The sequence below is a fragment of the Euprymna scolopes genome, chromosome 31 (assembly GCF_053919585.1).
Source record: "Euprymna scolopes isolate OS-2025 chromosome 31, ASM5391958v1, whole genome shotgun sequence".
NCBI classification, from domain to species: Eukaryota; Metazoa; Mollusca; class Cephalopoda; order Sepiida; family Sepiolidae; genus Euprymna; species Euprymna scolopes.
The window spans coordinates 28,019,947-28,092,035 of NC_136512.1; the positions used below are offsets into that span (position 1 = coordinate 28,019,947).

Below are 72,089 nucleotides of genomic sequence, written 5' to 3' on the forward strand. Positions count from 1 at the left end.
AAGATAAAAATTAATAATTAAATGATAAAAATCCGACAATATTATTTTAAAAATGCAGGCGAAAAAGTAAATTCTCGACGTTCAACTCAGACGACGCGGGCTTTTTCAAGAATGTAACAGGTAAAAATGACACATTGTTGGTCCTGCTTCAATCACGAAAAAACTCGGGTCTTCCTGCTAGTATATATATGTGGGATTTGAAAACTCCCAGCCGAACTCGATTGTCGCCCTTTAACTCAGAAGAGCGACCTAGCTACGTTACTTCCTGTTCCCCATATTTCTTCCTCTTTTGCGCTGGACCTTCAAGGAATCGAGATGTAACAAACACCGCTCTGGGTGGCATGAGCCACCACAGCGCCCTGATTAGCCAGTCAGCCTTTTGCAGTTACCAAGCGCAAGTAACGAACTCTCAGTCTTTCTATCACTTCTTCATGTATATTTATGTAAGTAAATTGCATTTCTTTCGCTGATATATAACGGTATGTTTTCGTCCTCATTATGCGATCTTTTGCCTTTTCCAATCCTTTCACAATCACACATGGGGACGGGGTCGTCTATCACACAGCAGATCATCCTGTCCCCAACATCTTGGTAGACCGCCGATGTGATATTTTTTTTCTTCAAATGGTGACCTAACGAACGCTGAATAATCGTCGTTCCCCAAAACATTTAAAACGTTCTCACTGTCGCCATGAAACCTATCGTTATGTTGTAAAATAATCAGCTAAATATACTCAAAAAAAGAAAGAAAAAACAAAACAAAAAACACAATTTTCAAAAAAAAAAAGGAGCAAAACTTTTCCGTTGCATTTTCAACTTCACGTCTAAACACACACACACACCCACACACACACACATACATATATATATGTATGTATATATATATATATATATATATATATATATATATTAGTGAGGGGACAATTCCAATATTTTCCCCGATTCCGATAGCATTACCCATTCCGTACTAAATTTCCAATTCCGATACAATTAACGATTCCGATTCATTATAAATCTCGAAATATTTAACTATAAAGTTGTTACTTTCCCTGATTTCCGTAAAAAAAAAACGCATGTTAAATATGCGAATATTTTCCTAACCGTAAAAATACACTTGTGGAAAAAAATCTCTAGATTTTATCTTTACTGGTATTTTAAAATCAATAAATATAAATTATTTTATTATTATTGCCAGCAACTGAAGGTTTTGCTTTAAACAAAATCAATTAAAAGAATCGTTTTGACATCAGAAAATAAGCCTCATTTTTTCGATTCCGATTCCGATACTCCCTAATTTGTCGAGTTTTCCGATTCCTTCTTCCGATAATCGTCCCAACACTAATATATATATATATATATATATATATATATATATATATATATATATATATATATATATATATATATATATATATAGAGAGAGAGAGAGAGAGAGAGAGAGAGAGAGAGAGAGAGATTTTGTTATTGTTGTTATTTTTTCAAGCGATACATACGGTTAATATTGGCGCCGCCTCGGAGCTCATTTTTTTATTTTTTACTTAGAAAGTCGCCCTTTTTTAATTTGGACGTATATAACATTTTTATTTATTTATTATTTTTTAAAACAGTATATATATATATATATATATATATATATATATATATATATATATGTTTAATGAAAACAAAGGGATGTGGTGTTTATCTGATATACGCAATGGTAAACTTCAAACTAATATAAATAACAGTATTTATATATAGAAGATTTAATCTCAACCGACGTGCAAAAGCTCAATACGTAATAAATAGTAGATATTATTATAAAAGAAAGAAAATTAAAACTGTAAGTTGAACTTTACAATCGAAATTTATTGTTCGACTGAATACTCCAAAATAAATTTTGATTGTAAAGTTGAACTTACAGTTTTAATTTTCTTTCTCTTATATATATATATATATATATATACAGGGTGTCCCAAAAGTCGCACATCATCTAGGTTTTTATAAAAATAAATATAATATCTATTTTTTTGGTCATTAGCTCAACAGATGGACAATTCTAGTACACATTTGAGATGTTCCCGAAGACAAAGATACCAAGAGGGGCAGATCTGGTGAGCAGAGTAGCCACTCCACGAAGATCAGTATATGGTGTGCAACTTCTGAGACACCATATATATATATATATATATATATATATATATATATATATATATATATATATATATATATATATATATATATATACATATATATATATATATATATATATATATATATATATATATATGCGATGTGATATAGATGTACTTCTTACGCTTATCTCGGCATTTGTTTTCCAGTCGCCCTGTACTTCACTTGTCTCTGGTATTTTACAAAGTCGTCTCAGGAGAGGTGTGGCACCTCCTGCCACGAAAATTATATATATACATATATATATATATATATATATATATATATATATATGTGTGTGTGTGTGTGTGTGTGTGTGTGTGTGTGTGTGTGTGTGAGAGAGAGCACTTACATAAATCAATGTATACAGAGAGTGATAGCATCTTGAATATTAATCTCGCGTTTCTTTTATGTTTCGCCGTATATTATAACGCTGTATCGAGTCGAATGATAATATATATACGATTTTTTTTTAAAATTACAAACATTGATCGAACAGAGCTCCTCCGACTATTAGTTTTATTTAAAAAAAAAAAAAGACGTAGCTGTTAACGATCCGCTATTTTATGACCGTGTTAAAATTTCTTAAAAGGAGGAAATGGCTTAAAGCATTTAATATAAGAATCGACGAAACCAAAGTACAAATATTGTCATTTGGTTCAACTTTTACAAATCTCTGCTGTTGTATGAAAGGACCTTTGCGTGTGACGGTGTTTTCTGTGCGTGTCTGTGTGTGAGTTCTTTTCCTATCGACTCGAAAACGGCTGGGCCGATTTTCATAAAATTTCACACGAAGTTATTTTATCTACCTGATAGTCCTCTAAGACAGGGTTTATCTCGGAATGTCTTCGATAAGTATAGATAATCGATAAACGAAATAATGCGATGAAAGAAGTAAACCAACGATATTCATCAATCTAACATCACATGTGCATTTCAGAAGTTTTATGAGAACAAAACAAGAGAGATCCGGCGTGTAAAATCAGCAGTAGATTCTTTGATATGACGGGGGCGCGTTCGAATGATTTTTTTTTCATTTTTCATATATATATATATATATATATATATATATATATATATATATATATATATATATATATGTGTGTGTGTGTGTGTGTGTGATTAGTTTTGTTTGAAAAAGAAATCCAGCAGAGTGCTCAATTAAAAGGAAAATCCGAAATATAAGAGCGTATTCATATTTTATATTTTGTGCACAGAAAGTTGTTAGAAGAGACAAATCATTGGTACCGTCGGTTTCAAGCATGATAATTAGGACCGTCTAAATATCCTTATCAAGCTCTCCTCAGCCAATATTCGTCTCTTATATCTATAATATAAAGCTGAATGTGTGTGTGTGTGTGTATGTGGTCACGAATAAGCTCCTATATGGTTGACTACTTAAAAAAAACTGATTACATATAATGATAGAAGATGTATACAGACACAGGAATGGGTATTTTTGATCTGGCAGAACGCTGGTTCATTAAAATTGTTCGCGCCTGGTCCACAAAGTATGGAAATAAAAAATGTAAAAATTAAAATAAACGTTTTCAAGTATTTTTGATATAGATGCACATAAGAATACTTTGATAAGTGTGCTTTAACTTAAATAGAGATGGTATAATAAAATTGCGGGGTCTGCATTCGCACCTGGCCTCCATAGAATGGAAATAGGCACAAACTCTAATAAAGACTTTTCATATCTATCTGCGTAAGTATACTTTGATAATTATGTTTCAGTTTGAAGAAATATGGTATAATAAAATTATTGGGTGTTCGTTCGCACCTGACCTCCATTGAATCGAAATATGACACAAAGTTTAACAATGTTTTTTAATATAGGCCCACAGAATATTCGGATAAGTGTCTCATGAGGTTTATCTATTTTATTTTTACTTTCATCATATTTTGCTTTCGTTTTGATACCACCAAATTCAACCCAATTTTACAACCCTTCCTATTCATAACCTATCATACTTTCATAAATCAGAGTCCATTTTCTGGAGGCTGTTTTTGAACCCAGTCAACAACGGGTACTTTTGCTAGTATATATATATATATATATATATATATATATATATATATATATATATATATATATATATATATATATATATATATATATATATGAGTGGGTGGTTGTTTGATCTTTCGTGTAAATGTATATTTTTTTTGCGGAAAAGCATTGGTCGAAGTTTTTAATGCCGTCGTATATCGATGATTTTTCGGACGAAAGCGAACTTGTTTATCGGCGCGTGAATAATCGCGTCACACGCGCCGACTGTTAACACATGTGACAAGATGAGATGCGGAGGGATATCTTCTTGATGTAGACTTCGATGAAGCAGAAGACTTTATTTCTTCATTTCTTATTCCTTCTTCATTTTCTTTTCTTTCTTGTTTACTTATTGTTTTATATTTTCGTTTTCCCGCTTCTTTTAGCTTCTTTACTCTTTTGCCATGTTAAAAAAATATTCAGGGTGTATGCATGTTACTCTATTTTATTTATTTTTTTTTATCCAGCTTTATTTTTTTATAATATTCGAAATATTACATTTTGTTGTTGCTTTCCAATTTAAATATTGAAAGATACGTTTTAATTACATTAAAAGCATACATAATAATTTTAGTTATAGATCGACGCAAAAAAATATTTAAAAACATGCACATATATATATATATATATATATATATATATATATATATATATATATATATATACATGTGTGTGTGTACAATATATGGAGATAAGTACGTAGACAGATATATAGATATATTGATGGATATATGAATAAACAGATCAACTATAAATTGTAATAATGAAATAGAGTTAGATACATGTGCATACGTACATAGATAGATAGATATTTATACACATACACACACACACATATATATATATAAATCGATAATTCATTACCCGCACAGCAGCCGCCGATAAGCGTAATGTTTAGAAGCCTTGACTGACGTACGGGCAGTTGGGTTTCGATCCTGGCTGAAGGTTGTTGCATTTCTAGCTGCACTGATGAGCTGTGATACAGCGAAACATCACTGTATGTTAGTGACTATATATATATATATATATATATATATATATATATATGTATGTGTGTATATATATATATATATATATATATATATATATATATATATATATATATATAAAGAGTGCGAGGGAAACAGAAGAAAAGACGAAAAAGGAACAAACCAAAATATATGTCCATTAAAGTTTCGTCCTTATTGTAAGACTGCTTCTGGATAAAAAAAATAAAAATAAAAACGAAACGTTGATGGATATGTAACTTCATTTGTTTCTTCATATCTTCTCTATTCCGTCGGAATATTATTTCCATTATTCTTATTATTAGTATCATCATTATTATTATACATATATATATATAAACAGAAAACAACATGGCTTACGACAGCCTAACATTATTTACCATTAACCGGTCTTCTTTGTTAGGTTTGAAACCGAACGTACCAATATTTTTCTGGCCTTGTGTACTGTTTTAAATTAAAAAAAAATATATTAAGCTCTTGAATTGAATTTTTTTTTTGTAATGAAGCACTTTCATGGAATTCTTTCCCCAAAACAGTGAATATATATATATATATATATATATATATATATATATATATATATATATATATATGTATATATATATATATACATACATATACATATATATATAGAGAGAGAGAGAGATAGATAGATAGATAGATAGATAGATAATGAGTGAAATCGATAGATAATCAAAGGAATACCGATAATGAAAGATATGAATATATATATATATGTATATTTTTGTATATTTATATATATATAAAGAGAGAGAGAGAGAAAGAGAGAAAGAGAGAAAGAGAGAGCGAGAGAGCGACTGAAACATTAGTAAATAGATAGATAGATAGATAGATAGATAGATAGATAGATAGATAGATAGATATGGGGAAATTGATTTTCTAGGAGAAAGAAAAAGAATAAAATGTGGATGGACAATAAGTGAGGCGGATAATGTAAACGAAGTGTGAAAAAATAAAGGACAAAGAAGAAGAAGAAGAAGAAGAAGAAGAAGAAGAAGAAGAAGAAGAAGAAGTGGAAGAATACGAAAGAATGACAAAAAGACAAGGATAGAAGAAAACGAAAACAGAAAACTTTAAAACTTGAGAAGAATATGAACAAAAATAGACACGGTAAGAGAAGTAAAAAAGACGAAAAGGCGACAGCAACAATATCAAATGAGTAGAAGATTGGATGAAATACTGTTGACACATCATCATCAGTAGCAGCATCAGCATCATCAGATAATAATCATCAGCAGCATTATCAATAAGAAGGAAGAAAGAACAATAAATATACTGAAGAAAGACAGAACAAGGGGGTGAGGTCGTTGAGTATCGATGCAGATAATCAGTCGAGGAATTTGGGCGGATCAGCGGTATGTGGGGTTGGTGATGGAGGGGGGGTAGAGGGCGTGGTAAGATGGTTAATTAAAACCTCGATAATCGATATTTAATCAGTGAATCTCCTCGGCTTCCATTCAAAGTTGGCCTCGTTCGACGACTTTGGCGGGATGATGGGTGATGCGGATGGCTCACGATGTCAAGTCCTGACAAAAAGGAGAAAAGATACAAACGCACTCACACACACACACACACACACAAACACACACACATATATATATATATATATATAAGTTGCAGGGATATTATGAAGGAAGATGGGCAGCAACATTACACTTGAGCTTCTGCATGTTAGTACAGTTGGGAAAGCAGAATCTAGGAAGGGAGTTCCAAAGTCTATCAGTTCTGGGGAAGAAACTATTGGAGTAGAAGGCTTTCTTACATCTAGGGATCTTTACTGTGTAGGAGTGAGATTTATCTGTTTATCGGGTTTGTCGGGGTTATTTATGTCGAGAGGACACTAGTGCGTGTTGTTAGAGCATTCTCCATTAAAGTACTTGCAGAACAGGACGAGGGATGCAACATTTCGTCGATGGGGCAGAGGCTGGAGCTTAGATGAGTTTGGCGACCCTCTTTTCTTCGCATCAGCCTTGGTAATGCCCTCAATCTATCGTTTCCAACTCATGTTTCCTGTCAACGTTAGGCCAAGGAGTTTAAAGAAGTACTTTAAGGTAATGTGTTTTTGGCCATTGCTATTGGTGGTGGAGAAATTTCTTCTTATTATTGAAGAAAACAAACTTAGTCTTGGCAACATTGAATGTGACCATCCATTTTTGTCACCATTCCACTACAGACTGGAGGTCTTCCTCTAGTGTTTCTTCCATTCCCATTTTTTTACATGGAGGTCACCACTTAGCAAGGCCCGGCGCCACTCGGGGATAAGGGTTATTGCGTGTACAGTATCAATGAGATAGTATCCTTAAATATATGTTCATTTGCTTTCCCCTCGTTCCTGTTATAGAGCCTGATGTCATCAGCAAATATACCTATCTCAGAGACAATTTTATCAGGGAGGTCATTTATGAATATTAGGCATTATAAAGGTCCAAGGATATACCCTTGAGGTACTCCCGCATTTATATCATGTGGTTTAGATGCACGACTGTTGAGGACAACCTGGATTCATCTCTTACTTAAGAAGGATTTAATTACGTTATGTATTCTTCCAGTGCTACAATATGATTTAATATTCCTGAGAAGACCATCATGTTATACTCTCTCAAAAGCCTTAGACATATCTAGGACTACAGATCTTTCCTTCTTTGTTTTGTCTATGAACGGTATATACGTTCAGAGATTACAGGATAGTTGCTATGGAAGGGGATTGCCTAAATCTATATTGTTGGTCGGTCAGAAGTTTAGCAGCTGTGAGGTGATGGACTAGAGCTTGATTAATTAAGGACTCAATTATTTTAGCAAAAGGCGGAAGGAGGCTAATGGGCGATAATTTAATGGGTTAGTTCGTCCGCTAGAATTCTTGAAAACTAGTAGCACAGAAACAGTTTGCTGGATGTCAAGTCCCTAAGGTTTACACCATTGTTTGTTTCTTCGAATTTAATGTATAAACGAGTTGAGGACCAAGACAAAGTGGTACTCGAACTCACTTTTTTGTGAAACAATGACATTAATTTCCTTATTCTCACGCAACGAGTGACTCGAATTCACTTTTTCGTGTAACAACGTCACTAACGTGATCGTTTTATCTAACATGCTCTCTCATTTTATAGTATTTTTTATTACATTGACGTCATTTCACATTTCGTATGCATTTGATTACGCGTGCCGCACTCTGTGACATTACTTTAAATAAGAAGTCTCCTCCTATAAAACTCTCTGACAAACCTGTCCACAAAGAGACCAAAATACGTAGATATCGTGTCTAATAGGTATTATGTGCGTGCAAAGCTTTACTGTATATGATGTATGTTAAACAGATGATTGCAAATCATAAGCATAATGTCTTTCTGAAAACGTAACCAAGAGGTCACGTGCAGAATTTTTGTGTGGTCGAGGACGAAAAACAAAAAGTTGGTCACAAGTCGAGGGAAGCACAGGGATGATTGAAATTTTGGCCGATCAAAAATCGTCATTCTATGCCTACATAGGAGCATACAGCGAGAGACACGGGGAACAAAACAGCCTTCTACCCCCCGCCCGCCCGTCACGCGAAATCAAATTTGTCATTAAAAAAATTAAATGTACAGAATAAAAAACAAATATTTTTTATAATCAAGCTATATGTGTGGTCTTTATTCTACTGCTGAGTGTTTAAGTATTTTAAAATTTAAATAGACGTAAACGAAATTGACGATTCGGCCATCGTCATCGTCATCATCATCCTCATAATCGTCGTCGTCGTCGTCGTCATCATCATCATTATCATCATCACTTAAGATAATTTGTACCAGTCAATGGAGGGGAAGCCCTCTATACTGGGACAATTATTATTTTTGGTAACCAGAGTGCCCCCTTTTTGCCTACTTTAAGGGGAGCTGGTTTTTACCTCACATTAAAAACGGCCTTGTGCCTAATTTGCTTAGTGGGGGAGCAAATAAATACCATCATCATTATCATCATCATCGTGAAAGGTAACATTTCTGAAGAACCAAATCAAACGTGAGTTAATAAATACCCGTACACTAATGACAACAATTATGGCAACGATGATAGTTGTGGTCAGTGTCTCATTCGGGTTAAGTACGAGGGCGATGGAAACATGGGCGGTAGTGTTTAGTCACACCTTGCGGCAATGTCTTTCAGCCACTCATTCCGAAGTCTATAATGACGTCTTAATAACAGTATTGACAACTAAATGAGAAGCTTCCATTTCATACCTATTGTGGTATCTTTATTCGTAGACACAAAAGCAAAGTACACGACTGCTGAACGTGACAACGTTTCTTGACATAATGCTATATAGAAAATGCTATATATAATAGTTTGCATATGAAAATGTTGGGCACCTCAGACAACGCCATCTTTTTTCGAATTTCGCTATTGTTGCCACCGTAAGTCTAGCTACACAAATCGTGGGTAAAAAAAAATGAACAGACTTTATTTTATTAATTTTTACACTGTTTTAAATCAATACCGGCTATCCAATAAAATCCTATTATAGAGTAAATATGTTGTTTTATATTTAATTGATAGTTCTATTTTAAAAAAAGTAGCTATAATTGACAAGGTCACATACTGAAGAAGCCCCATATACAAGGAAAACACTATGGACTGTGAGTTGCAGTGCAGTGTTGGTATAACGTCAACGGCATTTAACCAGCTCTGCAAACTCTGGCGAAACATAGAATTCACCCTCAGATATGAATTAAGATTTTATAGCGGCAGTGTCTTGCGCACAATGTTTTATAGAAGTGAAAATTGGCGCACAAAGTTTTATAGAAGTGAAAATTGCGCACAAAGTTTTATAGAAGTGAAAATTGGCTTCCTGTAATAAACCAAGGGAAGAAATTAGATGCGTTTGATTCTAAGTGCCCTGGGGAAATTACTAGGGATCAAATAAAGCGACCTACCTGAAAACCAAAAAGATTTCACTAAGAGGCAGTATCGTTAATAATCTGCAAACTGAATTTAGGGTGGCTAGGAAATACTAAATGATTAGCCACAGAAAGAATTGCCGATTAAACCTTAATAGAAAAAGAAGATAAAGACCAAGCATGTACCGCAAGCAAACTATCGACTGACAAGCGGGGCGGGGGGGGGTCGAAAATACGCTCAAATATGATATTTTAATTTGTCTAGATTTTGTATATACCATTATAAGGGCTATGACAACAGCATATTCATTTCGTTGTTTTGATTCTCGACTATATATCTGACACAGTTAGACACAGTTAATTAACCGAGTCAAAACAATGAAAAGAAAATGCTGTTGACTCAGCTCTAATTATTAAAGAGTTCTGGTTTTAAAAGTGAAAAAAATAGTATTTTGGTGCCACCAGCTCGAATCGAAACCGAAGCATTAAAAGCTGGTGACGTTACCATTGTACCAATGTGCCACCTACATGAATTGACTAAAAATTAAAAGTTAAAAACAAACTAAGATGAATGTACAAAATGTATAACGATTTATTTCGATGTTGAACCATTACTGACGGCTTAAAAACTATTTTAACCGGCTTAAGACCCACCGTAAAAAATTCAATCATTTTAGGCCCCTATCACCGCTCTGTGACGTTTAGTTTCGGTGGAAATAGAGTTTGAAAATATAGGAACAGACAGACAGACAAATAAACAGACATATAACATTTTATATATTAGATTGCAACAGGACTAACCTGGTAAGACGATGTGGATCTGGCTTCAAACCGAAAACGATATCATCCTTTGACTGCCCTATATGTTTCACGACGCAGAAGTTCCTAATCTAAGTCGAAGTTTATTTTTATCGTTTAAATTATACTTCCTTCATATTAATTATTAAAAACTATATTTAATATTGGTTAGATATGTTGGCGCAGATTTACTCTCTTCGAGTGATCACGTGACTGTTTGTGTTCTTTCTGCACGTCGTCCCTGCTTCTCCCAGAAGAGGGGGTTGCCATAAAGCAGATAAGGACGAGTCGTTTGTGCAATGGTGAGATAATTGCTCATAACGACGCTCGTGTGACCATCGAATGGAAAGAAGTGATTATGCCAACGACCGAGGCGGCGATCGAGGGGGTGGAATAGGTTGGGGTTGGGACCGAGTTATACGATATTCGTCACCCGAGCTGGAAAACAGATAACACTTTGTCGGACTATTTTTCATTTCAGACAACGAAGCGCGGACGCTGATCCATGTTTCCACTCGCGCGCCGACTCCTAAACCTCCCGACCTACTGTTTTAACTGCGCCTCGTGAAACACTGACCCAGCGAAATAACAATAACACTGCATTTAAATGCTTCAGAGAGAAACACTAGACCAAGAAAATACGCTCCATATTAGGTATCTGATTTTTTTACAATAAAAAATTGATTTTTTTCCCCTCCATCGTGCAGTATATCGACACTCTATGGCTGACTGGGATAGCTTCCGTACATTTATATCAGATCTACCTCTGCGTTCCATGTTTAAAAAAGAAAGTGTTCTCTATAGTATCAGACCTGACAGAATGGTTAATTGTAGGTATAGACCGTTTTATACCCTCGAAAAAGTTCCAACAAAAACCATATAGCGAGCCGTGGTTCTCTCCAGAATGTGCTGCTGCCATTGCGCACAGAAATCATCTTTTCCATTGCTTCCAACATAATAGATGTAATGAGACTAAAGCCGTTTACAAGACTGCCAGCAACTACTGTTCCCACCAGTTTTTGCAAATAGCAAACAGAATCCTGAACAGAAGCATGTGTTCTATCCTAACAATCATCAATGGACTTGAGGTAATCTCGTCAGCATCAGACAAAGTCAAACTCTTTGCCAAGAGCTTTGCAGCTAATTCTACCCTTTGCAACTAAAGCCACCAACTCCCAATATTTCCTCCTGTATCAGAAAACATGCTATGTGATATACAAATATCTGTACGTGATGTTGCCAAGCTAATCTAAAACCTTGATTCCAGTAAAGCAACCGGCCCTGACGGTATTCCAATTGTAGTACTTAAAATACTTCAACCAGAAATAGCGCCCATACTTACAAAACTGTTTAAACGTTGTCTTAAGGAGAATTGCTTCCCATCACCCTGGAAAATTTCATCAGTATGCCTTGTATTTAAGAATTCAGGTGATTGCTCATCTCCCTCTCAGTACAGGCCAATAAGTCTCCTGTGCCTCATGGGTAAGTTGCTGGAATCTGTGTTAAATAGAGAAGTAATCAACCATCTCAGCAAAATAACCTTCTTAGTGACACACAATATGTTTTCCGTTCTGCTAGATCTACAGCAGGTGTGATTACAGTTATATCTCACAGGATTAGCGAATCTCTCGACGGAGGCAACCTTTCTAGGGTAATTGCTCTTGACATACCAAAGGTCTTTGATAGAGTATGGCATACTGGTTTACTTCACAAGATCTCCAGCTATGGTATAGCTGAAAATGTCTTATCAATTATTAAATCATTTCTCTCTGATAGATTCATAAGAGTAGGAGTTGATGGGCAGAAATCAGAAGCTAACGGTATTAATGCTGTAGTCCCTCAGGAGTCCTTCCTTGACCCAACACTCTTTTACATTAATGATCTTCCAAATCACATCCTTACATCATTCGTAGACATTTATGCTGATGACATTACTATCAATGGTATCACATCTACCACCGTAAACGACCAGGTTCTCTTCGATTATCTCTCCTCTGATCTTGAGCAAGGGTACAATGGGGAAAGAGGTGGCTTGTTACTTTTAATGCATCTAAAACCAGGCTGTTATCTTTACATCATCAACGCTCTGATCCCATCTGGCATCAATTGAAAGGAATAGCTCCCCTAGATGAGAGTCATCCATTTCAATTGATGCCAGATGGGGATCAGAACGTTTATGATGTAAAGATAGGAGCTTGGTTTTAGATGCATTGAAAGTAACTAGCCACCTCTTCCCCCATTGTACCACGCGCTCAAGATCAGAGGAGAGAGAATCAGAGAAAACATTGACATTTACGACCTTTGATGTGTTGCCATAGATGGTCATATCATCAGCGTAGATGTCAACGAATGATTTAATTATGTGTTTTGGGAGATCATTGATGTAGATCAGGAAGATAGTTGGGCCCATGATGGACCCCTGAGGGACTCCAGCACTAATACTGTGGGTCTCTGATTTCTGCCCATGAACCACTACTCTTATGAGCCTATCAGAGAGAAATGATTTAATTATTGAGAAAACATTTCCCGTTATACCGTAGCTGGAAATCTTGTGAAGTAGACCCTTATGCCATACCTTATTGAAGACCTTTGGTATGTCAAGAGCAATTGCCCTTTGTCGAGAGATTCGCTAATCCTATGAGATATAACGGTTAGCACATCTGCTGTAGATCTAGAAGAACGGAAACCATATTGTGTGTAACTAAGAAGGATATTTCTGCTGAGGTGATTGACTACTTCTGTATTTAATATGAATTCCAGCAACTTATTCATGACACACAGGAGACTTATTGGTCTGTACTGAGAGAGATATGACTTATCACCTGAGTTCTTAAATACAGGGTATACTGATGAGGCTTTCCAGGTTGCTGGAAAGCACTTCTCCTTAAGGCAACGCTTAAACAGTTTTGTAAGTATGGGGGAAAGTTCTGGTTGGAGCTTTTTCACCACTATAATTGGAATACCGCCAGGGCATGTTACTTTACTGGAATCAATGTTCTTGGTTAGCTTGGCAACCTCACGCACAGATATTTATATGTTATTTAGTGTGTTGTGTGTTATAGGAGAAAATACGGGAAGTTGATGGCCTTCGTCGCAAAGGGTAGAATTTGCTACGCAGTTCTTGGCAAGTAGTTTTTCCTTGTCTGATGCTGACGAGATGATCTCTGGTCCATTGGTAATTGTTGGGATAAAACGCACGCTTCTGTTCAGGATCCTATTTGCTATTTGCCAAAACTGGTGAGAACCAAGCCGCTGCTCAGCTACTTTGGATTTAACGGATTGACCATATAGCTCTCTTGCATTTTTTTATTACTCTTTTATAGTGGTTGCTGGCGGTCCTGAAAGCAGCTTTAGTCTCAGTGCATCTATTACGTTGGTACATATGGAAACAGTGATTTCTGTGCGCGATGGCAGCAGCACATTCAGGGGAGAACCATGGCTGGCTATTAAGCTTTAGGCCAGGTACGTCCAAGGATGAAGTACTGTTGCCACATCTGGGCAGGAGCTGCTAAAAAGGACTTATCCTGCCTTGATAGAGTTCAAAATAGACTTCGTAGCCTCGTAGGGGACGTGCTTTTCTCTTCCCTGCAACCGTTTTCTCACAGAAGAGATTTTGCGAGTTTGTCTCTGCTTTATCGTTATATTCATGGTACGTGTTCGAGTGAGCTCTAATGTTTGGTCCCCCCTCTCCAAACGTTCACAAGAAACACCTGTCTAGCAGAAAACACTATCAATAATTTCCCCCACTCTTTATCTTTGCCTAAACCTAAACGTAGATTCCATGAAAAAAGCTTTTTTCTTAGAATTGTACGCCTATGGTGTCTTCCATTTTCCTGCTTTCCAGCTGACTTCAATATGGTTGTTTTCAAGTCCAACGTAAACAAGTTCTTGATGAGTCGTTCTATATAAGTTATCAAATTTATCGAATTTCCATTACTAACGATCACTTTAGTGTCCAATTGTCTACTGTACACTCTTTAACCATTATCCATGAGTGGCCTCTTGGCCTTGATAGTGGGTATTCCTTTGTAAAAAGAAATTTAAGTGTGGCTTTGCATGACAAATATTTCTAGTCTAGATTAGAGTATCATTACATTGCCAGATAACATTGCTAACCTAGGAGAAATTGGTTATTTGAAATTAAATTCTAGTTGAAGTCAATGTTTATATAAATATAAACTAGAAAGATAAACCTTAGAGAAATAATATAAACAAAATAGGTTTAAGAACGATTAAGTTAAGAACAATGATTTTTAAATAGGTTTGATCGCTAGCAGCCTAACGTAGTCTGACGTAGAGGTCACTTAAGATGACGTGGATCTTAGAATGAAACGTGAAGATTAAGTTAGTTGAGTAGTGTTTTGGGAGCTGACAAGAGATGTAGCGTTCTCCGAACGACTGGGAAGCAGGTCGAATCCAACAGACTGGAAATCTGAATAAGAACGGTGCTTCCAATTTCGAGAAGAAAAGGACTACCGCAATAATAAATAAAGAAATGTAAATATTATTTTAGTTACAGGAAGTTGATGACTAAAAAAATAAATATAAGATCACGGAGTAACCGAATGGTCATCAGCTCGTTTTGCTTGTTAATACATATTCATCCGAACACATGTTTATCCTTCTTATGGCACTTCAGCGTGGCTTTGCATGACAAGTATTTCTAGCCTAGATTTGAACATCATGTTGAACATCATGCTGCATAAAGAGTGACGGACGATGCCAGGTAACCATCCTAGTCTAGGATAAATTGATTGTTTGAAATTAAATCGTAGTTGAAATAAACGTCTATATAAATATAAACTAGAAAGATCGATACCTTCGTTCAGTCTCGAAAGACAAAGGATACCCAGATGCAATAATTGTTAAGCAAAGGTTGCGCAATACCCTACCGCACCTCTCCTTAATCGGAACTGTGTCCATTGACAACGAGAAGTCCAAGACGACTGGAAACAATGCGGAGATAAGCGGAGAGCACATGCAGAAGCTAGAAGTACGAAATGGTCACCCATCTGGTGCTGGCCAGGCTCATCGTTGCTTAACCTCAGTGATCAGATGGGAACCAGTGTGTTAAACGTGATTGTGCCGTATTCAACTAGAAAGATAATATTTAAAGTAATAGTATAAACGAAATGGGTTTTAGAACGCTTCAATGAATAACAATTATTTATAAATATGTCTAGTTTCTAGCTGTCTGACATGGAGGTCACTTAAGTTGGCGTGGATCTTAGAATGTCACGTAAAGAATGAGTTAATTGAGTTAGGTTTTTGGACCTGACAAGAGAAGTTTGGTTTTCCGACCAAGACGCGAGTCGGAGCCACCAGACTGGAAATGTGAATAAGAACGGTGCTTGCAACTTCAAGAAGAAATGGACTACCGGAATAAAAAGTTTAAATGTTATGTAATCGATGATGATTGTAATGATTATTTTCTTCGAAGAAGTGGAAGATCTTTATTCCAAATGCGATGGCCCAAAGAGGTGAACCAAGAACCGGCTGAATGGAACTTATCGAGCGAGAAGGTACTGTCATCTTCAATGTTTTGCAATTTTTACATGCATTGTGAAAGGTCCCTTAAAAGTTATACACACGTTGACATAACCACAGAAATCAATACAAAAATATATGTAGTTATGTATACGCATATAAACCCAAATATATCTACCGACGTTTCCAAACCCTAGTATATAACACCCGGCCGTTAAAACAAATCAAAATAACATTGCGCTTATGCGATTATACGAACCGTAAAAATAATGAGATTTGTATTTATTTAATAGTATACATTGCTGACTGCCCAGCGAGCTCTATTGTTGTAGTTATAATACTGCGTAATGACATCGGTGATTTCCATAGCTAAGGAGTTCGACTTATGATGAATGGCAAGCCAAAAACATTTTTTATCACGTTTATGTACTTATGTTTATGTAGTTATGTTTATGTAGTTATTTATGTTTAGTATAGTGTTGGTTTTTTAAAGTCACTCTTTCAGACGTTTTAATGTGATATATAGATTGACAGTTAAATAATAAGGAATAATATAAGAGGATTTAAATCATAAATAGAATTGATAAAATTTATGCGTGTTGAAGATGATTAACGATTACAGATTATGGACATAAGAATTGGAGATGATTATGCTGTAGCAGCCAGGAAGTCAACCTTGTGGCAACGTGTTGAAAAGTTTTAAAGAAGATTGACATTCTGTTTGGTATTACGCACGCGGTGGAAATAAAGAACGTTATTTGTGGTGAGGCTAGTCTATCCAGCCAGCGCGGAGATTGAACTCAATACACGAGCTTGTAGTGTAATTTAAATCTTGTCGGTATCTGAATATTTAATGCTTCGCCAAGGCTTTTAAGGGTATTATTTATCGTGACGCCATAACTAGACGGGGTGCCCACTACGGCATAAGAGAGTCTCATCTACCCTCGAGAGAAAGATTGACCGCGCTAGTTTCTCAACCTGGAATTTTACCTTGCTGTACATACCATTCCCATTCCCAAATAGTCACGTATTTAGTACTGGCAAGGCTTAAGGTTGTTTAACTCCGGTGATCTGGCGAGAACCGGTGTGTCAACGTGATTGTGACGAAACGATAGTAAAACAAGTACTTGCAGTGAATGCTTTAGAAGTGTAAGCAAGAAATTAAATTCGTTTTATGGAGAAAATATGGAGTATTGTTGTCACGTTTTAGTCGGGGCATCAATACAAAGCTTTTTTTCCTTTTCGGCAGAATCAAAAATTAGAGTCTCTAATCTAATATCGCTCACACTATCTCACAAGCTTTAGGTTCTGTCCTTCGCTCTCAATGTTGCATCTATGTGATTGCTTTACAAATTCTTTATTGGAATATGTTCCAAGCGAGTGGATTTCTCTGGTTCTTCTTCTACGTGAATACTGCTGATGAACGCGTGAGTCAGTAAAATCGCATCCTTTCCCTGTGCCGAAAGACATGTTATTCTAACATCCTTTCCCGAATCGCCAGATTTTTTAATTCTCTTCCTGCTCAGTGTTCCCCTGATCGCATATGCATGCATAATTTTAAATTTTATGAAAACTCATCACTTTCGTCTTTTGTAAAAAAGGGCTGTACAGAATTTACACGATTACCGACGAGACCAATAGAAGAAATCGATAAAGTTAATTGTTGAAATGTCCTGTCCTATGAAATCTTGGAAGACACCATCCATGTCGACACCTCACACCGATTTGTTTCGTTTTTCACACTTCACTTCGCACCCATTCCCGTTTAGAGACTGGCCCACTTGTTTACGATTACCCGAAAAACAGTGGGAAGTCTGCACTTAGTATAAGATTGATGGGGGGGGGCTTTACTAATCAACATTGTACATATAATTAGCATTGTCCCATCCCCAATGCTGAATGCTTTCATGATCTCTTTCGGGGGCATTTTCTTTTTGTAAATAAACAAATTTTAAAGCAAATTGAGAACTGAGCTCCACCCACAAAGAGTAGGTGAGATATCTGAGCGAAAAAGACTACGTGAGTAAAAGAGTATTGAAAAATTCTATGATACTCCTACAATAACCCAAACCATTATGTCTTCATACCTAAGGTAACAAGTGGTCTTACATCTCATTGTCTACATGACATTGTCTAAATCAAGGATGGAATACTGCTGCCATATCATGGCAGGAGCTGCTAAAAACAGCCTATCCTACCTTGACAGAGTACAAAATAGACTTCGTGGCTTAGTGGGGGATGACCTTTTCTCTACCCTGCAACCTCTCTCCCACAGAAGAGACGTTGCGAGCATATCCTTGTTTTATCGTTATTTCCATGGCAGGTGCTCGTCTGAACTCCAATCTCTGGCCCCCCTTCGCCAATCTTTCACGAAAAACACCCGTCTAGCTGAATCCACTGTGAAAAATTTCCACCACTCTTTATCTGTGCCTTAATCAAAACGTTGATTCAATGAACAAAGCTTCTTTCTTAGGACTGCACGCCTGTGGAACTCTGTTCCGTCTGCCTGCTTCCCACTTGACTACAACTTGGATGTCTTCAAGTCCAACGTTAACAAATTCCTAATGAACCGCCCCCTTAAGTAAACACTTCATCAAATCTCCGCACTAACGTACTGTACATGCAATAACCCTTATGCCTGAGTGGCTTCCGGGCTTTGATAAGTGGTGACCACCGTGTAAAAAAAAAATAAATAAATAAATAAATAAAATTACATTTAAGCTTCTGCAGGTAAGTACAATCAGGGAAGCAGAAAAACATGGAGAGAAATCCAAAGTTCATAAATCCAAGGGTAGAAACTATTAGAGTAAAAGTTTTTTTTCCGACAACTAGTGACCTCAACAGTTAAGGGGAGGAATTTTGCTGCGTGTCACGTTAATCTGGGGTATGAACATCGAAATGAAAAAAAGATGTAATAAGTTTATCAGAGTACGTTTCGTTAAAATATTTTTGAAAACAGATACAGGAATTCAGCATTGCAGCGATGAGACAGAGGTTAAATTTTGGCCGATAGTGCGAGACCTATTAAATTTGAGACCCTTTTTGAACGATGTCCACGATTTATTAATGGTAGTGCAAGAAAGTTAATTACGCCTGAAAGTATCCTGTGCCTCTACAAGGTCAATATTCGCACATATATGATGTATCGTTGTCACATTTGGGCTAGTGCATCTGCTGCTAGCCTCTCACTCCTGGAAGGGCCCAAAAAAGTGTTGCCAACCTGATAGGTCCTGAACTGTCATCTAAGCCTCAAGCTATGTCCCATTGATAAAATGTTGCATTCCTGTGTTTGTTTGTTTTATTTTAAAAGCGGATGATCCGACGAACTACAAACCCTTGTAGTCCCTCGACGTAAATAATCCCGACAATTCAAACAAGCATCAAAATCCCACCTCTTTAGAGTAGAGATTCCATAAATGTAAGAAAGCATTCTACTCTAAGAGTTTCTTCTTCATATCTGCTAGACTTAAGAATTCTCTTCTAGTTCTATGCTTTCCCAACTGTACTGCCATGCAGAAAAGTGTAACGTGAACAGACATCTTGCTGCTCAACTATCGGATACAGATGCACACATGCAATACCAGATGATTGCCGATTGCTAAGCGATGATATCAACTAACATCCCAATCAAAGTAACAATGGGACGTCCTAAATTGTAACCTGTATTGGAATTCCGTCAGTAACAAATACAGTAAAACAATCGGATTCTGGTTTATAGGAATAAGAGCAACAGAGAGAGGGAGAGAAAGATAGAGAGCGTCGATAAAGATCAAATAGTAAAGATATATCTGCACTGCCCACCCAAACCAAACGCCTCCATTCTGACAATTAATCGATTTACTGCTGCCAATTTTGTAAATAAAGCTAAATTGCTTATGTTATTGTTCCTCTGTTGTCATTTGAACAAACAGCGTGTGTATAATTTTTAACGGGTTTGACAAAAGTGCGAACAGAGAAGATACGTTGCGAGCCTGTCTCTGCTTTATCGTTATTTTCATGACATATGTTCTACTGAACTTCAATCTATAGTCCCTCCTGCGCCAATATTTCATAAAAACACTCGTCTAACAAAATTTACTATAAATAAATCCCCCACTCTCTATCGGTGCCTAAACCTAAATGTAGATTCCATCAACGAAGTTTTTTTTTCTAGAACTGCCCGCCTGTCGGACACTGCTTTCCAGCTGACTACAACATTGTCATCTTCAAGTTCAATGAAAACAAGTTCTTATTGAACCGTCCTCTTAAATAATCTGATTATACCAAATTTCCACCACAAACGATCACTACGCTACTACTCCAATAACAATACAGACACTATTCCTTATCCTCGAGTAGCCTCCGGGATTTGATATGTGGTAACTCCATTGTAGAAAAAAATATTATAAAGACCCGACAATATAACAGCTCTAATGTGGTGTTGCCAATTGTTCCTTAATTTCTACGTAAACCAAACGTGCATACATCATATTATTCGTCAGGATCGATCAGTAGAATCCGTTCCGTTCGGAAATAAACAAAACCATTATTCTATCATAATCGTATATTCTGTTCCTACGCCTGGGCCTTCTTCTCTTGCGACCAACACACAAATACCACTGATGCCAGCGTTAAATAAATTTTAATTTCTAGAAGCCACGCGATCAGGCACTTTCATTTTCAAGATGGCTGGACGGAAAGGAAAAATGATTAAGAATGACGGACGAGTTAGTCGCTACGCGAAAATTGGTGGGAGAATGTTGGCCGTTCATAAGAAACTAATGGTGGCGGGCGGGCCCGAAAGTGAGATGAGAAGGCCAATATTGCTTATGGGTTGGACTTGATGTATCGGTTGGAATGATGACGACGTTACGCTAAACAGGTCGTTTGTTCGGCGTCAGATGGTGACATTAGTTATTGTGGACGATTCCTGCGGCCGGTCGAGGGATGCTGACTTGTAATGACGTATTTAAGCCGTTTCCGGCTTCTTACCTTTTCGTTAAGGCGAAAAGTTGCCTTGATATGTTTAGACTATTTGTTTCGCTTTCTCTCTCTTTCTCTCACTCTCTCTCTCTCTCTCTCTCTCTCTCTCTCTCTCAATCACGCTACTTTCCCTGCCACCCTATCTTGCTCGCTCGTCCTGTCTCTCTTGTTCTTTTCCTCTCGCACTTTTTCTCTTTATCTGTCGGCTTATGGACACTGTTCTCAATGTTTCTTAATTACTTATTAAGGTCCCTCTTTCTATTCTCTATTCATTTTCTCTCGTTCTCCATATCTATCTTACCACCCTCTCTCTCTCTCTCTCTCTCTCTCTCTTCCTTTCTTTCTGTACTTAAATTTACTTTTTAATTTGTCTGTATTATTATCTCTATATTATTGTCTCTTCCCTATGAACATTTAAGAAAATACAAATATGCCGCCACTCAACAGCGCTTGAATGTTTATCCATCTATCTATCTATCTTTATATATATATATATATATATATATATATATATATATATATATATATATATATATATATATATAAACTGAGAGATTAATTAGTATAGATTCAATTATACAGGTTGTCCCAAAAGAAACTGACGGATTTTAAATTTTATTATCTTCCTAAATACTTTAGTTATGCTTACCAATTTTCATAAGCATGTAGAGGAGCTTCTCCGTGATATTTAAATATATAGGATGATGTCATAGTCTTCTTATTCTAATATAATTTAGACAACTTAATCTAGGGTATGTTTTTCACAGGATCTAATTTTCGTTATGAAAACTTATGTTACTCAATTGTCCACGATTTTCATTTTCACACTCTTGTGCTCTCTGCAGGGCATTTTCCAGCACATCACTTAATGTTTCCGGGCTTATTGCCCTGATTTCCTCCTCTATATTGTTTTTAAGGGCATTTATTGTGGTTGGTTTGTTTGTGTATAACCGCTCTTTGAGGTAACTTTAAAGGAAGGAATCTGCACATGTGAGATCTGGCGAGCGGACTGGCCAATTTATCTCGCTGCCACGAGAATGCCGAATATGTCCTGAAGCAGATGTTATGTTTCTCGTGCCGTATGCGCCGTTACACGATGCTGCAAGAACCAAATTGATCGAGAGACCCCAATTAGACTTGATCTCCTTCTTACTGATGTGGATGGATGTTCGGCCACACTCTCTGCTAATCTCTGATTATTCTCATCACTTCTTGCCGTACAGGGTTTACCAGATTTAGGGAGGTCACATACAGACCCTTGCTCATGAAATCGAGCCACCATAGCTTATATTGCATTGGGAGTAGGGGATACTCTTGTGTTGGAGTTTCGTCGAAATTTTCTTGGAGTTTCTGATATTGACTCATTCAACCGAAAATACGACTCTACGATAAATATCCGCTGCTCGGTAGTGTAACGACTCATGATGACCTTGTAAGAGTTTTTTTTTTTACATAGGCATCACCACATTATCAAGGCCACTCAAGGATAAGGGTTAAAGAGTGTACAGTAGAAATTGGACATTATAGTAATCATTAGTAATTAAAATTTGGTAAAGTTGATAACTTATATGGAACGGCTCATCAAGAACTTATTTACGTTAGACTTGAAGACAACCATATTGTCGTCAGCCGGAAAGCAGGAAAACGGAAGACAATTCCACAGGCGTGCAGTTCTAAGAAAAAAGCTTTGTTCATGGAATCTACGTTTAGGTTTAGGCACAGATAAAGAGTGGGGTGAATTATTGATAGTGTTTACAGCTAGACGAGTGTTTCTTGTGAAAGTTTGGCGAGGGGGGGACCATAGATTGAAGCTCATTCGAACACTTTCCATGAAAATAACGATACATCAGAGACAAACTCGCAACATCTCTTCTGTGAGATAAATGTTGCAAGGAAGAGAAAAGGACATCTCCTACGAGGCTACGAAGTCTATTTTGAACTCTATCAAGGCAGGCCAAGTCCTTTCTAGCAGCTCCTGCCCAGATGTTACTCTTGATGATTGAAAAAATAAAAGAAAAAAATAAAAGGAAAATATGAAATATTACTAAGGTATGAATTTTTTTAAACTATCAACAAGTAAAAGTACCCGTCGTTGACTGGGTTCAAAAACAGCCTACAAAAAATGGACTCTGATTTATGAAAGTATGATAGTTTATGAAAAGCAAGGGTTGTAAAGAGATAGCTTCGAATTTGGCGGTATAAAAACCAAAGCAAAATATGATGAAAGTAAAAATGAAATAGATAAACCCCATAATTTATTATACTATACCTCTTCACACTGAAACACTTATCACAATATTCTTTGGATCTATATTAAAAAACTTTGTGACATATTTCCATTCTATGGAGGTCAGGCGCGAACGAACACCCTATAATTTTATTATACCATATTTCTTCTAAATGAAACATAATTATAAAAGTATACTTAGGCAGATAGATATAAAAAGTCTTTATTAAAGTTTGTGCCTATTTCCATTCTATGGAGGCCAGGCGTGAACGCAGACCCCACAATTTTATTATACCATCCCTATTTAAGTTAAACATATTTATCAAAGTATTGTGTACATCTAAATCAAAAACACTTGTAAACGTTTTTTTTTTAATTTTTAATTTTTTTATTTCCATACTTTGTGGACCAGGCGCGTACGCAGACCCCACAATTTTAATGAATCATCATTATGCCAGATCAAATATACCCATTCCTGTGTCTCGATACATCTTCTATCATTATATGTAATCAGTTTTTTTTAAATAGTCAACCATATAGGAGCCTATTCGTGACCAGACACACACACAGACGTTCAGTTTTATATATACATATATACATATATATGTATTTATATATATATGCATATATATATATATATATATATATATATAGAGAGAGAGAGAGAGAGAGAGAGAGAGAGAGAGAGAGAGAGAAGTAACCTTGTCTGTATGTATGCGGAACGGTCTCTCTCATCTGATCTGACAATTTGTGATGAACAGAATTGAAAATTGTTATATAGAGGATTGCAGACCTCTAGATAAGATTTTATTTTTACCGTAAATATACATTTATACTTTAAACTGCGTTGATTTTCAGAGCTTTGATATCTAGGTAATAAATACCACCAGAGAGCTCAAAGTTTTGGTTTCGCTTCTAGCTGAAGGTACGCAAATTATATATTTTATTTAATTTCTGAAATCACTATTTTATATTGAGTACAAAATATTAATCAATATACAATTGCCTCTATAATAACATAAAAGTAAACAAGCATATTTTCTGGCCGGGAAACGCCAAGAAGCCTGCTCGCAAGTACATAAATAGATCAACGATCCCCTAGATGTTTGAACGCAGCCATTTTCGTTCTTTAAAAAATGCCGAATAATCAATGTTAGCAAAGCTTTTCTTTTTCCTGAAGAAACCCAAATAAAGCTTACATTCGCTTACATAATACTTTTTATTTTGATCTTCTTTATTGTCAACGAATTCTTTTCAAGCCAATATATCTTAACATAGACAGGAAACTGTTGTTTGGTCTTAATTAAACAAGCCTCCCTTGTGTAATTACGAATTATTGATTTAATATATAGCGACACGTCCGTTCGCGTTTATTGTAAAGGCCACTTCCTCTTGTTTACAATTTATCTTCCTTCACGCGCAGGAGAGCCAATAAATGTAATTAGATTTAATGCCGTACTAAGTGCTCTATATTGGTCCTCAGACAACGAAGGACAGAGAATTTGACACATATCTATAAGTATCAATAACAATGGACCCATCTTTTCTTTGGAATCTCTGAGCTCCATATTGGAAAAAAGGTTTGAGTCACGGGCTATGTTACCAAAGAATTCTGTATAAGTAAATTTATGGTATTAATCAAAGAAGTAGAAATATTTCAAGTGTTTTATTCGCAAACCGATTGTGTGCTGGCAGAGGCAACTAGTGATTTATATTAGACTTTTTTTTATTAAACTTGTTCCAGCCAAGGCATGAAGCCACTTGATGTAAGGAGAAAAAGAAATACTACTTCAAGGTTAAAAAAAAATTCCAAACAACGGAATAGATTCTGACCTAAAACAGCAATTATTCCTCCGTTTGAATTGACAGCCATGTTTTATTTCTAAAAAGTTTCCGATAGTGAAACAAAAATGTAGTAGGCAAAAAAAAAAAAATAAATGTTCTGTCAGCAACAGTACAACTTCGAAATAGTCAATATCGCCCACCTCCAGAAGAGAGGGAATTCCTGTCCGTGATAACCGTGGTAAAAGAAGACACACTCCAATCGCCAGAAACACCCACACACACAATTTGCAGGACACTGCCGACTCGTCTCTAGCCTCCTGCTTTTATAGTCGCCGGGAATTATCCATTTGCATAATCACATGAGAGAGAAACGTGATTTTCCGAGAGTTGCATAGGGTAAACGCTAATAAAAACCCCTGGACGCCATCTTGGAATTCTCTTTTCCCCCAACCGGTGACACAACAGACGTACCCGAGGTAAGCTCTTTTTCCCCTCATTTTAATTATTGCTACTTCTGCTACAGATAGGTAACTAATCCGTAATAGTCCTAGAGAGAAAAAGTAGTTTTCGGTGATCAGTAAATTTGTATAAGTCTTAGAGATCAGTAAATTTGTATAAGTCTTAGAGATCAGTAAATTTGTATAAGTTTTAGAGACGTAAAAAAGTTTCTGATGGGTATATAATCTGTATAAGCCCCAGAGAGCGTTTCGGTGGGTCACTGATTTGTATAAGTCTTGAATTTTAAAAGTTTGGCATATGGTGAAAGATTTTTCACGTGTGGACATGAAAAATTGGACGGGAATTCTAAAATATGCAATATTTTTATGAAGCAATTTCGGTTTCTGATTGGTAGCAAGCAGAACGTGGTTCCAATTAATTGATCAATTCCCATCGCCAATGTCTGTAAGTAGAACCTTCCAAATTTCTATAATCATACTATCTTTATTGTTTTTTATGTTTGGGGGTGATTCTCCTTGTGCATCGGTTGCTTGGAGACTTGAGTAAAAAGTACCTGTAGAGAATCCGTTCTTTACGACCAGTCCGACAGGTGCGGGGCCAGAATCTGAGCCAGTATATGTCGGACTGATTTACACCGCCTAGGTATTAGCAAAAAGATCCACCCTCCCAGGCGTAACCACCCGGCTTTCGGGTGGAGTAAGTGTATCTATTGCTGCCTGAGGCGCCCCCACCGGGGAAGGCTCAGGCAATTTTTCCTAGGCAAGAGTGCTCTTCTTTTAGGGGAGCTTGCTTGAGATCCCTGCTTTCCCGATCTTGTCACGTCATGTTGAAGTAAGCAGCATGTAAATATCTACCCTCTTTATCATAGCCACAACATTGCAATATTCTAGTTGTCACAAACATCGTTCATGGAATATGACCACTAAAGAACAAAATAAGGGAAGTGTGAGTTACAACGTTGCCGGAAGTAAACCCAACATCCACTTTCTATTCTATTTACATAGAGTAGAGGCAAATGTTTTCATTTTTTTTTTTTATAATTATTTTTACGATGGTAGAAAAGAAGTTAAAATATGACTGAGAGTGTTCAACATTTATTTTCAGAAAGAAGTAGTTCTCATATGATTCAGAGACGACTATTCTATTAACTAATAAATTTACTATATTATTAGGGATAAATAGCTGGAAAAAGTTTAAAACATTCCAAGCGGGCGAAACATTTCACTCTTAGCGGTTATCAAAGTCTTCCTCTTTTTTATTGCCCGGGATTGAATTATGCTCAGCAAAAATATAACACTCCCATATTTTTAGTGTTACCAAATCGATGAAATAGCCCAGTTTTCAATCAAATCGATAGATTGCCAGCTCACATTGGAGACACATCGCGATGCGCATGGAAGAAGCTCTCTCAGAGACCAAGTTAACAATATATATTAGTAGTCTACATTGCACTGTAGAGAACCCACTGTTGATTTTATAAACAAAATTTATATATAATGGCTTGCATTAAAGTTTTAAATGCAAAAGTCAATTATGATGCTTTAATTGTGCTATAAATTGAAACATACATTTTGAATGCGCCCCTGTCATATCAAAGAACTTATCGTTGATTGTATATGTTAAGGCTGTCGGTTTGTGTGATTATGCAACTTGTCACATGCACCTCTGATTATATATATATATATATATATATATATATATATATATATATATATATATATATATACTTATATATATATATATATATATATATATATATATATATATATATATATATATATATATATATATATATATATATATATATATATATATATATAGCTGAGTAGGAGAACTGCCGACTGTAAACACGACGGTTCTAGGTTCAATCCTTGGCTTGGGAGAGATGCTAGTCTAGCGGCACAGATGAGTTGTGATACAAGGAAACAGGACTGTATGTCGATGACTACAAATATATATATATATATATATATATATATATATATATATATATATATATATATATATATATATATATGAGAGCAAATAGTTAATAAAACATGTTAAAAAACACTTTGAAAAAGAGTTAAAAACATTTAATCTGAAAAGGAAACACTTAATAAGTGGATAGTCCCTATTTTATATATATATATATATATATATATATATATATATATATATATATATATATATATATATATCAGTAAAAACATTACCAGACACATGAATTGAATTCCTGTGAATTTAAAAACAGAATCGTACCAGCCGTTTCCGAGTCCATCTATATATATAAAAGGCAAAAATCGGTGTGTATGTATGTATGTATGTATGTATGTATGTATGTATGTTTGTTTGTAACGCTAAAACTTTTGAAAGACGGAACCAGAGTTGACAAATTTGGTATCATATTGCACCTTGATCACCCGGATGACAAATATCGAAATTTCACGTCAAACGGACCAGTAGAAAGGGGTCAACTGATCGTTTTTCTCCTAGGGGGGCCCCCCAAAAAACCTGTCATTTTAACGTTATTCAATACGTGTCACGTGACGTGACGTCAGCTCAAACTTTTGACAGACACAACCAAAGTTGACAAATTATGTATCATATTGAACCTTGATCACCCGCATGACAAATATCGAAATTCCACACCAAACGGACCATTAAAAGGGGGTGAACTGATCATTTCTCTCCTAGGGGGGCCCCCCAAAAAACCTGTCATTTTAATGTTAATATTACATAATCCAAAAACGCTTAGTCATGTCACGTGACGTGACGTCAACATCCAGTAATGGCGAACAAATGTAAACAAACACTTTGTTTTACCGATACTTTTGTAATTTCTCTTCTGCTTTGTTCTAGAGATTATTAAACTCCATGACAATGTCTCCAACGTAATTAACTGGTTAAAAATAGTATTTATACAAGAGTTTTAACGAAAAATATCAGGAAAAAATGTACAGGAATAAAAAAAAATTCAGCTTTCAAAATATTCGTCGATAAAAAAACCGATCTTTATATTTACGCTAGCCATTTTGTATATTACCACGTGACCTGCTATCTCTTAAACTGGAGGGGGGGGATCCACTTGAATCCAACAAAACCAGTAATTTTTTTTTTCTATTATATATACATCATTTTCTATAAAATTAAGTGTAGACTTTATAATTATAACAAAAAATGTTATTCATACTAAAAAAAAAAAACGCTTAGTCATGTCACGTGACGTGACGTCAACATCCACTAATGGCGAACAATTGTACCTATTTACTATGCCTCCCCACGGGACAGAGTTAGACACCAGGGTCGTTTTTTAACGTGGAGAAAAGGTACAAAAATAAAAATTGTCTCAGTCGTGGAGGATTTCTCCTCCACCGAAAGAGAACAAGAAATAGAAGTGCAGCATCTGAAGAACAGATACTACACTTTGATCTTGACCAAAAGGCCAAGAATGCGAACAATTGTAAATAACAACTTTTTTCACAAAACCAACACCGTCTTTCTTTTTTTTCTCTCTCTCACCCACTTACTCTTCCCTCTCTCTCACCCTCTTTCTCTTGACGTCACACCACTGTTAAACTGTGGGGGGGGGAACACATTCCCAGGCATTATCTCCTATAGATGCACATTTTATTAGAAATTCAGCTTTCAAAATATTAGACGATAATAAAAATATAAAACCAACACCCTCTTTCTCTTTTCTCTCTCTCTCACCAACTTACTCTTCTCTCTCTCTCACCCTCTTTCTCTTGACCTCCTACTACTGTTAAACTGTGTGTGTGTGTGTGGGGGGGGAAGAGGCAGCTTGAAAACCAACAAAAACAGTGCACAGTTTCCCAAGCATTTGGGGTGGGAAGGGGGGGGAAGAAGCCGAGCGCACAGTTTCGTGTGAGAGAGAGAGAACAATTCTCAACCTATATACTCAACAAATTTTTTATCTACAGATTTGAAAGTTTGTATATAGGGTATTCAGACATATGGAAATATATCTAGCATAATCTATCTATTATATCTATAAAAGTGAAAATGTGTGTGTGTGTGAGGTAGCCAGAGAGAGAGAGAGAGAGAGAGAGAGAGAGAGAGAGACAACAATTCTCAACCTATATATTCAATACATTTTTTATCTACAGATTTGAAAATTTGTATATAGGGTATTCAGACATATGGAAATATATCTAGCATAATCTATCTATTATATCTATAAAAGTGAAAATGTGTGTGTGTGTGTGTGTGTGTGTGTGTGTGTGTGCGTAAGAGAGAGAGAGAACAATTCTCAACCTATATACTCAACGTATTTTTATCTACGGATTTTAAACTTTGTATATAGGGTATTCAGACATATAGAAATATATCTAGCATAATCTATACATTATATCTATAAAAGTGAGAATGTGAGTGTGTGAGAGAGAGAGAACAATTCTCAACCTATATATTCAACAAATTTTTTACCTACAGATTTGAAAATTTGTATATTGGGTATTCAGACATATGGAAATATATCTAGCATAATCGATCTATTATATCTATAAAAGTCAGAATGTTTGCGTGTGGTTGTGTGTGTAAGGTTGCGAGAGAGAGAGAGAGAACAATTCTCAACCTATCTATTCAATAAATTTGTTATCTACAGATTTGACCATTTGTATATAGGGTATTCAGACATATGGAAATATATCCAGCATAATCTATCTATTATATCCATAAAAGTGAGAATGTGTGCGTGAGAGAGAGAGAGAGAGAGAGAGAGAGAGAGAGAGAGTAAGTACAATTCTCACCCTATATATTCAACAAATTTTTTATCTACCGATTAGAAAATTTGTATATAGGGTATTCAGACATATGGAAATATATCTAGCATAATCTATCTATTATATCTAGAAAAGTGAGAATGTGTGTGAAAGAGAGAGAGAGAAGAGAGAGAGAGAGAACAATTCTCAACCTATATATTCAACTAATTTTTATGTACAGATCTGAAAATTTGTATACAGGGTATTCAGACATATGGAAATATATCTAGCATAATCTATTATATCTATAAAAGGTAGAATGTGTGTGTGTGTGTGTGAGTGAGTGAGTGAGTGAGTGAGTGAGTGAGAGAGAGAGAGAGAGAGAGAACAATTCTCAACCTATATACTCAACAAATTTTGTATCTACAGATTTGATAATTTGTATATAGGGTATTCAGACATAAGGAAATATATCTAGCATAATCTATCTATTATATCTATAAAAGTGAGAATGTGTGTGAAAGAGAGAGAGAGAGAACAATTCTCAACCTATATATTCAACAAATTCTATCTTTACAGATTTGAAAATTTGTATATAGGGTATTCAGACATTTGGAAATATATCTAGCATAATCTATTATATCTATAAAAGTGAGAATGTGTGTGTGAGAGAGAGAGAAAGAACAATTCTCAACCTATATACTCAACAAATTTTTTATCTACAGATTTAAAAATTTGTATATAGGGTATTCAGACATATAGAAATATATCTAGCATAACCTATCTATTATATCTATAAAATGACCATGTGTGTGTGTGTGAGAGAGAGAGAGAGAGTCAGAGAGAGAGAGAGAACAATTTTCAGCTTGTGTGTGTGTGAGAAAGAGAGAGAGAGAAAGAGAGTAAGTACAATTCTCACCCTATATATTCAACAAATTTTTTATCTACCGATTAGAAAATTTGTATATAGGGTATTCAGACATATGGAAATATATCTAGCATAATCTATCTATTATATCTAGAAAAGTGAGAATGTGTGTGAAAGAGAGAGAGAGAAGAGAGAGAGAGAGAACAATTCTCAACCTATATATTCAACTAATTTTTATGTACAGATCTGAAAATTTGTATACAGGGTATTCAGACATATGGAAATATATCTAGCATAATCTATTATATCTATAAAAGGTAGAATGTGTGTGTGTGTGTGAGTGAGTGAGTGAGAGAGAGAGAGAGAGAGAACAATTCTCAACCTATATACTCAACAAATTTTTTATCTACAGATTTAAAAATTTGTATATAGGGTATTCAGACATATAGAAATATATCTAGCATAACCTATCTATTATATCTATAAAATGACCATGTGTGTGTGTGTGAGAGAGAGAGAGAGAGTCAGAGAGAGAGAGAGAACAATTTTCAGCTTGTGTGTGTGTGAGAAAGAGAGAGAGAGAAAGAGAGGAAGGAAAATTCTCACCCTATATATTCAACAAATTTTTTATCTACATATTAGAAAATTTGGATATAGGGTATTCAGACGTATGGAAATATATCTAGCATAATCTATCTATTATATCTATAAAAGTGAGAATGTGTGTGTGAGAGAGAGAGAAAGAGAGAGAGAGAGAACAATTCTCAACCTATATATTCAACTAATTTTTTATCTACAGATTTGAAAATGTGTATATTGGGTATTCAGACATATGTAAATATATCTGGCATAATCTATGTATTATATCTATAAAAGTGTGAATGTGAGTGATGGAAAGAGCAAAAAATTCTCAACCTATATAACCTATAAAAGTGAGAATATGTGTGAGAGAGAGAAAATATTTGTTTTTATTTTGAATGATGCAGGGCATCTGAAGAGAGATTTTTCTAACAAAATGAAAGTATAATTTTTAGCAATAGGTATCTAGGAAAAGGCCACTACATATGTTATAAGTTCCAAATTTCCACAACCTGGCAAATACTGGTACATGCTAGCAAATTTAGATTTGCAATTACAAAATATGATTCTAATTTTTTCCTTTGCTCTTTATTCTAACACTACACTAAGTTTACTGTGTTATTTCGCTACAGTTGATATTGTGTAGAACAATAAGAAAATCATAGTGAACAATGCATTCAACAAATTTCACACACATTTCTAGATACCTATATCTAATAAGTTCAAAAGAAAGGACACACTTAGGGAGGTATTTTGGTGGTCAAGTCACTAAAAAGAGATTAGCTGGTTTCCCGGCATAGCCCAGGATATAATAAAGATTGACTGAAATACATGTTCTAGCTGGTTTCTAGGCGTTGCCAGGGATGTAATATAGACACATTATGTTGTATATTACCTGTTCTCTTCTCCCTAAGGTAAAACAATTTCATATACATGCTGTAAATTACCTATGCTAGGGATAAAACATGAACAATATCAGTCCTAGGGTAGATAAAACAAATAATACATAGAGATGAAAGATTCCTCTCCCCTAAGAATCAAACATATGTTCAATATCTGCTTTTGTTTTTTCATTGTTTATACGGTCCCGAGCAACGCCGGGTAGCCCTGCTAGTAGTTTATATATATTAGGTTTGGTACAAAATAATCTCGTTTTTTTACGTTCAACTATATATAAATAAACGACTACTTTTGCGCCAACCTAATATATATATATATATATATATATATATATATATATATGTGTGTGTGTGTGTGTGTGTGTGTGTGTGTGTGTGCGTGTGTATGTATATATATATATATATATATATATATATATATATATATGTACTAGGAGGGAAACCCGACGTCGCCGGGGATTGAATAAGGATCAACCAATGTTTCACACCCTCTATATCTTATTCTCATGGAAATCGGTCAAATCGTCCATTTTCAATCAAATCCATTATTGCCTGCTTTAGTTGGGCACTCAATGCGCTGCACCGTAATGACAACTTAGCACGCTTCTGCGCTCTGTTTTAGTTGAAAGTGCAGTGTAGTTTACAGTGCACCGTGGAGAACCTTCTGTTTATTTTATAAAACACTTTTTATATAAGGGATTGAATGAAAGCTTAAAATGCAAAAGTCATATACCATTCATTTTTAACGCAGGCGTTGTTAGTTGTGCTTTAATTACACGTTAATTAGCTTTAATTACGAATTATAATGACGGTTATAATGGGTTGAATAAAAGTTTAAAAAGCGAAGGTCAACTATTATTGTTCAATTGTGGTATAAAAAGAAACATTTATTTTAGGCTAATACCTTTCTAATAAAAGAACCTTTTGTTTATTTTATGTGTCGGATATTTCCTCTTGTGCGGTAATAACACTCGTCATACGCACTTGTGGTGTTATGCTGTATAAGGCGTTAACTTTAGTAAAAATGCCTGTTCTTCTTTCATCGGATTTTCTGGATTATTGATTATCGATACTTATTAAATTATCCTAATTAAAAAAAATATTGAATAACACTAACAGACATATAAAATATATGTGTGAATTTTCAAAAACAATCGGCCTAGCTGTTTTGGAGTCAATAGTGACCAAATTCACAAACAAACATACAGATATCTGTGTGTGTGTGTGTGTGTGTCTCTCTCTCTCTCTCTCTCTCTCTCTCTATATATATATATATATATATATATATATATATATATATATATATATATATATACTAGCAGGGGTGCCCGGCGTTGCTCGGGTGTTTGGAGGTGTATGCTGTGCAAAAAAAGCACAAAAACAAAAAAATGGTTAATTTTTAAAAACTTTGACCCCAATTATGACCCCTTAAAATTTATAGTTTCGGGCTCAAATCACTTTATTAAGTTAGATCCAGGTTCAAGGAACCTATATCTAAAATTTCAAGTGTCTAGACCCAAAATTGTCGGAGGAGTTTGGTAGAGTTCTTAAAGGTCAAATCGTTGAAATTTGACCCCTTAACAGCCAAATTTCTGGCTGACACCCGTCACATCGATTTTCCCAAATCTCAGTACCCGGTATTTCAAATTTCGAGTCTATAGACTAAAAAATTGACAGAGTTATTGCGTTGGGAAATGTACACAGACACACAGACACACAGACAGACAGACAGACACGTTCACTTTTATAGATATATATATATATATATACTAGCAAATATACCCGCGCATCGCACGGGACTTTTCTGCACACTTAGGTACGCGATTTGTGGGCACCTTTCCAGTAAGTGGATGTTGTAAGAGGGAAGTAAATTTCAACTTGATGCTTAAATCTTATCTAACACATTGAATACTGAAAACATACCACAATCAGATCATATCAGTTTTTCATCATATCCTTTTGTAGAACTTTTCATTGAAGAGCCTCGTGGAAAACTACATTTCTGCTGCTTTGATTTGGAGCCAGAATGTAGAGTTTTTCTGAACTTCCTGTCCGGCTGATGAAGACGCAGAACATACCGTGACTGAAGCAGTCTGATGTCAGGTCTACGCCAATGGTTTTAAACGTCTGACCTTGTCTTTTATTTATGCTCATTGCAAAACACACTTTTACAGGAAACATTTCTAGATAGTACAATTACAACAACGCCCCAACATCTCCCCGGTCGCTGCTGACACCCCCCCCCCGCCTCAATATAAACAAAATGTTTTTTTGGGTGGGGTGGGGTCAACGTGTGGATGCTCATGTTAGATTAAATTATCATAGAAAAGTGATCCCCCACTTTATTGAAACTAACATTTCTTCAAAAAGTCCCAGGGTCCAGGAGTTCATACCATACGAACGGTAAATTTGCAACGGGTTTGATTATCAGATTTGATGTCAGAAGAAAAAAATCGGTTTGTGTCAAAAAACGAAAATAAATGTATTTTTTTTATCATAAAAATAATTATTTCTCCAATTATGAGAAAGTGAAAGGGTGCCTGGGGTCATTTTTTTTTTTTTGGCTCGTTTGGCTCTTTTTGGTGTTTTTTTTTTTTTTTTTTTTTTGTAAATGCACGGACGGCCATCTTGCTTGCCAAACTGTAGTGATTGCGTTGGATACTAAATGTCTTCAAATCTGAATAACTACTCGTTTGCGCAAAATATAAATGCAATATTCGTCCTCAGCGTCCCCCAAAATTTATAAAAGATGACAATTCCAAGGTGAATGCCCAGGGGTCGGTAAACTAAAAAAATACCGATTTATCTTAATAATTATACCATAGCGATGTATGTGATATCATATATGTTAAAAATTGTATATTTTATATTAAATCTATATAATTATAAAATTCAAATGACCTTGTAATGGGTATTGTAACTCAACATCCGGTTTACGACTTCCGTTTTTGCATGCGTACATAACATAAACCCATAATAGCGTAAACAAATAAACATAAATCGCTACTTTTGCAGAATTTGACCAGCGCACTAAAATATTAACGCTATTATTTAGAAATTATTATTTAATATGGGAAGGGTGGGGATGTTTTGCAACTATTCTGTATTACAACTATACTGTCACAATTTTCTTACAAATAAATCAACTTTAACCCGTTGACAACGTATTGTTTTACTGTGTACGTTTCCAGAGTCCCAATTATTTTTTTTTTCGAGTTTAAATTATCCAAATAGAAAATTGTTAATACTTTCTGCATTTTTTTACATCGCTCATTTCCGTATTACGTTTAAGTTATTTTAACGCAATTTTCTTACAAATAAATGTACATTAACCCGTTGACAAGCATAAGAGCATTTTACAACGTATTATTTTACTGTGTACGTTTTCAGCGTCTCAATTGTTTTTTTTTTCGCGTTTAAATTAAAAGATATATTAAAATTTGAATTTATCTTTAAGTATTATGCTATCTGTTCAGTGCACATTTACCTATAAGTATGGCAAACAAACCACTTATACTTCAATGGCTGTATTTTTTTTTAAAATCAGAAATAAATAATTATAAACATAACGGTGAATTATATCGGCCCAAGACTACTGAATACATTTCAAAAAAAAACCCTGATAACTAAACAATAACAAATAAAAAAGGGTTGTACTCATGCAGAGAGTGATCAAGACATAATTCAGCACACGCCCGGCTTTCTCCGGAACATGACGTCAACAGCCTGAGTAAGCCGAGCGTCGCCGAGAAAATTAAGCTGTCTGACGAACCATAAAGCTGGACCAATGACAATGTAGCGCGATGGTTTTCAACGCGACGCACGTTCGTGCGAGTTGAAAATTTAAAGCAGCAGACGCTAATTTGGACGAGGAAGGAAATAAAATAAATTCGTAATAAAAAACAAAAAACACTCCATTTCATACTTTAACGTCAGAAAAAAAATACATGAATTTTACAGCCTTAAGTGAGCAGCTGGAAACACCAACTGGAGTCCTCGACTTTTGTCAAGAAAAATATTACTGGCACGGACGAAAACTTGTGCATCATGTGGACAAGGAAAGATAAGCGATAGCTACGCCTGGATGTGTCAGGCTACCACATGCTAAACCTTTACATCATCCGGACTGGTACCTTTTTTTTGACAAGTCTAGACCTACAATAGCCATTGTGGGCGTTTGAGCCAGAAACACAGAAAGATCTCCAGCGCGAATGCGGAATACAATTTACGCACACGCATTAATAAAACAACGATCTGAGAAAACAACAACAGTGTCTGTTTTAATATGAAGAAAATAAGAAAAAAATCATCCCACCCAGTTTTGTTTCAATTTTTCTAGTTTTCATGTTTTCCTTGAGAAAAAAAATAAAAATAAAAAAAAATAACACCCCAAAAAACAAAGATAATTTTTTTTTCAATTTTTCTTGAAAAAAAAACTTTGACTTACCTTTAAACCTCTCTTGAACAAAAAAAATGTCAAGTTTCTTTCCAGCTCCCCAAAAACAGTTTTAAAAATTTTCAGTGTTGCTGAAAACGAATATCACATTTAAATTTGGGGCAGATTAGTAGTTTTCATAATTTGAAGAAATATTTTTTCAAAAAGTAGGGGATCACTTTCCTATATAAATTTAACGTAAAATGAGCACCCACCTTCTGGCCACGTAGTAATTTCTTCTTACTATCAAAATAAATTTAACTGATATTCGTTTTCAGCACTTCCGAAAACCGGCACTGTTTTTTTTTTTTTTTCATTTTTTTTACTAAGATTCGTTCATGTTTTCATCTCATAATTTAGGACGCTAATTATGCTGTTAGTAAGTTTACAAAAACATACTTTTTTTTTCATTATACTTGTATAGTTGTTAACAGGTGCTTCAGCAGTTAAATATTTCACAAAAATTCTGTTTACATTAGGGGGCTCCAGAGTCTCCTAATGTAAACAGAATTTATGTGAAGTATTAAACGAGTCTGCTTTAATTGTTTAATGGTTAATGTCGGCACGTTACTTACGGGAAAACGGTTAATTCAATTCTAGAAGCACATGTTAAAAACTATACAAGTTCTATAATTGAATACCCACCGCGCAAAAGAAAAAAAACGCTCATGTAAGCTTACTGACGGCATTATTAGCGTTCTAAAATGAATGAATCTCTTAGTTAAAAAAAAAAACAGCACCGGTTTTCGGGGGTGCTAAAAACGAAAATTACAGTTAAATTTGTTTTATGATATGAAAAAATTATTAGGTAGCCCAAAAGTTAGGTGCTCATTTTACGTCAAATTTATATAGGGAAGTGATCCCCTAATTTTTGAAAAAGTAATTTCTTCATATCATGCCCCAAACTTAAATGTAATATTCGTTTTCAGCACCACAGGAGAGACGTTGCGAGCCTTTTTTTATCGTTACTTCCATGGCAGGTGCTAGTTTGAGCTCCAATCCCTGGTCTCCCCTCGCCGATCTTTCAGGAAAAACACCCGTCACTGCCAAAATTTTCCACACTCTTTATCTGTTAAAAAGATAAGATACAAGTTAGAAAAGCATTTCATCCAAGACATGAAAATTGTTAAACAAAATGTTTTTACTATATACTTTAAAAATAAAGGTAAAAGATTCAATTTGAAATTTATTTATCTTCAAAGTGCACTTTTATAAATTTTACAAAGTAAGGTATAAAAATTTAATTTAAATTGAATCAAAGAATTACCTTAGATTTATTTTACATTTGGTTTCAATTTTAAAAAAATATATTTCATCTAACAATTAATGATATAGATATAAAATTTTCAATGATTTTTTAAAAAAGTGCAACAAAATATACATTACATAAAATAAATCCAAGGTAATTTTTTGATTCAATTTAAATTAATTTTTATACCTTACTTTGTAAAATTTATAAAAGTGTACTTTAAAGATAAATAAATTTCAAATTGAATCTTGTACCTTTATTTTTAAAGCATATAGTAAAAACATCATGTCAACCCAGGCAACGCCGTGTACCCATGCTAGTGTATATATATACATAGTAAGTTATAAAATGTATATGGCGATTAAGCTACACTGAATATTCCGCGTTTCATCCACTCTAGGATTCTTCAGGCTTTTGCGCGAATTCTGTGGTTGTTTGTCGTTTTTATATGCGCATCTTCTATTAAGATTTTAGTTAGCCAATCAGCTTTCTAGTATCCACCGGGCCCTTCCTATCAGCCAATGAGCATGCATTTATCCGACAAAGGCCTATTTGACCTCTGGTTGACCCGTTCCTTTGTGTTTGATCTATTATGCCTGGATATTTAGTTTCTTGATCTGTTTTAAATCTAGGTTAGTGAAACGCGGAATATTCAGTGTAGCTTAATCGCCATATACATTTTATAACTTAGTAACTAGCTCTACCTACGTCTTTAGCACTTTTGAAGTAAATACTTAAAGTTTATGCATAAATCTATACTATCGTATATAAATTTATGTGAGTAAATTAAGTATATATATATATATATATATATATATATATATATATATATATATATATATAACAAATTGGGGATGGGGAAAGGGATACAGAATGAACGGGAGAAAGAGCGGGAAGAGGGTAGGTGATTGGGGAGACCGCCGGTGTCTTTCGGTGTCAAAGAGAAACGGTTCATTTGGAAGGTCCCGCAGATTTGCAGCGGCCCGAGTCGCCTCCTTCGAAGGCTCACCTGTTTCTTGTCAGCCGGGGTTACGCTTGAAAAGATCTATATCCTTATCAACCGAACGTCAACTCCTACGCGTAAATAACTTCTAATTTTCTCTTCTTTTTTTTCACTCTCTTTCTCTCGCTATTACGTTCTTTGCGTTTGACTTCTCTTTCGCTAATATCAGTACCAAAAGTCTTGAGAAAACATTTATATTACCTTTTATTTTTTGTACAATCTTATCATACACGTTATACCCCCTCTCTCTTTCTCCCTCTCTCTCTCTCTCTCTCTCTCTCTGTTCGTATCTATCTATCTAGCTATCCTATAATCACGTTGACACACTGTTTCTTGTCAGATGACCAAGTTAAGTTACTTTGATCCTGGCTGATACCAGATGGGTGACTAGTTGGGAATTCTCGCACTGTATGTGCTCATCGCTTATTTCGGCATTGTTTCCAGTCGTACTGAATCTCCATTACTACTTATGTAAAACAACGTCGACGCAAGAGAGGAGTGGTTGGAAATTACGTAACTCTTGCAATAAAAATTTCACGTGCAGGCACTCTTATTATGGGTATACATAATCTGTCAAGACTAAAGGAAGCTACAATCAATCTATCTATCTATCCCTCTCCCTTTCTCTCTCTCTCTCTCTCTCTCTCTCTATATATATATATATATATATATATATATATATATATATATAAAAGTGAACGTGTCTTTGTGTGTCTGTGTGTCTGTGTCTGTGTACATTTCCCTACGCAATAACTCTATCAATTTTTAGTCTACAGACGCGAAATTTGGTATACACGTTACTGAGATTTGGGAAAATCTTTGTAATCGGTTTTCGCCCAGAAATTTTGCGATAAATGGGTCATAGTTCAACGATTCGACCTTTCAGAACTCTACCAAATTCCTCACACAATTTTGGGTCTACGAACTTGAAATTTTAGATATAGGTTACTTGAACATGGATCTAACTTAATAACTTTGAGCCCAAAACAATAAATTTTAAGGGGTCATAATAGGGGTCAAAGTTTTTAAAAAATTGACCTCTGCGGTCTCTTCCAATTTACTCAGACAACTTATGGTCTAAATATTTGAAATTTTACATAAAGGGTATTCAGAGATAGGGCAAGCGTTTTAATCAGTTTGGGTCGAAAATTTTTAGTTACCAATATATAAATGTATGTATGTATGTCTGTTTGCATGTCTGCCTTAAATTTTCAATAGAGGCGACGGATCTTACCAAGATCAGTATCGTTTTAGTTCGACCTTTCATACGACAAATATCGAAAATTTGGCTAAAAACATTAATATCTTCCCCTTCAACTAGGCACTTTTTTACAGAGGAGTCATTTTTTTCGCCGATAATTTTTAAAGTTATCCTCTCCTTTAGATTGTCTAGCCTTAATTTTTAAAAATCTCGCTTCCGGTTTGGCGGTGGTCGTAACAGAATAAACGTTAGGTTTTACCCCGTTCTTTCCTCCTTTGCAGTACGGGTTCGAACCTGCCTTCCTAATTCCACTTTTTTTTTTTTTTTGCTCAACATACACATCCAAACACATGGGTAACGCCGGGCTGAAAGGCTAGTATATCTATAAAAGTTAACGTGTCTGTGTGTGTGTATCTGTGTGTGTGTGTGTGTGTATGTTTGTGTGTGTGTGTGTACATTTCCCTACGCTATAACTCTGTCAATTTTTAGTCTACAGAATCGAATTTGATATACAGGGTACTGAGATTGTGGAAAATCGATGTGATCGGGTTTCGGCCAGAAATTTCGCTTTTAAGGGGTCAAAGTTCAACGATATGACCTTTGAGAACTCTATCAAACTCCTCCGACATTTTAGATATTGGTTCCGTGGACATGGATCTAACTTGATAACTTGATTTGAGCCCAAAACAGTAAGTTTTAATGGGTCATAATGAGTGTCAAAGTTAAAAAAAAAATTACGTTTTGTGTTTTGGTCAGCATACACCTCCAAACACCCAGGCAACGCCGGGCCAAAATACTAGTATATATATATATATATATATATATATATATATATATATATATATATATATATATATATATATGTGCTATTTTTTTATTATTTAAATATTAATTAATTATTATTACGTGTATAAAAGTACGTCATCTGTATACATGCATGTTTCAGAGTCCACTCCTCATCAGTATAACTAAACTTCTATTGCCAAGGATCGAACCCTTTAACGGCTCGATAAGATGTCTGCTGTTTTACCCGGGGACAACCGGACCTTAGACAATTTTATTCACGATTTTATCGCTTATAAATCTAAGTATATATATATATATATATATATATATATATATATATATATATATATATATATATATATATATATTTGTAGTTATCGACATAGTCCTGTTTCGTTGTATCACAACTCATCAGTGCCGCTAGACTAGCATCTCTCTCCGAAGCCATATATATATATATATATATATATATATATATATATATATATATATATATATATATATATATATATATATATATAGCAAAATGGTAATTAGTAAAACCTGGAGAAAGGACTCAATATTATATATTATTGCAGAGTAAATATATATTTTTATTACCGTTTCATCTGCTTAGTTACACATGTTTCGTTTACCGAATCGTATCAGCGACCCAGTATATTCAATTAGACTTGATAGAAATGGCTATTACGATTTTTTGTGCTTCTTCTAATGTCGGTTTTCCAATCATAATCTAAACATGTGTAATTAAGCGGATAAAACGGTAATAATAATATATATATATATATATATATATATATATATATATATATATATATATATATAATCGAAGTAACATTAGATTGAGAAAGTGCAGGATTCATCGTAAAAATCAGTCTGGGTTAGTAATGCCTAGGCGATTGTTGAAGATCGACTGAAAACATGGAAATAAATAACTACAACACAGAAGTAGAGTAGAACAGATATATTAAAAGCAAGAAAGTATTGTGACCTAATCTTCAAATTGGAGTAAGTATTTAAATCAAAATTTAAATATTTAATTTTAGACTGACGAGATATATCGTTTTTGGTTTGTTTTTTTTTTTTTGGTTTTTATACTTTGTCGCCGAGGTAAAATATAACGTGATTCCCACAATATAGACTAATACAGTTGTTGATTTGAACGGAGCGAGAGTCTATTAATGTACCCCCCCTTTAAAACTTGCAGAGACTTTACCGGCTAAGGATTTCGTCAAGTATATCGCTTCCCCTTTCCCCTTTTTTAACTGGACACTAGCGGGAGTAGCTCTGTTTTCGGTTAGGATCGCCGACCTGTTAAGAGGTCTCTCTCCTCGTGTGAGGAGGGGGTTGACTTCTTCCCCTCATGCGAAAAGGAGATACAGGTGGATGACACAACCTTCTTCTCCAGTCATGTGAGAGAATGCGATGAATTTACTTTCTCACGAAAGAGACGATGACCTTTTTCCCATCATGCGAACGAGATGTGGATATACTGACGCAGACGATGTGAACCCTTATCCCTCACGAAAGAGACAGATATACAACGCGCGAGCAAGAAAAGAGAACACGTGAATTTGCTATCCGAACTTTTTCCCCGCCGAAGGAAATATCTTGGGTTAACTACGTCGTTGACGAGTTTTGAAACATACCAGCAAAAGAAACGAAAAAAAAATAGAAAAACAAAAGAGACCTGTAAGTGCAAAGACTTAGATTACCCCCCCCAGGGCTTTCGCTATTTCAATACGCGTAGATATACTTCAGATTCCATCACTTTAGATACATTTCTTTTTCCTTCGTTAAACTCTTCCTTTTTTATCTTAAATAAATCTATTATTATATCATTTGGGTAAGTGTCTGTTATCTCGTTATTTCATCGCATTTTTATTGTGTTCGTCCTTGTATTTCTATCCACTTGCTTTATGTTTTTTTTTTGCTGTGCTACATATGTGATAAAGAGAAAAATACTTGGGTTTTTGCTTTCCAGTAAATTCCCTTATACCCCCCTTTTACAAAGGTAAACGATATTTGTTTTATCATTAAGTTACCATTCATACCCCTACATTATAAATTGCCTTACCACATCTTTTATCACGTGTGTAACAATATATAAAACTATTTACATAGCGTCCATTCGTATAATCATGGCGAGACCGTCCCTGTAGAAGGTGTCGGCTGAGTGATAGTCGACTCTCGATCTTGTGTCTCTCTGAGTCTCTCCCTTAGTCTCTCGTGTGGTCAGTCCCGTCTTTACGGTACCAACCATATTTCTATGGTTGACACTCAATGTGCTAATTAGGTAGATCTTACCATAACAGAGATTTTATTTGGGTCGTTAATACAATGCGATTTGTAATATTTGATTAGCGATTAATATATCTGAAGCATAAGTTAATAACTAAGCATATATAGCGTTCACTGTTTTAGTAGTTGGATATGTAGTGGAGTTTAACTACTAGCCGTTCAGCCCGGCTTTGATCTGGCCCTATATAATGTTCATAACTTTATGTGCATATATATATATATATATATGTATATATTAAAAAGTTTGACTTGTGTCCAGGTAACCTACATCTAAAATTTCAAGTGTTAAGACCCAAACCTAGCGGAGGAGTTTGGTAAAGTCTAAAAAGTTCAACTCTTTCAATTTTTACCTCCTGACAGCCAAATTCTCGCCCAAAAACTTATTAAAAAGCTTGCTGCATGTCTGAATAATCTTTATGTAATTTTTTTAATATTTAGACTCAAAATTTACTGAATAGTTTGCTAGAGACCGCAAAGATCAAATCTTTTAAACTTTGACCTCTTGGCAGCTAAATTTTTAACAAAAAACGATTAAAAAACTTGCCCTATGTCTAATTACACTTTATGAAAAATTTAAAATCTTCAGACCAAAATGTAACTGAGTAATTTGGTAGAGACCTCAGAGGTCAATTAAAAAAATTGACCCCAATTTTGACCGCTTAACATTTATTGATTTGGGTTTAAATCAAATTTAAAAGTTCGATCTATGTCTAAGTACACTACCTCTAAAATTTCAAGTGATTAGACCCAAAATTGGCGGAGCAGTTTGGTAGACTTTTTCTAAAGGTCAAATCGTTCAACATTGACCCCTTTACAGCCAAATGTCTGGCTGAAAACCGATAAAAAAATGTTTTCCCAAATCTCAGTACCTCTTGTGTAAAATTTCGAGTCTGTAGACTAAAAAATTGGCAGAGTAGTTTGGTAGGGAAATGTACACATACATACAAACACGCACACACACACACACACACGCACATACAATTTCACCTTTATAGATATATAGATAAATTTCCTGTTACTGATTGTTTTCAGTTTAACAATTAACTTAGGTCATATTCTGTTGACAATCCTGCTTAAGAGAGACCTACCAAATCAAACAAATAAATAAATTTCCAATTTCTGCAGAATAGCTACGTCTAGAACGATAGCAATTTAAAAAATAAAATAAATAAATGATGATTAACTAATGATACAAAGATAAATCATTAATATATTAAATAATATTAATAATAATGATATATAAATATTATTTAGTGCCACCCACACTGGTATAACTAGGTACACATCAAACATCAAATAAATTCATTCTCATTGTCTGTGGAACCATACACACGCTTGATGAAGGGATAACGTTCCGAAATATAGCATCGCATATATGACACCTGACCACCTGACGCAAGTAAGAACATATTACATGTAAAATCTCTCTCCCTCTCCCTATATATATATATATATATATATATATATATATATATATATATATATATATATATATGTTTGTGTGTGTGTGTGTGATAAATTATACATACACATATATTGAACCCATAATACTGCTTAAAACTTTATATCTTAAATTGCTTCGGTCTGCTACATCTCTGCATTTTTCGGCCTTCTAAAACATAAATATCTTTTATATAAACTTAGTAATATTGTAAACGCCACTCTTACTGAACACATGATGCAGCTCGACATATCAGAGAATTTGATATGTCGCAACGACCACATCCGATCTATAACTGTTTCTATCATTTTCTTACACTTCTAATGCATGGTTTATTGTTTTTCTTCCACAATTATGGCGAATTGAACCTGAAGTGTAAATGGCTACTGAGATAAGGTCCAGATTTATTGGGGACACCCTGTATAGCGAATTTTTGCAGCAGGCTCTTCTCTCATTTCATTAGCATGTTTATAGTATTTATATTATTTCTGTTTTCTGGTGTGAATATCCAACAGAAACGTCCAAACCTTTCTTCCCAGATCCGTGCTAACTCCAAAAGAAAATCTGCAGGAGTCATTAAATTATTAATTAAACCTAATTATTATAAGATTATTCGCTGGTGTTGGGGAGTCCTATTTTACGCCAGCTCCTTTGAGGAAAAGCAAACTAACTTGCAAATATGCCTCGGCAGCCTCGTCGGCATTCCCTGGTAGGGGCATCTCGTCGTGTGACTTGCGATAAACTCAATTCTTCTTGAAGAAAGAACGAAAAATCTTGGAGGGTTGCCCCCTCCCCCCTAGAAATGCACAGAACCAATATCATACCGCAATCAACATGGAAAAGGTCATTAAAAGAATAGTATTGAATCTGTTGATTTTAGTGTCGAGGTAAAAAAAAAAGAAAAGAAAAAACGCACACAGGCGCAAGGTAAGCCTGACGGAGAAAAGAATTCTAAAGCCAAGCTGTCTAAGGATGAAGGTGAATCAGTAGCAAATGTTTCGGATTTAGGGAGCCTCACTGTGAAAGGGTTAAGATATTGTTGTTAGTATGTTAGGTCTAAGTATTTGCGTTGGTGATAGGTACAAGTGCATTACATTATCAGAATACATTTCATGGATGTGCATTTATAATATAAATCTCACCTATCTATTTAAATGCATGTCGATTTAAATGTATGTATGTATGTATGTATGTATGCGTGTATGCCTAAAAATATCGGGAAAGGCGACGAGTTTTCGCGGGATATGTATCGTTTCAAAGCTCCATCATTCGGAAGACAAATGTCCAAAATTGGTAAAAACATTAATTCCTTCCCTCTCAACTGGGCACTTTCTACAAGGAGGGGTCGCTTTTTTCACCGATATATTCGAAAGTAATCCCCTCTTTTCGATTACTATCCTTAATTTAAACGTTAGCTACTTCCAGTTTGGCGATGGGCGCAGCGGCAAAGATGTCACGTTTTATTTTTTATTTGTTCACGTTCTTTTTCTCCATCGCGGTACGGGTTCAAGTCTGCCTGCCTACTACCATGTTTTTTTTTTCGTTTTTTTTTTTTTTTTTTTTGCTTAAACCGCACCTCCAAATACGCGGGAAACGCCGGGCACACAGACTAGTCACATTTAAAATAAACACAGGGAGTCAACACTAATTTATTGGGACTTGGCAGGCAGTCTGAGACAAATTCAGAAACGTTTTTTGCCCCAGTTTAAGAGGAACGGGCCAGCTAAGATGTGTCAAATACACTCTATGGTCGTATACTCCAACTTGCCTTCAAATCACTTCACGTGTTTCATATTTTATCATCTGCTGCTCAAATGCGTAGACGCACACTTTTTTGTTGTTGTTTTTCAAATATCGACGCACGTTAGATAAACGCTGAAATATGCGAAAATTCAACCATTCTTTTTTTTCTCCGTTTCTTTATTTGCTGTATCTTTTTTTAAAGTGAAGTTATTATTATTTCCTGTTTCATTTTTAATTTAAAATTTCTTTCTCATTTAATTAGAAAAATTAATAAAATATAAGCGTTTCACAACACGTGAAGCTTGGCAAGTTCATTTCTATCACAAACCAACTAAAATTTCATGTGCTGAAAAGCGTTACGTTAAGAAATCCTACTCGGAAAACAACATTGAAACACTGGCGTGGGAATTACAAACGCGTTTAGTTAAACAACAACAACAACAATAACAATAATAATAATAATAATAATAATAATAATAATAGTAACTAGCGGGACGTGTGGAAACTCCACAGGGGACTCATTCATATGTAATATATTGATGTTGGCATTTTGCAGATGTTCAGTGTAAATGGAGACGCTCTGATATCATTTCAGCTTTTTTGTTAAAACTGCAAAAGTATTTATCTAAGTTAGCACGAACGCTCAGCAAAACCCGGTCGTAAAGTACGCTTAAGCATGATATTTTAATTCTTATTAATATACAGAATTACATATCTTTTTAATATATAAAATTACATATCTTTATCTTTATTATTATAATAGAATAAATATTCTTATAATATATATATATATATATATATATATATATATATATATATATATATATATAACTTCAGTTACTTCAACCATACTCGAAACCGAAACCGAAACCAAAACTTATGAAGATTTTCTTCGTAAAATTATTTATGACAAGAAATGGAAATAAAACAATTAAACGACTCGGGTGTAAGCGTGACACAGACACTAACACACACGCTATCGTATAAATATATAGATGATGATGATGATGATGATGATGATGATGATGATGACGATGACGACGACGACGACGACGACGACGACGACGGAGACGACGACGGAGATGACGACGGAGATGACGACGACTATGACGACGATGACGACGACAACAACAACTCACATCGGGAAGACGGAAGAGGAAAAGTGCATCAATTATTCCGACTTGAAATATGAAATTGCTAGGATTTGGAAATTGAAAGAAGTTGAGGTAAGCCTTGTTGTAGCGGAGACATTGGGATCGGTGACGAAAGACTTTGACAAATAGATACAAAAGCTGGATTTGGGAATTTGTTCTCAAAGAGAAATATTTGAAGATGGCTTGTGTGACTACTTCTCGTGAGTAAAAAAAGAAAAAAATTAAAAAAGAATAATAATAATAATAATAATAATAATAATAATAATAATAATAATAATAATAATAATAATAATTTTACATGAAGGAAGTTAAGTTAGCGACAGTAAGCAAAAGAAAATCAAGATAAAATCAATGAATTAACGAGCACTTGAAACAATCCCCCCCCCCACACACACACAAAAAAAAAAAATTTCTAAAAAAGAATACGAGAAATTAGAATCAGAGGAAGGGTTCGGAAGATACAACAGATGGCGATAATGAAAGCAGCTTAAATCTGACGGAAAAATATATTTTCATGAATTGCGAACACTAACCAATAGGCTGCAATATGAATAAAATAAAACCAAAATAGAATAAAACCTCCGAGGATCAAGAAAACCGAAACCGAAAATATTATACGACCTTCCCAAAAATAAATGATGCTACATTGAATGGCGCCACTGTATAGGAACAACACTAATCAGGGCTCTCATGCGAAAGTGCAAAGTTTTTTTTTCTTTGTTCCAGTTTTTTTTTTTTTTTTTTTTTTTTTTTTAGGCCAGGAACTACCGATGACCATGGCCAGTGAGAGATAAAATATAAGCGGTTGATTCGATAAAGTGGTAACCTCTGGGAGAGAACCCTGTAAATCTTGGGAGATTATTGTCACTCAGTCTCTAGGAAGCAGCGCAGATTATTGCCAGTGAATAATCGCTGTTGATGGCACGTGTGAGAACTCAAATTAAGCGGAACACAATACTAAATATAGAAAATGAATTAGCAAATAAGAAGAGCGCGTCGCCATAGAGTTACGAAAGTAGATCTTTAATATAACATATGAATTTATTGTGTTTTTTCCTTGTTTTATCACATATCTTCTTTTTTTATGTATTCATTTTTTTTTCAGACCGACATCCACATCCACATTTTTTAATAGGATTGAAATCGCTACCTTCAAAGAATTCTTAACTGGAACCGTCGCGACTCAACTTCTCTATATCCAGCGCCAGGGTTACCGACGGGGATGAAGGCGTTAAGTCTCTACGGTTCTAGGTGAGCGTTGTCTGAGGATAGCGGTTTCAATCCTACCCAAAGCAGGCCAGAGAATTAGTTGGTCAAAACGTGGTGTGACTGCAACGACTATGAAAGGAAGTAATTACTGGGGGGGGGTACAGTTACAAGACTCAGCATTGTTATCCCATCGTGGTTAACCGCCTGAAGAAGGTCGGAGGATGAGTTGGCCGAAACGTGATGAAACAACAACAACAACTACGAAGATGAGGATAACAGTTGGCACAAGTTATGAAGCCTCATCTGAAAGTATTCCGAAAAGTAAAAATAAAATGATATATAATGTTCTTTTTTTTTTCGTCTGCATCTTTAACACACAGACAACAACAACAACAACAACAACAACAACAACAATAATAAGATCTACTGAGAGCATATTAACAGGAAAAAGCCACTCGCACCAGGTCCATCAAACGCTACATCGACAAAACTTCATTATTATTATTATTTCGTTTATCAACTTCTCCATGGAAAGGGATGGAATTCATTTCCAGAGGATTCCCCTCAATCCCGGCTCCAATTCAGGAGCTTCAAAGATCAAGGGTTTTCCTAAGGATGTTGGTGGAACCTACAATAGCAGAAGTCTGAAGGCCGCCTAAAACATCGGGGATTCGTAGTTTTTTTTTCAATTGTCCTTCCAGACGACTTGATAATACTCCTAGTGTACCTACTACGATCGGGATTATTTGTGTTTTAACCCCGTGCATACGCCTTATCTCCAAGACCAATAGAGCATAATTGCTCCACTTCTCGTTCTCCTTCTCTCTCACATTCCTGTCCCAGGGTACTGAGAAGTCTACAATCTGCTAATTTTTTGAGACCTTGTTAATGACGACCAAATCCAGACGATTATGTTCCAATTGCTTGGTCGTTCTGTCACTTATGTCCCACCATACCTCTACCTTGCCATCCTCACTTGTTCTCTGAATGTGTAATAAAAGGGAAGAAACATTAGCGCGTAATGTATCAGAATGCCCTACGTTAGTTCAACACCAATATAAAAAATGGAGACACGACAAAGTCGCTCAGGTACTACACTACATGCCAAGTCTGTGCTATAGAACACAATGAGAAGTAGTATGAGCATAAACCCGAAGTAATACAGGAAAACGACAATGGGATATGGACATATAGAGTGATTAGGTCCTTGAATACTCCAGACCTAATATACATTTACTAAATAAAAACAAGAGAACTTGTTCAATTATTGACACCCTTTCGATACAAGAGTGTGAGAGAGAGAGAAAAAAAAACAAGAAAAATAAATAAATACCAAGATCTAAAATAGGGATTAGTTAGACTCTGGAAATGTAAAAAAAGTCAACGTGATTCCTTTGATGGTTGGAACGCTTGGGACCATGACAAAAATCCACCGCAAATGGCTTAATCGGATAAACAAGACAATTTCTTTTACAATCTTACAAAAGGTTTGCCTGTTGGGAACAGCGAAAGCGTTATGGTATAGCTTGAATGTTTAAATAAATAAATAAATAAAACGTCATAAAGTTAAGAATGTTATGGAACAATAATATCATATCAACCTTTCTCGTGCAGTTTAGGTGCAGTATCTGCTGTGCATCAGATACGTGCTCTAAGCCTCCAATGCTCATGTCCAGTGGAGCGAACACGCGACGACTTGCAGCAGAAGAGTCTGCAGCTTCTGTTCGAAAGAAATCTCAGTGGGGTAAACAGTCGCCCTATCGTGTCCGGTACTACGCCTTTTCTTTCTGAATGAGGTTCCATGGCCTTTTAAGGAAAACTGCAAGACAACAGTAGGATTTGAAGTCAGTGTGTGCGTATGTTTTCTTAATCCGGCAGGGGGGTGCATCTAGTGTGTTAGGTATAAGTTAGTGTTAAGTTCATGCTTGCATGCCTTCTCGCTTCCAACTAACAACGCTGGCTAACCTAGTGGGTAAAAGGGAGCAGCTATGTATATGTCTTCCCTGCCAGTACATAGCCTCTCCATCATCAAGACTTCTACAGTGCCTTCACACGATAACTGGGTGCCTTGCGACCCCAGGCTAAACTTGCTAAACTTGTAGGAGATCTCGGAGTAGTAGGGGACCCCAGAGGTAGTGCGTTATGGCCCACCGACGTGTGGGCATGCCCTTGCACACTACCAACACCTACCCCCCTGTCTTGTGGGTACCCTTGATTGGGCGAAGACTAGGGGAATCAACCCCAAAATCAAACACCACTGCCTTGTGGGCCTTATCGCTGCAAAAGGCTAAGAGATGAAAAATAATAATATATCAACACTTCGAACTATATGAGAGTCGAGGTGAATCCCATTGTAATTGAAAAGCTTGGGAACATAACAAAAAAGCCACCATAAATGGCTTTATTAGATTGACATGACAATTTCTTTTACAATTTGGTAAAAGGCTCACCCGTTGAGAACGGCGATAGTGTTAATACAGCTTGAATGTCTAAAGTCAAAGAAATTGAACTGATGTTCAAGAAAGAAAATCCAACTAAAAACATCCAAAGGTTGAGACTACTATGAAATTGTAATAATAATAATAATAATAATAATAATAATAATAATAGGAGCACTAGAAGCAATTCCAAATAACATTGAAAAAAGAATGAATGAACTTGGAATCAAAGGAATGACTAGAAAAATACAACGAACAACAATAATGAAAACAGCTAAAATATTAAGGAAACCCATTGAATGCGGAGACTAACACACCTGAGCAACAAGCGCGGGCCAGACACATTGCCGCAGAGGCAAAACATAAAGCGCTACATGGAACCAAGAACAGTGAAGCTGCACAACTATAAGTTCTATAACCCCACCCATCCCCCATTAGCACATTACTGAACCTCCATTCAAAAAAAGAGTGGGACCAAACAGCCAAGTAGAGTTAAAGAGGAAGGAACGACCAAACAGAGAACACTGATCAGGCCTCCGCTGGATAAATGCGAAGATATCAGGGACATTGGGGAGGTATATTGCCACTCAAATTTTAGTGAAGATTAATGGGCAGTGCAAACGAGAAATCAATGGCAAGTAGCTGTTGCGATAATGCAAATTTATTCGCAAATACTATCGAAATAGGTGGAGATTACTGAAAATCTTGGGAGACTTGTTGTCACTCAGCTTCCAGGGAACACCACAAGCTGTTTTCAAGGAGTGATCTTTGATGACTAGCGTGAAAGCTCTCTCTGAGCCAATAATAATAATAATAATAATAATAATAATAATAATAATAATAACAATAATAATAATAATAATAACAACAACAATAATAATAATAATAATAATAATAATAATAATAACAATAACAATAACAATAACAATAATAATAATAATAACAATAATAATAATAATAATAATAATAATAACAATAACAATAACAATAACAATAATAATAATAATAATAATAATTATTATTATTATTATTATTATTATTATTATTATTACATCGCATATTATATCAAAGTGACCTATGCGTAATAATCAGCAATATTTAGACAATGGAGAGGAAAGTAAGTCGCTAATGTTCTATACTGGTATACATGTAAACGCTATAAAGTAGACCACAGTGGGAAATCAGGATAAATGAAAAGTGGTCCAAGAAAACAACATCAAAGTTTTGGAGACATTCACATTTATAACGTCCTTGAACACTCCAAACCTGATATTATTTTATCTAAAGAAAAACACGTGTTCAATTATTGACATAACTTGTCCTTTCTATGACAGAATGAAAGAGAAAGAACATGAGATAAACAGGTAAATATAAAGATGTTAAATGGAAATTTATTAGAATATGGAAAAGCAAAAAAGTCAGGACTATTTCAATTGTAATTTAGAACGCTTGGGATCATGATGAATAGCGACCATTAATAGCTTATTTTCGTTGGCGAGACAATTTCTTTTCCAATTTTACATACGGCTTGCCTGTTTAGGAACGGCGAAAGTGTTAAGTGATATCTAAATTCAAAGGAATTGACCTGACGCACAAGAAAAAAGATCATATTAAAAACATCCGAACATAAAAATTACTATGAAAAATAAATAAATAAATAAAAAAAAAAATAATAATAATAATAATGATAATGATAATAATAATGATACTGATAATGATAATAGTAGTAATAGTAGTAGTAGTAGTAGTAGTAGTAGTTACGTATTGAATTGGAAGCTTCTCGCAGATAAGTCGTGAAATTGCGATTCTGTTTTCTTTTTATTAGACGTATATTGCTAATATTATTGAAATATATTTCACTGCTTATTATATTTGTATTTTTTCTTGTATTGTGTACTAGAAGGTCGCCCGGCATTGCCCGATCGTAAAATACGCTTCAATATATTTTCATTAATGCATATTTCGTATTTGTTATTATATCATATTGGACCAAATAGTTAGTAATAAGAACTAAACGAAAACGTTTAGCTTAGAATTTTCTTTTTGCCTTTGACGTTAATGCCCGAGCTTTGAAGACATGCTTGCAGCAAAGCTGAAAATTTAAACATCAACCAATAGCTACTACGTTATGCATGCATATTCTTGAAAAATTTCATTTTTTAAATAATTTTCACACTTTCACACCAATTAAAACCCAAATATAAAGTTCGCACGGGTTCGAATATTCTATATATTAAGTTCCATATCTGTTGACCAAAAATTGGCAAAGATGTTTGGTAGGCATAATTTTTTCAACAAATATATATATATATATATATATAAACGCATACATAAATATATATAGAAAAAGGGTTTGTCTATGCTATGACATTTTTACGCAAATATTACGTAAGTATAAAAGCTGCAGAATATCTGCATTAATATAATTACACGTAATAGTTAACTAAAAATAAGTAATCTGAAAAAAAAACTAAGAGGGAATTAATTAAAATGAATGTTTAATAGACTGTGCAAATTGGCTAGATCTTTTGCAGATAAATGCAATTCCACAACCCATATGCAAAAAAAAAGTTGTATTTTCTTTTTAAATAAACAGTAAAAAGGTCCGCCTTTTTTCTGGCCTACGGGCCAAGTTCAAAGTGTAGTACCTGTTCCGGGAGATGCTGCAATCAAAGACCATTGCCCTTGTGGCAATAAGTTTCTGGTCAATATAGGGACAACCCTAAGTACCAAGAGGAACTCACTACCAGCTCTCCCTCCCCTTCTCTCGGGGGAGCTGGTCCCCCCTTTCCCTTCCCCATCCCCCCTCTCCTCGTGTAAAAACGGCCTCGTGCCTAATTTGCTCAGTGGGAAAGCAAATAAATACTATAAACAGAAAAATTTTTCGCCTTTTTTCTTTTTGGTTTTTGGGCCAAAATCTTTTTTCTCTTATCAAAGTGTAGTATCTGTTTCGACAGATACTGCAATCAAATAATATATGGGGGCAACCCCACATATCAGGCCCTTTCTCTTGAGTAATCAGTTTTGGTCAATGTAGGGAAAGCCCTTCATACCAATTGTCACTATCCAGTTCCGCCTCGGAGGAACTGATCCCCCTCCCCTCAGTCTTCATATTAAAAACCGTCCTTGTGCTTAATATTCTCCGTGAAGAAGCAAATAAATAACGAAATTGTGGTTCGTGGTCTTCAGGCCGGGATCAAAGCGCAGTATCTGTTCTGATGCTACACTTAAGGTAATTTGTCTCGATCAGTGTAGGGAAACCATATATACTGGGACAATTATTATTTTTGGTCCCAACCAGAGTGTCCCGTTTGCCTTTTTAACGGGGAGCTGGTTTAACCCCACTTTAAAAACGACCCTCGTATCACATTTTGCTTTGGCGGGAAATAGAAAAAAAAGTTTTTTTTAATAGAAAAAAAGTTGGGTTTTTTTTTACTATGAATATCAATGCACAAATAACTCACATTTATATGAGTATAGATTATTTGGTGTATGTACTCTTTTTGTCTCACCTCCTGATTTTGGATATAACATAAATGAAGCTTGTTCTGAAAGAGAAATCTTTGATGTGAACCTGTCTGAAAACTCCTAATGAGTTGGTAATAATAACCTGATATCACTCAAGCCGAGAGAAATAGTAACATCATCCTCGGTTAAAGAGTCCCGAATTCTGGTAGACTTGGTGGCGGAGATTACTTGAACATTAAAACGACTTATTGGCACTCAAATTTCAAAAAAAAAAAAAAAGTAAACCATCTTTTCGCATGGAAATCGCTGGAAACGTTTAAGTGATAAAACAAACTGATTTTCAAAGGTTTTTCAAAACAGGCGGAGCATGTTAGAAATCTAAGAAAACTTGTTAACACTCTGACTCCAGGGAACACCCTTTGCAATTGCTGGAAAGGATTCGCGAAAAGGAGCTTGTTTGAAAGTGAGTAATCTATATATTACTACGATAGCGTGTGTGTTATTTTCTGTGTCACGCTTACATCTGGGTCGTTTAATTATTATGTACTTCCATTTCTTGTCATAAATAATGTTACCAAGAATGCTTCATAAGTCTTGGTTCCGGTTTCGATTTTAGCTGATATCTCTAAAGTCATATATTTTTTTATAAATAATTTTATCAAGAATTCTTCATAATTTTTTATTCGGTTTCGATTATAGCTGATGAAACTCAATTTATATATATATATATATATATATATATATATATATATATATATATATATTTAAAGGAGATTAGAATAATAGTCTAAAGAGCTAAGTGTATTTTAATGTAATAGTGAAATTACTAGTTTAATTAAAATACAGGAAATGCTCGTTGTAATTTAGATATATAATAAGCTCGATAGTTAAATGTCCTAGAGCTAATTCAATATTAAGTAATGTGATTTATAATTTAAAAGTTTTAAAATTTTTTAAATTTAACAATCAAAATTTAATTAAATTAAAAATCAGTTTCATAAGAAGGAACAACAACAAAGTCAATTATCTGTACGATCGTTTCGGAAATCCGTGCTTTTTATTTGTGGTATACATGAAGTCACGTAGAATAATTATACATAGTTTTTTTGGTAAGCACGGTCTCCTCATCAGCAAATTTAGGAGGATTTCTATTGAACTGAAAAGACACCAAAAATAAACCTAGCATTAAAAGTAAGGCAGATGAATCTTAAAAATTGAAGTAAAAGGTTTGGATATAAAATTTATAAGAAAATTAATAAGAAAATTTGTATAGGTTAGAGATAGAAATGAGTAGAAAAAAAATATATATTTTTGAATTTACATAATAAATTTGATTTAAAAATATATAGATATATAATTACCTTTTGGTTTTTCTTTTTTTGAAATCAGGAACTGTATTTAAAGTAGTCATTTAGATGTTTGCTATAGCTTTTTATTTTATTGAATGATGAATTTTAAAAGGGCGACGCTCGTGCAGTAAATTGTTTCCGTTAGCGTATTTTGATTTAGAGACGCTACAGTTAATATCTATAGAGAGAGAGTTTTTTTTTTTTTTTTTTTTTTTTTTTTTTTTGCAAGTTTTTAAGGGGAGATAATTGTCATGGCTTTATTTATTATTTGATTTACGAGTCTAAGGGCGGTAATTGGTTTAACTTAATTTATTAAAAAAAAAAAAAAAAAAAAATCTATTTTTACTAATGAGTAATTTTTAATAATTTAAGGTGGTTTATATTTATTAAATTTAAACCAACGTTTATGATTACACGATAGAAGCTCGTGTCTTGAATTTACTAGTTTGGTTGTGCTTTTTATATCTTCATATTTTAAAATTTTTAGGGTTTCTTTTGTACATAATGTACAAAATTTATCTCCTGGTTTATATGATTTGCAAGTCTCAATTATTTGCCATTTTAAGTTGAAAGAAATATTGCTATTTTTTAGTTGCCAAATATAGTTGGATAGAGTAGTTTGGTTTGATAGAGAGTTATTTTTAAAAGAATGTTTGTGCGTTGAAATTCTATGTTGTATTGGGCCAGATGTGGAACCAATATATATTACCTCTTGATTATTATGATTATTTTCCGTTAGGTCTATTGTTGGATTATAATGTGGTGGGTTGGTTAATAATTGATCGGTAGATTGATTTAAGTTGGTATTATCATTTAATCTGGTAGTTGAGTTATGGCTGTTGATAGGTTCTTGTATATTTGGAGTTTTTGATACTGTGCAGCTATAGATAACATTTTTAATTTTACATGAGCCTTGTAGGGGACATTTATTTTTTCTTCTACTTGCAAATCATATAAACCAGGAGATAAATTTTGTACATTATGTACAAAAGAAACCCTAAAAATTGTAAAATATGAAGATATAAAAAGCACAACCAAACTAGTAAATTCAAACTAGTTGGTTTAAATTTAATAAATATAAACCACCTTAAATTATTAAAAATTACTCATTAGTAAAAATAGATTTTTTTTTTTTTTTTTTTTTAATAAATTAAGTTAAACCAATTACCGCCCTTAGACTCGTAAATCAAATAATAAATAAAGCCATGACAATTATCTCCCCTTAAAAACTTGCAAAAAAAAAAAAAAAAAAAAAAAAAAAAAAAAAAAACTCTCTCTCTATAGATATTAACTGTAGCGTCTCTAAATCAAAATACGCTAACGGAAACAATTTACTGCACGAGCGTCGCCCTTTTAAAATTCATCATTCAATAAAATAAAAAGCTATAGCAAACATCTAAATGACTACTTTAAATACAGTTCCTGATTTCAAAAAAAGAAAAACCAAAAGGTAATTATATATCTATATATTTTTAAATCAAATTTATTATGTAAATTCAAAAATATATATTTTTTTTCTACTCATTTCTATCTCTAACCTATACAAATTTTCTTATTAATTTTCTTATAAATTTTATATCCAAACCTTTTACTTCAATTTTTAAGATTCATCTGCCTTACTTTTAATGCTAGGTTTATTTTTGGTGTCTTTTCAATTCAATAGAAATCCTCCTAAATTTGCTGATGAGGAGACCGTGCTTACCAAAAAAACTATGCATAATTATTCTACGTGACTTCATGTATACCACAAATAAAAAGCACGGATTTCCGAAACGATCGTACAGATAATTGACTTTGTTGTTGTTCCTTCTTATGAAACTGATTTTTAATTTAATTAAATTTTGATTGTTAAATTTAAAAAATTTTAAAACTTTTAAATTATAAATCACATTACTTAATATATATATATATATATATATATATATATATATATATATATATATATATCGACTAAGGAGAGGTGTTGTTGGAGATTGCGCACCTCATGCCACAAAAATTCCACGCACAAGCAACCCTTCTTGGGTGTCCATAGTCTGTACAAGACTGAAGGAGCCTGCTTATATATATCTATCTATATATATATATATATATATATATATATATATATATATATATATATATATATATATATATTTGCGTAAGTTTTTATTTAGGTTTCGATTCAAGCCAATGCACCCAAGTCATATAGGTATAATTTTTTTTATTTTATAACTCAGAACTTTATAATATATAAAAATCGATAGAACATTAATACTATATTTTTATATACGACATGTGCAAGAATTAGATATCATATTTAAGCGTACTTTACGACCGGGATTTGCCGGGTTTCGTCCTATCCTATATAAATACTTTTGCAGTTTTAACAAAAAAGCTACAATAATATCAGAGCGTGTTTATTTATACTGAACATCTACAGAATGCCAACATCAATATATTACATATGAATGGGTCCCCTGTGGAATTTCCTCAGGTCCCGATAGTCTTAATAATATAAAATTCTGTTGACACCTTTGGTTTACTTGCTTTCTTAAATCTTGTATTATACTAAAACTCAGATTTACTGTCTTATCATCATATTTTATTATATACTAGCGAGGGATACCCGGCGTTGCTCCGGTGTTTGTAGGCGTGCGTGGTGTTAAATAAAAAAGAACCCGGGGGAGGAGGGGTTGTAGGATCGAACCCGGAGCCCTGAGGTGAAGTTTGAAAATAAAATCGGCCAGCCAGAATGAGTTAGTGAAAGATGTTTGAATTTATTTAAGTAAGAATCAAATTGACAGGTGCGCGGTCGGAAGTCGTCGAGCGTTACGACGACGACGACGACGACGACGGCGGCGACGACGACGTAGGTTTGTTTGTTATAAGCGAAGTAAAAAAAAGAAGACAACGTTAACACTTAAGCGGGAAAAAGCACAAAAAAACTAACATAAGGCAAACGAACGATGAAAACAGAAACGAACACGTGAAAAATGGCTTAAATAAGCCTGTTTCGATATTAAAATTTTAAAAATCGGTGAGTACTCGGGTGTTTTGGGGTGTCGCTAAGAATGGGCGAAGTAAAAAAAAAAAAAAAAAAACAGAAAAACGAACGTTACGTGAAAAATGGCTTAAATAACGCTGATTCAATATTTAAATTAAAATAATCGAAAAAAAAAAACATCTAACACCACGATTCGAACCCAAAACTTTTAGATAATGAACCAATACCGTAACCAACTGAGCTAAAGCGACGTACATAAAATTTGTTCGGTTTTTCAACTATTTAAATAAATCCGGTCACGTCATCTGACGCATGCGTAGAATCGGTCATTGTCACGAGAGGACCATTTTTGTTCACCCCCCCCTGTAGAAAATTGTCGATTTCTGGGTGAAAAAGTTAATGTTTTTAACCAATTTTTCGATATTTTTCGAGCAAAGGATGGAGCTTGGATGTGATATCGAGTTAGTGAATTTTCATCGCGTCTGTCGAAAGTTTTTAGCAGACATCCAAACATACACACAAACATACATACATACATACATTTTCGGTTATATATATATATATATATATATATATATATATATATATATATATATATTTATAATTATCGGCAACTTAGAATAAACATGGTACATTTAAACTCGCGCATGTATGTCTGTATACGTTATTCATCCATCCAAACAAAGATTTTACTCGTTATAAACTATCGCTGATGTATAATTCCTTTTTCTGTTAATTTCAATGTTATGTGACCAGTAGTGTAAGAGTTTATCGGTTAAATAATCACACACAAGCAGAAAGGCAGACATATATCTACTGTTTTATTGACACAGAAATGCCGATTTTTTTTCAATCATTCTTAGCAGCCTATTGACAACATTTAATGTTTTATTTGCTATATTTGGTAAATCTGGTAAATTGTTTGCAGTAACTTTAACTGTTTCCAAGAGGTGACACTTGCTGTTAAATTGCCTTCACTTTAAATAAATATCTGCGTGGAGATTTACTCTCAATGGTATTCAAGTCATAGCTATTTGAAGGCCAGTCCATAAGAGAATCTTCAATAAACCCCTTTGCTTTTAACCTGGATTTAGTAAACTTTCACGCAGGATTTTGTGCTTTGTCTTGCACACACACACACACACACACACACACACACACACACACACACACACACACACATATATATATATATATATATATATATATATATATATATATATATATATATATATAATTATGGATCTATGCTTCGTTAAATGTTGGTTATCAAGCCATTAAAAGAAATATTGCTTTAGAAAACGACAGTGTCTTTTGGAATTCATTTTAACCTCGTCTGTCATTTTAAATGGACCTACAGGCTCATTACCTCATCCCAACCTCATCCCAACCCATATCATGATCCCACCGCCGCCTTGTTGAAGTTTAAACAACTAAACAAATGTCGCTTGCAAACCCTTTTTCTCGCTTGTCCATCGGGTCTATCGAGGGTCTCCCTGTTTTTAAATAGCTCTTTACTGAAGTCATTTTTATGTATCATGTTGTCCATTCCAAGCTTTTTCTCGTCTATTTTTTTTTTCATTAAAATGTATTTTTATTCCATTTTGATTTGTATCAGCAGGCCTTCTTAATAATGTACACCTTGTTTCACGTGAATATGAAAGGGTTTCACTGACCTCAAATATGAACACATTTGACGTATTTGACGCATTTGGGTTTCTTATTAATTCTCTTCGGATATGTAACGGATCGCGCTTTGTCAAATTCCTGAATTCAGCCTGATACTTGTTTTTTTCCTTGGATGACTTTCAATTTCACATGTTTTTAATTGTTTGATTATCCCTACTCAAGTCTTTGAAGCGAAGACATTGCTTTGCTATTATTTTTTACCATATATTTCTTTCCAATCCTTTTTAGTCCTTTTTCACGAGCTATAATACTAAATTCATGTCAATATTCTTTTGACATTGCAAATTGCTATACTTACTGAAAAAATACTGAATTTCTGTGTGAATTTAAAATTAGGGGTTAATTTCTGTTTATACTTACTCGGTGTAAATAATAGTAAAAATTACTGCATTCCACACCCTTCTTCAAACAGGTGTGGCCATGTTATCTCAGCTGTGACGTCACCTCGCACACGGGTTCGATTAGTTGCATATGGCTGATGTTGCTAAATCAGCGCCATCGGTTCTATTACATTTCTTCAAGGAGAAATATTCTAAGAAATATTATATCCTTAAGTAGCTCCCCGTAGCATTTATATCCAGGTCAGAGGAGATAAAATTAAAATTAGTTATTTTTTATGTGGAGAAGGTCGTTGTCCTCAGCGTTTTCAACATGTAAAAACATGATCAAATCCTATTTTTTTTTGTTTTTGTTTTATATTGAATTATTAGTAGTGTAATTTGTTTTTGGAGAAGTACAGACTGTCCGAAAAGTCACTGAAGAGCTTTGAAGTTAAATAGATTCTTTATTTTTTATGATATCTTCCTGCAATTTTTACACATTCTAACTATGATATTAGGAAATTAATAAAAATTATTTTATTCCTGACGTTTTCTTTCAATACTTACAATGTTTGCGGTTCGTTAAAATAGACTCTTTCTTTAAGATTCCCCCACAAGAAAAAGTCGGGGCTAGTCAAGTCTGGGGAACGTGATAGCAATTTGACATACCCATAGCAAGAAATAATATTGTCGCCAAATTGACTCTTGATCTTGGTACAATAATTTCACAACTAGCGTACGTTGTTCAATGTGATACTTACCCGTAATTAATTTTCATGATATTATCTGTAAAATATTTGAAATAGAGAAAATAAATAATCATTGCTAGTAAAATGACAAAGATTTTTAACCCTTAAGTACTTTTTGGACAGGCTGTATTTTAACACTTTGACTAGCATGCTATAGTTACCAAATGTTTGCGTAAATTACGACTACACATTTTCAATTTCTTCGTTCATAGTTTAATGTATAAAATGCTATGACTTCAGCCACAAAAAAATTAATTTTGTAATGTGAAATAGAATAATGCAAGTCAAATAAACGTTTCCTCTTTGTAGAATCCTTCCTAGATCTGTACCAGACGTAACGATCGCGAGTACCAACGTGCACCTGCCCACAACGATTACTAGTGGTATAAAAATAACAAAGGGTGCCTATTATGATTCTAGTCAGCCTTGGTAACGAAAAGAAGCCGTTAACAAATATTGTTGACGCCGCGTCATTGCAATCTGGCATGTCAACATATATTATTCATATGACAGTCAACGTGTTAAAGAAATATTTCGTAAACATAGTATCCATTTCTTTTGTAGCTATCACATATTTTGATATACAATTCTCTTTTGGTGTAAATAGTCTGACATATTGGTCAATCAGATGTCTTGGTGAAAAAAAGTCGTATCTTTTTTTTTTTTACACGGTGGTCACCACTTATCAAGGGCCGGAAGCCACCCAGGAATAAGGGTTATTGCAAGTACAGTACATTAGTGTAGAGATTTAATGAAGTGTTTACTTAAGGGGGCGGTTCATTAGGAATTTGTTAACGTTGGACTTAAAAGACATCCAGGTTGTAGTCAGGTGGGAAGCAGGCAGACGGAACAGAGTTCCATAGGCGTGCAGTTCTAAGAAAGAAGCTTTGTTCATGGAATCTACGTGTTGATTTAGGCACAGATAAAGAGTGGGGAAAATTTTTCATAGTGGATTCAGCTAGACGGGTGTTTTTCATAAAAGATTGAGAGGGGGGACCAGAGATTGGAGTTCAGACGAGCACCTGCTATGGAAATAACGATAAAACAAGGATAGGCTCGCAACGTCTCTTCTGTGGGAGAGAGGTTGCAGGGTAGACAAAAGGGCATCCCCCACTAAGCCACGAAGTCTATTTTGTACTCTGTCAAGGCAGGATAGGCTGTTTTTAGCAGCTCCTGCCCAGATATGGCAGCAGTATTCCATCCTTGAACGTACTTGTTTTTTTTTTAATATAGACAGAGAATTGCATCAGTAGTGAGATATCTTCTGGAGCGGTAGAAGGATCCCACCATCTTTCCAGCGATCTTGGCAACATACTTGATGTACATGTTCCATTTCATCGGCACTTGCATTTCTATCGACACTTTCATATTTTGGGATTTATTTTGCATTTAATTAGTTGGAGTTTTGAGATTTTACCAGCCGGACGTTCTGTCGTTGGTTATTCAAACTCGTTAGCAACAGAATAAAATTTATACAGATTATTGACGCAACGCTCTTTTATTTATTTATTTTTTCATTCATTTTAATTCCAATCAAAATAAAAACTTTTTATTGGTTGTTTTGGTTGTTTTTGCTTTACGGCATATCAACTCTTTTCAGATTACTTAATGCCGAATCCAGTGATTTTGAAGAAAAAGTTTTTAATAGAATATATTTTTTAACCCATAGTTGGGACCCTAAAAGGTACTATCACTCCGGGTCAGAGTGGACCTGGGAGCAATGGCAATTAAGGGATGGCTTCACACTCCCCAACACCCGAAAGCTGGGGCCTCAACATCATATCCAGGACCAAAAAAAAAACTTTTGAAAAATTAATTTCGATGTCGGCTGCTGTCATCCACATCATCTATATTAGAAATCTTACATGTTTGTTTAAATGTATGTATGTATGTATGTATGTATGAATGTATTATGTCAGGTCATGTCATGTGTTACTGGTACCATGTAACCCAGTACTACCTGCCTCATGGTCGGGTCACCGGCGACTAAACTGGTTCCCCCACCAGACTTGTTTGGTGAGGAGGACGGCTAGTCTCCCTGAAGGATTAAAAACAAGACCTTCCAAAGGGCGAATGAACTCTTTTTCTGGGTCAACGGCCAACTAGTACCGTGTATATTTGTGTGTGTATATGTGTATTGGGGTGGAGAGGGCTCCCGTAAGCCGTGGTGAAGGCAACCTTTCTAGGAGAAGCAAATCTCTGATTTTAAAAGAAACATAAAGCGGAAGACCATTACCCGCATTAATTTGTTGCTGGCTATCTTGCTCTTGCTTGTTGCTGGATCTCAACATTTTGAACCGAGAGAGAGACTTAGCTGTCGTACAAAGCTAAGACTCTGCAACATCATATTTGTATAGATACTCCCTCAGACATTTAGGCTCCTGGATTTTAAATGTCTGAGGGAGTGGCACTCGTCTGACAAGACGTTGCAATCATCATGTATGTATTATGTATGTACGGCATAATCACGTTGACACATCGGTTCTCGTCAGGTCACCGAAGTTAAGCTACGTTGAGCCTGGCTATTACCAGATAGGTGACTTTTTTCTAGGAGATCTAGGTGACTTCCGCTTATCTCGGCATTGTTTCCAGTTGTCTTGAACCCCCACTTGCCACTGCTATTAAACAATGTAGACTGAGAAAAAGTGTGGCTGTGGATTCCGCACCACTTGTCACAGAAATGTCACGTGCAGGCACCCTTACAGTGGGTAACCATAGTCTGTCAAGATTGAATGAAGCCTTTTGTATGTATGTATGTATCTATCTATCTATCTATCTATCTATCTATGACTAAAATTTTCGACAGAGGCGACGGATTTTCACGAGATCGGTTTCGTTTGAAGCACGACTCTTCGGACAACAAATATAAAAAAAAATTGGCTAAAAACATTAATTCCTTCTTTCAACTGGGAACTTTTCTGCAGGGAAGAGTTGCTTCTTTCGCCGACATTTTCGAAAATCATTCACTCTTTTTGATAGACTAGCCTTAATTTAAACCTTGACCACTTCCGGTTTGGCAATGGATGCAACGGTAAAGATGTCACATTATTTTTTGTTTTTTGTTTTTTTCACGTTCTTTTCCTCCTTCACGTTACGGGTTCGAGCCTACCTGTTCGGTAGGGGGTCGCGCCTTCTTGCATACGAGCACTTTTTTTCAACCCACACCTCCAAACACCAGGACACGCCTGGCATTTAGGCTAGTTTATCTATAAGTCAGATGGATATAATATGGCGCCACAAAGTTATATGCCTACAACTTACAGTAGTAAAGTTTATTTCCTAGAATTGATTGTGTGTAAAACAGTAGGCCACATAATTTCTAAGAGATTGTCGTTTTCAAGTCTAACGTAAACAAACAAATAAATAATGTCTGACTAGCTACAACCATCGTCTTCCTCGCAAATTTAAGAAACCCTTACCCTTGAGAACCCCTTAGGACTTGATAAGGGATGAATCGTTTGTACAAATAAACACTACATTAGTCCAACAGTGTCTTTGTTGCTGTTGAAATGTTCTATTCAGAAGAACTTCACTTATCCGGGCTTTACCGGAGAAAGAATTGGATTTTTTGTTTTTTACTAATAGCATAGGTCGCTCTTACAGGGGAGTACTATCGAGACTACTCAGGCATATTCGGTAGGCTAGAGTTCCCTAATCCTAGTGCGCTGGCTTCTCAAGATCATATCTGATCTTGTGAAAGATATAAATAATATGCGCCAGATGAATATTTTATCACAGCCGAAATTTAATTATAATGGAGACGCATATGTCCGTCATGATAATAACAGCATAGATGGAGCTCATACAGATATTAACTCGAGGTTAGTGGACAGGGGAGTACTGGTAATTGGAGAGTAGCTCTACACTCAGCATAACTTCCAAATTATTAAGCTCACTATCGAACGCACTTTAGGGCCATACTTAGGAGGAAATAATATAAAGAGAGAGTGGGAGAAGGGGAGTAGTAGCCATTTTATTTCAAAGAAAATATTTGATCTATAATAGCCAATTAAACCTACAAAAATTAGACTCTGTTCCACTGTTCCACGTTAAAGATAATGTATTCTACCTGGATGTTATTAACATAATTGGCGGTAATTGTATCTGCATGTTGCACGTACGCTAACTACAAAGAAACGAAGAGTTTATCCTTTTTGTTTCCAAAGATATAAACACGCGGAATGAATTACGTTTCAACGAAGTAACATGTTTTGTATTTTAAAACGAAAACCTAACAAAATGCTTCCGTGGGGAGATTAAAAGACACGGTATACTCGAGGGTCAGCGAATGGGCTGACCTCTAAAACGTTAGAGCGTATTAGCGAGGGCAGCGGACATTACCCAGGAATTACTAAAATCTGCAAAGTGTGATGCAAAAGTTCTCGAGGACAAGCAATGTGCTATATAACAATCTACAATTTACAATATGCTTGATCTTCGGGCAAACTGTGGCATCTGCTTTCGCCTCCATCAGAAGAGAACTGCTTCTTGTCTTGAGCAATTTTTATTTTTATCACATTGGGAGTGGTCCTTTGTAAGTGCTGAATATACGCAAATTAAAACAAAAACGTCATTGTGTCATCGCCGTCAAGAAATGAATAGGTGTAAGATTTTAAACGTTACACAAACACTTTGGAAAGTCCCGAAACGGTGCTTATTTTCTCCTGATGATCTGATATTATCTGTAAGATCACATACACCCCCGAAAACATGACTATAAAAGTTTACAAGTGAATAAACTCAGGAATGCAATGAAATTCCTTCAAAAGTATGCACACCATTCTATACAAGGAAAAAATAAGAAAGGGAAGTCGTGTTTTCTCTCTTGACAATCGTTATTAATATTATCCGAAATGGATTCCTTCACAAGTGAAAACAGCTGATAAACATCATTATACCCAAACCTATAAGCTAAGCTGTTTCTTTCAAAATACAACATCTTCTGTTGTTCGCATGCTCATGGCTATTTTCTGCGACTATTCTGGTAGTAATTCTTATCCTTCTGTACTCGACGCTTCCTGCTTTCTTGGCTGTACTGGCATGCAGCAGTTTAAATGTAATGCAAACCTTTTTGCAATCGAAGCATTTTCTCTGAATATTACGTAGAAACAATATCTACATCTCAATAATCATAATCTAATCAATTAGGTTACTCGACGATGCCCGGGATTTCTAATATCTAATAATGAAATTTTAATAAACTGTTCCAGACGGAACAATCAGGTACATTAGGTAAATTGATTCACAAGAAACACCGTCTATCCATTTCGATTTACATTAGAGTGTAAGACTAGGAATGTACTAATAATATTTCAATAAATGTTATTTTATGATGATCCTCTTAGTGCATATATAAAAAAAAACAACACAAGTTGTCATTATAAGTCAGTTGATCCCAGTGTGTGCGAGAGAGACATCGTCACGTTGTAACGAAAACACAATCAAAACCTGTCTGTTTGTGTCAGCCTCCGGATTATTCTTTGAATTTGATCCGTTTTCACCCGGCTCTAATCTACTCCGAGAAAGACCTCACAGCTGTCAACGTCTCAAACTGAAACTGCCCACAAACTATCTCTGACTCCTAAATTTATTGACTAAAAATCGGGAATCAGATTCCGTTTTTTTTTTTTTAACTCATAAGCGGAAAATGACTCGCACCTGACCACCTTTCCGTTTTAGACTGTGCCTTTCTGGATCATTTCTATCCGTTGTCATACTTTTTAATTTAATTTTGACAATGTTTTCTTTTTTTATTATTATTATTATTACATTTTCACCTCAAACAAGGCCCGTTGCCACTTTGATGTAGGGGGCTACTATCAGGGACCTAAGTTGCAGGGGTACTGTGTAGGGAGTTTAGTAGCAAGATGTTTGTTCACATTACACTTTCACATCTGCATGTCAGTACTATTATGGAAGCAGGAAACCAGAAGATAATTCCAAAGTCCTGCAGTTCTGAGGAAGAAGCTATTAGAGTAAAAGGCTTTCTTACATCTAGGGATCTCAAGTGTATAGGGGCGGGACTTTGCTGCTTGTCGGGTTTGTCGGGGGTATTTTCGTCGAGAGGTTACAAGGGCTTTTATTTCGTCAGAGCATCACCCATTAAAATATTTGTAAAACAGTCAGAGGGATGCAACATATCGTAGGTGGGACAGGGGCTGAAGTTTAGATGACAGTCGGGACCTATTAGGTTGGCGACTCTCTTTTGGGTCCTGTCCAGGAGCGAGAGACTAGTAGCAGATGCACCAGCTAAAATGTGACAGCATTATTCCATACATGGGCGATTAGTGGATTTGTAGAGGTACAGGATACTTTCAGGCGTAAATAACTTTCTAGCACGACAGAGAGAACCCAGTTTCTTTGCAGCAGCCTTAGCCATAACTTCGATGTATCTATTCAAACTCATGTTTTTTGTGAACGTTAATCTCTCTCGCTCCCTCTCTCTCTCTCTCTCTCTCTCTCTCTTTCTGTGTCTTTGTAATTTACTTCCTAACACACTTGTAGAGAGGCATCCATAGTATTACACACACACACACACACACACACACACACACTGTAAAAATACGTCATACACATTTTGGTTTGAATCCCAAATATTTGATAATAAAACGCGTAAAAAATAAAATATGAAATGATATTGAATCATGGACCTGGTGCAAATGTATGAGTTTCCTTATTCAATCCCAGACAATAGCAGGAATCCCTGCTAGTAAGTAAATAACCATATACAAGGTAAAATAATTATGCTTGCATAGAGGCTTTAAATGTTCTGTTGGATATGAGAACCATTTCTGTACAGGCGTGAAATTCCTCTCGTTGCAAATTCTTGAGATTTCCTTTTCCAGTATCAATAATTGTTTCCATTTACGCCTCTAAACTTTTGGTGTGAACCTTGAACATATTATCTTTGGAATAGTCCCGCAGGGAACTGTCCAGTAAAGTGATATCCAGAGATTGCAGCGCTCAGATATTTCCGTTGTCCTAGACATTACACAACCTTAAAGCATTTGCAATTGATTAGTTGTAACATGTGTTACTGCCTACTTCAGAAATCACTAGATTCAAACTGATATATATATATATATATATATATATATATATATATATATATATATATAAAGCTGAATGTTAGTGTGTATGTGTGTGTATGTGTGTGTGTCTGGTCACGAATAGCCTTTTATATGGTTGACTATTTTAAAAAAAAACTGATTACATATAATGATAGAAAATGAATCGAGACACAGAGATGGGTATGTTTGATCTGGCAGAACAGTGGTTCATTAAAATTGTGGAGTCTGCGTTCGGGCCTGGTCCATAAAGTATGGAAATAACAAATTTAAAAATTTTAAAAAAATCGTTTACATGTGTTTTTGATATAGATGTACACAAGAACACTTTGATAAGTATGTTTTTACTTAAATGGGGAATGTATAATAAAATTGTGGGGTCTGCGTTCGCTCCTGGCCTCCATAGAATGGAAATAGGCACAAACTTTAATAAAGACTTTTCATATCTATCTGCGTAAGAATACCTTGATAATTATGTTTCAGTTTGAAGAAATATGGTATAATAAAATTATGGGGTGTTCGTTCGCGCCTGATCTCCAAAGAATGGAAATATGTCACAAAGTTTAACAAGGTTTTTTAATATAGATCCACAGAATATTGTGATAAGTGTTTCAGTTTGAACAGGTATGGTATAATAAATTATGGGGTTTATCTATTTTATTTTTACTTTCATCATATTTTGCTTTGGTTTTGGATATCCCCAAATTCGAAGCTATCTCTTTACAACCCTTCCTTTTCATAACCTATCATACTTTCATAAATCAGAGTCCATTTTCTGTAGGCTGTTTTTAAACCCAGTCAACGACGGGTACTTTTGCTATCATATATATATATATATATATATATATATATGTATATATATATACATATATATATATACATATATATATACACACACACACATATATATATATATATATATATACGCATTATATACGTTTGGAACCAAAGGAACAATAAATCTTAATATATATATATATATATATATATATATATATATAACGTGAGTGCCATCTGATATAATATAGAATTAAACCCGAAACATACAACTCTCTGCCCTAATTCCTTAACCACTAAGTAAATGCGTATATATATATATATATATATATATATATATATATATATATATCCATATACAGTACTGTTTCGTTGTAACATAACTCATCAGCGTGGTTAGACAAGCACCTTCCCCAGCCGTGGATTGATCCTAAACCATCCAGTTGACAGTCAGCTGCGCTACTCAAGAGGCTGCAAATAACTGCCTGCTATGTCTCTCATCAAGTGCTTATTAAATAAGCACTGCCCATCGCTTCTCAGTGATGAAACTTCTAGTTTGTTTACAAACGAACAGACAGTGAGCTTCGTGTAATAGCCAAGCGAAGCATCGGACGAAATTGCATTTGCGACAGTGCTACATCCAAAGAGGGGGGATTTAATACTAATCATAATACAATATGTGTGGGTGCATATATAAATATATATATATGCGTATTGGCTTCGCCCAGAGGATAAGAAATGAGAGTGGAGAGTTCTTTGTTTCGGTTTCAGTTCTGGATGATGGCACCCAACTAATATGCATATATATATATATATATATATATATATATATATATATATATATATATATATATATACATATTTATATATATATGTATATATATATTTATATATATATTTATATATATATATATATAGTTGGATCTCAATACTATATATTAAGTTCAGTATAAATATTGATATAGAATTATGTCAATAATAACAAATAGGTTATTCGAATGAACTTAAATATAATATTTAAGCTTTTTCTTACGATCAGGCAACGCCAGATGACTAGCTAGTACGTATCATTATAAAAGATAATGACATTTTATATTATTTTTAATTCCTATAAATAGAGATTTTTTTTCGAAAATACGAATTCAAGAATTTAGATAATCACAAAGAGAGTATCCGTTTGCAAAAGATGCATTCATCAAAGCCCTCTCGCTTTTGTTCCTTTAAAAATCAATAATTTAGATTGCTTCAAAATATTCCCGAAACCACCATTTCAAATTTGTCCTTGTGTCATACGCTTCGTAGCGTCGTTGATAGCATAATTAAACTAGAACATTGATTACGCCAAAAACTTTTAAGTCTGCAAGCCAATACTATTAGTCTCCACTAACTATATTAACATATCGATTACTGTCATTACCCCTCCTACATAACGCCTACCCATATTAATCAAATTATCATATCGATTAGACGAAATATAACTCGTGTCACGGACATTACTATCCAGGCTATAATTACTATTTATTACAAAGCATCAGTAATTGCATTATCCATGAGCAGGTACCTACGATGTTACGAGAGGGATGTAGTAGATTGGGTTTATTTTCACCCATAATTTATAAGTTTGGTCAAATGACGTAAACTAACTTTGTAAAGCCACAAGTGTTAGCTTCAAGTATATATGTTTTCCATCTATTGCTGAACTCGTTAAATAAGATGTATGTCGATGTCTGAGAAGTTAACAAATTCGGCTCTGGTAACAGAGGTGTAAGTGCAGTAGAACACCGGGGTTTGGTATAAATTCGCCCTGTGGTTGGGATCGTAAGATGAAGTCGCCTAAGCAAAATGTTATACAGT

The 72,089-nt window shown here is 34.8% G+C and overlaps 1 pseudogene; it reads right to left on the reverse strand.

The window, feature by feature from the left end:
* Positions 1-29,127: 29,127 nt before the first annotated feature.
* On the reverse strand, positions 29,128-29,261 carry LOC145255964 (U2 spliceosomal RNA; annotated as a pseudogene).
* Positions 29,262-72,089: the final 42,828 nt, after the last annotated feature.